The 70,801-nt window shown below is 47.6% G+C and overlaps 2 protein-coding genes across 3 annotated transcripts; one reads left to right on the forward strand and one right to left on the reverse strand.

Moving 5' to 3' along the window:
- The first annotated feature begins 5,118 nt into the window (after positions 1-5,118).
- On the forward strand, positions 5,119-26,719 carry Hmgcs2 (3-hydroxy-3-methylglutaryl-CoA synthase 2). Of its 2 annotated transcripts, none has more exons than XM_057793497.1 (10): positions 5,119-5,267; positions 15,007-15,461; positions 20,710-20,835; positions 21,258-21,422; positions 21,674-21,839; positions 22,298-22,468; positions 24,456-24,562; positions 24,953-25,078; positions 25,453-25,568; positions 26,302-26,719. In XM_057793497.1, exons 1-9 carry the CDS (start codon positions 5,164-5,166, stop codon positions 25,557-25,559), a joined length of 1,527 nt encoding a protein of 508 aa, XP_057649480.1. In that variant the 5' UTR covers positions 5,119-5,163; the 3' UTR covers positions 25,560-25,568; positions 26,302-26,719. The 2 variants fall into 2 exon arrangements, with proteins under 2 accessions (XP_057649480.1, XP_057649481.1); XM_057793498.1 differs by having other exon boundaries at positions 25,453-25,564.
- Positions 26,720-27,825: 1,106 nt separating this feature from the next.
- On the reverse strand, positions 27,826-54,561 carry Phgdh (phosphoglycerate dehydrogenase). The gene is made up of 12 exons (XM_057794148.1): positions 54,318-54,561; positions 45,307-45,458; positions 43,929-43,994; positions 41,770-41,824; positions 41,573-41,671; positions 35,794-35,926; positions 35,225-35,373; positions 34,228-34,380; positions 31,214-31,346; positions 30,016-30,146; positions 28,862-29,099; positions 27,826-28,121 (listed from the first exon to the last, which is right to left on the reverse strand). The coding sequence occupies exons 1-12, from the start codon at positions 54,453-54,455 to the stop codon at positions 27,967-27,969; spliced, it is 1,602 nt and encodes a 533-aa protein (XP_057650131.1). The 5' UTR covers positions 54,456-54,561; the 3' UTR covers positions 27,826-27,966.
- Positions 54,562-70,801: the final 16,240 nt, after the last annotated feature.

A 70,801-nucleotide genomic window follows, 5' to 3' on the forward strand; every position in this document is an offset into this window, starting at 1 on the left:
CCGGGTAAGCATCGGAGTTGTTTGTAGAAGGAGCAGAGATAAGGAAGAACATTTGTTTACAAAATCCTTTTATATTTGCAGGAGGTGGAACTGTACTGTATAGAAGGTGTGGCTTGATTTCAGACACACACACACACACACACACACACACACACACGGAGGGAGGGAGAGATCTAACAAAGTTTGTATTTGAATTCTCAAATCCTTATTCCCAGCTGAACACTTTGTGTTTCCCCGAGAACACAGTAACTATCCCAAAGAGCTGCTCCCCTTCCCCCTCCGCCCCTGCTCTGCCCTCCTGTTATTAGAGAAGAAAGGTGCCTGCTTTGGGCTTGTGGCCAGTCACCACTTACACAGTGATTGTGTCACCTCTGTCCACACAAGGACCGTTCCCCAGCTCTGCCCTCTCCCTCACATCCAGGCCCCATTCCTTACTGTGCTGTTCTTATCGTTCTGTTCCTGAACAGCTCCATCTTCTAAACTCCCTTTGCAGGCCTCTGTGTTTTGCTGTTTGCACCTAATCTATATCCTCCTTTGTAGCAAATTCATCGTGCTACAATCTCTTTAGTCTTTTGTCCCCAGTGCACCATCGCTATGAAACCTCTCTTATCAAGGTCCCAAGTGACTTCCTTATCATCAAATCCAGTGGTAGGTCCTGAGCCTTCAGCAACCCAGACTGCTGGGGCAACAAAGGGCAAGGTCATTCTCCCTCCTTCTCAAGGAACTACGAAACCAGACAGTTCCACCTCCGTTCTCTGGCTGCTTCTCACCCTCTGACCTCTACATCTGGAGGAATCCAAGCAGTGATATCCTCCTGATGTCACTAAGATGGAAGAAGCTGAATGGGAACCTTGGGCTTTTATACAAACAGACAGGATTGCAAACACACAATGTATTATTTTGATAAAACTAGAGAACATAAACATTCAGTCTAACAGAAGTTTGATTTTGTGTTGTCAAAAGAAACAGCTCTCACTTCAAAGGCATAAAGGACATGGTTTGTTCAGGAACAAAACTTGAATGACCCTGACCTGAGGACATACATTTAGGTCTCCCCAAATATAGTGTCCAACATGGAGGCAGTTTCATGGAGTTTGATGGTAAGAAAATAAGGAAAGTTATAAATCAATGCATTTTTAAAATGCATTGGTGGAAACCTCAGAGAGAAAAGTTATAGTAAGATGGGGGAGCTCTGCTAGCCCTGTTACTGGCCTTGGATGCTGTCTCCAACACTCTTAGCCTTCTGGTAAGTTAGTCATTCCAAAGGCTTCTTCGCGGTCAGATTTAGGTCTGGCTAATAGCAGGGTGTTAGGTCTGACAAAGAGGGGCAAAGAGTGTCTTATTGGGGTGCTAGAGACCACCCAGGATGAAGTGTTATGAGGCTCTGGGGCTGCAATGTTCAACCCCTCCACATCACCCAAGTTTCAGTCATCAACCTGTGTAGACAGAGTCTACCCTGGAATTCTCCTTCCTGTAAGTGATAAATGGGGCACCGCCATAAGCGTTGCTGTAATAAAGATAGATTGCTGCCTTCAACGACCAAAAGAGTCCCTTTACTTTTTTTTTAGGAACATACCTAAACTCAGGAAAATGTTGACTTCAACACAAGAAAGAATTTCTGGGTGAGCATGAAGCAGAATTGGGGTTTATAAAAAGACAACTGGTGTAGGTGGCTGGGGGGAGGGCTCTGTTGGTAAAGTGCAGACCAGAGTCCAGATCCCTGGCACCCACATAAATAGGTGGGTGTGGTGTGTACCTGCAGTCACCGTGTTGAGGGTAGAAGGCAGGAGCATCCTTAAGACTTGCTAAATAATCTGTTCAGCTGAATCAGCAGGCTTCAACTCCAGGGAGAGATCCTGACTGAAAACAGAAGATAGTGATGGCGGGGGGAAGATACTACTTTGACCTCTGACCTTCACCTGTACCCCGCCACACACATATATACACATACAGAAGAAATAAAGGGTTTTTTATTTAACATAGATTTTCAAGCACAAGAATTAAAGGAAAGAAAGAAGTTTGGGAAGAAAATAAGACAGAGCAAGAACAATGGGTATGGGTTTCTCTAAGAGAGTGTTGCAGCTCATTGCCTTTAAAATAGTCATACATGCCACTTTGGTGATGTTGCCAAGGAAACAGAATGAGATGACAGGTCTAAGGGACAGTTAACATGACTTTGAACAGGTCTAGCACTAAGGGATGCAGGAAGGTATCTTTACCACACAGCAGAGTTTATAAAAGTTTATAAAAGCCTTGTTTGAGATTCCCACTTGGAATCTTGGAAAAGAAATGAGACCCTTCTCTTGACATAAAATGTCTGTACAGAGAAGGGATAATGCCTCCTTCCCACAGCCTTGGTGCCAACACATCACAGCAAATGGCAATGAGGAGGCAGCTTGATGCTCGGCTGGGACAGACTTTAACCAGAGTCAGGGGTGAGGGCCTATTTCCCTGCCCATGGCTCTCTATGTCTTTGCGTCCTGCCTCAGCAAGCACTAAGAATTCCATCGGACTAATCAGCTTTATTTCCCTCCCGCTTTTGAGCATGTACAGAGTACACTGCTGTTTGCCAACTACTTGTGACAAGCATTTGTGAATGTTATCTTAGTTAATTTTAATAAGTATCTGAAGTTGGTTCCGTTGTTGTGTCCAAGTTACAAGTGTCTGAACAAGGTCAAGATTATGACTGAGCTGGGAGACTGAAATCAAGAGGAAGGCCAGAGCCTGAACATGATAAATGTGTAGGAAGCCAGCATGAAGGCTGATATCGCTAACAATGTAGGAGGTGCTAAGAGTAGAGAGGATGCAGTGGTCCTCATGTTTAGATGCCTTTGAGGAGAAGTGGAGCAAGACTCTTACAGGACTGAAAGAAATGGGGGACATTGGGTGGGTGACAGCTTGGACTTTAAGAAAGCAGGTTTTTGTTTATTTGCTTTGACTCAAGGTCTCATGCAGTCTGAGTTGAATACTCATCACAGGGTAATCAGGGATGCTCGATCCTCCTGCCTCCACCCCTGAGGGCTGGGGTGACAGAAATGTGCCACCACATTTGAGTTGACAGTGGGAGGCTTTGTAAGGATGGAGAATGTAAATACTCACTACTAGAGGTATCAGTGAAGAACCAAGAGACGCATGCCTTGTTCCAAGTACTGAAGAGCCTTGGGTGTCTGTGGCCAGAGGAGCGATGTGTGGAGAAAGAAAAAAAAAAATCAAAACCATCATTGGGAAGAGCCGCGGGAATGCCAGCTGATTCATTCATTGAAATTCCTAGTTCTCAGACAATAAACAACGGACATTTCAGAGAAGAGACGGCAATAAAGAAGTCTCTTGATGACAGAACTTTGTAGAAGGTTCAGTGGATGAGCATGAGCACCAGGTGGAGACTGAGCTAGACCTGAGCCAAGATACATGTGGGGGAAGGGAAGATGAAACATTTGACTCCAGGGAATGGAGGGAGTACAGAGGAGGAGCACACACAGTTGAGGTGTAGGGATGGGGGAGGAGGTGTCTGCTGCCACGGACGTCCTAGAGTCTGGCAACCTGAGTTCTGTAAACTGTGTGGGAGTAAGAGAAGCCCTTGTCGTTTTATAATCTAGACTCCAGGGGGAGTGTGCGAAGAGCTTGGAGATCTATGGCCAGGCTCTTGGTAGGGTTCTTGCCACAAGGAGGCTGTTGTAGGTAGGTGTGGCCTGAGAGCAGTCTAGCTGGATTCAGCAGTATGGAGACAAGAACATAAAGGTGACCTAGGAGGCTCAGATTTAGGAGATATCTAGAGTTTCTGGCTTCAGGGAAATAAATGAACCAGAAATACCCCAGTTCTTGTGACTCTCTCACAGAGTTGGATTAGACATCCGGGTTAACAGCATCAACTGCTAAGCGAACGCGTAATCATTGTGAGGGATAGAACCTGGTGCCCCAAGAAGGGTGGGGCAGACACTCACCTAGCACTTCAGATTGCAGGAACTTTTGTCTTAAGTAGCAGAGGCACTGGGGAGGGCTCTCAATGGATAAAGTAAAAGTATGGAACCTTGGGTTTGGGACCCCACACCTCTGGATAAGCACACGTCTGGAACCCCAGTACTGGAGAGGCAGAGCCAGACAGATCCCAGCAACTCTTTGTTCAGCCAATCTAGTCCAATAGGCAAGCTGCGGGTTCACAGAAAGACACACTCCATCTCAAAACCTAAGGCAGAGAGTGGTAGAGGAAGTGACGTCAGCCTCTGGCAGCCAGAGGTGCCTGCACACGGCAGTGTACTTGTGTGCACAGGTGTAGTACACAAGGTCAAAGACACGGTGGGACCCCACTCTGCAACTTAGCAGAGCTTCCTGCTCCCTGATGTCTACAGGCTCCTGCTAACTCCTCTCCTTTTTAGGAGAGCCTGAACTTCAAGACAATCTCCTTTCGAGGGACCCTGAAGTTCTCCAGCAGCACCGGCTGCAGCCCTCTTGACAGCCATGAACTGTGTAAGCATATGGTGATATGTAATATGCTATGATAAGCAATAAAGATAAGAAGAAAATAGTCGGCTCCACCGATCAAAGCCAGCCAGCCCTTCACATGTCAGACAACACCTACACTCAGCTGCTCGAAAGGCCGGTATTAAAAGATTTTACCTGTATTCACGGCACTTGTGGGAGGCTGAGGAAGGAAGACTGATTTATAGTTCAAGGCCAGCCTGGGCTACTTAGGAAGAACAGGACTCAAAAGAAAAAAGTCACTCAGCAGGAGAGTGAGGGGCAGACGCGGGAGGGCGGGGGTGGGGAGGGGTGGGGTGAGTGGGGGGGTGACCAGTTGGGGTGACTGTTAGTTAGGATCACGCTTCCATGTGCTTACATGGCTGGGCAAATAATATAAGGCTGACGACGAAGGGCGCCTCAGAGCCAGCCAGCCAGCCAGCCAGCCAGCCAGCCAGCCAGCCAGCCAGCCAGCCAGAAAGCAGCCAGGAGAAGGGCAGCTATGTACATGTTAGAGATGATGTTTTCCTTTGACTTGGTTCTGAGACCTTTGGCCCAGTTTTCCCAAAGCAGGCAGAGGCCTCGATAAGCTGAGGCGGAGCTTCCGGAGGCTGGAGTCCTAGAGACTTATAAAGCCCAGCCCACAAGTGCTGGGCATCTCTCCCAAGGCCTCCGGACTGTTGCAGGCTCTCTGCTGATACCCAAGCGATGCAGCGGCTTTTGGCTCCAGCCAGGAGGGTCCTCCAAGTGAGAAGAGTGTTGCAGGAAGCTTCGCTCACACCTGCTCACCCGCTCTCAGCAGCCCAGCAGAGGTGAGTCGCCTGCGCTGAGGGTCAGACATGCAGGCAGAGGACCTGTCGGAGAGATCACTAGAATCCTGGGCAAAAGCTGGTGAGACTTGCACTCAGCCCTAACACACAAGTTGGCGTCAAAGGAGCTCTGTTGCCTCTGTACTAGACAGAGCTTGCCAGCTGTTGAGCTGGAAACATCCAAGCCTAAGTCTCTGATGCGGGTTGTTTAGGAAAAACAGTATCCTTTCCTCTGCCAGCTGCGGGAGGCAGCCCAACTCCTTGGGGATCCCGCGGCTGCAACCGGATCCCCCAGCTGCAACCGGATCCCACCCCTGCAACCTTAGTTCAACTGCTCACTTTAGCTCAGGGCAGCAAGACCTAGAATGTATCAAAAAGAGGAAGCTGTGTTTCTCCATGCTTAATGTTTTATGAGATGAAATATAGAAGGTGTGTGTGTGTTTGTGTGTGTGTGTGTGTGTATAGGGGGTGCATGTCCTTATGCAAGAACACTCATGCCTTGATTCTTTGTAAACACCCTTTAGGCTGGTCCAAGTACTTGTGGTTGCCCAGAACTAACGGGATACAGCTGTGCTTCGTGCTTTGGGTTCCCAGCTGCCCCTGAATTATTTTCTCCTTTGCTCGCTGCCCACTGAGATCATAGTCCCAAGGCTTTCCTTCACTTAACTCATGAACATGGAATATTTGGGAAAGCCCTTTGCTCTTGTGTCTTCCCTTGCCTGCTCTCCAGGAAGCCTGGTATAGGTGTGGAGGAGAGGGGACAATGCCCTTCACCTTTTTTCTTTTCTTTATGACTCCGCCATTATCTCCACTCTCCCACCCCTTGCAAAGCTATTGGATTTCAATAGAATATTCCAGTTCAGAATCTAGCTTGTTTCTGCATTTGTGAGGAAGTGGTAGACATGATTTACTAATTTCAGACCTGAACAAGGGTGATCATTCCATGTCCCCCCGCCCCCAACACACACACTTTTTGAGAAAGGAACTCTCTATGTGGCCTTGACTGACCTAAAAACTCACTATGTAAACCTTGACTGATCTAGAACTCAATATGTAGAAGAGGCTGGTCTTGAACTCATGCAGATACATCTTCCCGTGCCTCCAGAGCACTGGGATTATAGGTGTGTGCCACCAGCCACCACACCTGGCACAGACTTTCCCTAAGCAACAGTGGACCACTACTCAAGCCTCCTTCCTCATCAACGCTCTGTGGCTTCCTTGGTTCATGCTCTGGAATCCTTATTCACAGTTCCCTTTTGGTGGCCTCGTGGTTAACCCCAATGCTGGCTGCCTGAACTACTAATGCCTTTGTAGGTCATCTTTGCTGTAGTTCACCTCTAATCCAACCAGCCTCAGTTTTAAGTCCACCACAGAATAATCGCCACCCCCAGCATCCGCTTCCCTGCCCTGATATTAAACGCCCAGGTCTTCATGTTTCTCACTCATAACCACTACACACCCTCCTCTATGAAAACTTCCTAGCCTGCTCACACAGCCCCACTGTGGCCACTGCCCTTTCACCCCCTCCAGTCCTTCACTGACAGAAGGCCACTCATCTGTCACTCATGATTGACCTTGGGGGCTGGTGAGGTGGCTCCTCGGGTAAAGGTGCCAAATCAGAGGACTTAAGTTCAGTCCCCGGAATGTGCATGGCAGACTTTGGACTGCCACACATGTGCTGTGGCACATGTAACCCCCCACACACAACATTTGAAAAACGTAAACAAAGAAAACAAGGTTGACCTCAGATTTAGCCTCTCCCATGAAACTCTCCTTGTTTTGCCTCTCCAGAGAATCTCTGCTTCCCTTGCCCTACATGATTTTTCCTGTATCCCTTTCATGGTTCTCATCCCCCTCGAGTCTTGGCAACTGAGCTATAGCCATGCTCCTTCTTGCCCTGCCCTCTTCTCTGTGTAACGCCTTCACACAACACCACCCTTCTCTGCACAATGGGTGCTGACCATGGGTGCCGAGCATGGGTGCCAAGCATGGGATAGTTAGCTGTGAACCCACAGGGAAGCAGAAAGGATGAAGTGAATTAGAGCTTGGTGTGGATTCTTGCGCTAGGCAGCAAGAACAAGCAACTTTAAATTCAACGCAGTTATCGTCCTTGGAGAAAGCACAGGATGGGGACTCTTAATCAAGTGCCCGGATGCTCCTGGAAGCCTTTGTGCAGTACTTTAATCTCCAAGGCCCTGAAATCCACGTCCAGAAAAACCTCTTCCAAGAAGATAAGGAGAGTTTCTGGTTCTCTGAACTTCTCCCTGGATCTTGTCTCTCTCTATGAGAAGCGAGGGAGGCAGTCAGCCCAGATAAGGCAGAAAAGAGACGCGAACCTGAAGGGAAAGTAGCCACGCTGGCAGCTCCAAACATTAGCTAACCATTAGCTCTTGGTCCTGGGGACGCCCCCCCATAAATATTTGAAAGTTCAAACTCCAGTTATTTGGAGGGCACCAAGTAATTAAGTTAGCTCCTGACCTCTTCCTGTCAGAGACCAATGAGGAGAATCGCTCTGCTTTGGTGTCTCTTGACCGTAGGATGCTCTTTTGTCTCACCAGGGTCCTTAAAAGTGACTCCTCGTGGGAGAATTTGGGGACCACAGAGGTGCAGGAGGGGAAGAGCACTCAATAGGAGCCAGAGCCTCTGTGGTACAGAGAAAGCTTTGTAAGCCAGTTGCCCAAGGCGACAACTAGACAGTATTCCTAACACTGGGGAATCACTTCACTAGAGTTTATAGCGAAGAAAGGCACTGGCTTCAGATCCTGTAGGAAGGGTGCTTGCAGCTCAGAAGGGAAACTGCACACTTTCACCAGAGGAAAAGAAAAAAAAAAACCTCTCCTCCCTCTTCTACTGACCCCCCCACCCCCATTCTCTCTGATCTCCGTTTAAATTACACTTTTGATCCTCTGAGCTCCCACGGGTTGGCCTGCTCCACTCCACAAGGAGCTATAAAATGCCTGCCCCTGTGTGGGCACAAAGGGTGTCTGCCTTAGTCTCTAGTGAGTCAGCTCTGCATGGGGAGTGTCTGATGAATATTGAAAAGTCCCAATCAGAAGAAAACAGACAGAATGGAAGTTAAGGGAAAACTTCCTTTAAAAGTAGGAAAATGACCTGGGTGTATTGGCTCACATTTGCAATCTCAGCACTCCAGAGGCTGAGGCAAGAAGGTCATGAGTTCAAGGCCAGCTTGGGCTACGTGGTGAGACTTTGTCTCAAAACAAAACAAACACAGCAACAAGTGGGAAAAGGATCTGCGAGTTCATGTGTGGTAGGAGAGAGGAGAGAGGAAGACAGCAAGAGAGGTACACTGTAAAGACAGTCAAGGTTTCTAGATTATTCCAAGAGCTTTTACCATATGTGAAAATAAAACATCAGGATCACAACAGCTCGAATGGATGGAGACGGTAACAGAGCCGACCTCAGAAAGGGACTGCGCTTTTCTACAGGTAGTTGGGTGTATACTTTTTAATAGGCACACAATAACTGTCCATACTTACGGGTATGGTGTGACATTTAAGTATTCATATATGTGTGTGTGTGCGCGCGCACACACACAACTCACTACTTTGAAATAATTAATTACTGTCAATCATGATGATCCTGCTGTATCATAGAGCATTGAAAGTTACTTCTGGGACTGGAGAGATGGTTCTTTTTAAGCCCTCTCAGGTTTTACGTGGAGTTCATTAGCACGTTGGGTGCCACTCTGTTGTAATAAGGAGCGGCAGGGCTGCGTCCCCAGCACCCAGCCGCCCGCATGGCTAGCTTATGCCCTGAAATAATTACACGGAAACTGTATTCTTTTAATCACTGCCTGGCTCATTAGTTCCAGCCTCTTATTGGCTAGCTCTTACATATTGATCTAACCCATTTTTAATATTCTGTGTAGTACCACGAGCTGGCTTACCAGGAAAGATCTTAACCTGCGTCTGTCTGGAGTGGGAGAATCATGGCGACTCACTGACTTGGCTTCTTTCTCCCAGCATTTTGTTCTGTTTACTCCGCCTACCTAATTTTCTGTCCTATCAGAGGCCAAGCAGTTTCTTTATTACTTAACCAATGAAAGATGACCCTCCTCCATCAAGTGGTTAAGAGCACTGGCTGCTCTTCCAGAGGCTCAGGGTTCAATTCCCAGCATCCACATGGCAGCTCACAGCTGTCTGTAACTTCAGTTCCAGTTCCAGTGGCTTCAATACCCTCATACAGACGTATATATGCAAAACACCAATGCACATAAAATACAAATAAATAAATTATTTTAAAAAAAGAAAGTTACTTCTGGGTGAGGATGTGGTTTGGTGCGTTTGCCTCAAATGTCCCGCATTTATGTCCCAGCACCATGGAATGAATCAAAACAAAAACTGAAACTTATTTCTCCCATGCAGCTGCACCCCTGTGCACGGCAGCCATCCTCTCCCTGTCTCTCCTTCTCCTTACCCTACCCCAGGCTTTTGCATCAATGTTCTAGTCTCTACTGCTTTGAGGTTGGTGTCTTAGCTACCACCTGTGAACAAGAACATGCAATATTTTGACTTTCTCTGCCAAATGTATGTCCCATCCATGTCACTGCAGCAACAGAATTTAATCTTCATAGCTAAGTCATATTCCAGCATGCATATATGTTTGTGCGCATGTTCATCTGTCAGCGGACAGTACGAAAGATTCTCTATTGTGGTTCTGGTCAATAGTTATGCGATAAGTGTGCAAGTGGCTATTGTGTGTGACATACAAGATGTCTATTCAGTTCAGTTCCATTGGGTATGTACCCAGTATTAAGATTCTTGGATCAGGTGGTAGTTCTCTTCTGGGTTTTGGTAGTAAAACTGTACAGTTTCCAAGTGGCTGTATCAATTCACACTCCCATCATCTCTGTATGAAAGGTTTTTCTTTTAAAAAAATTGTGTGGGGGGGCTGGAGAGATGGCTCAGTGGTTAAGAGCATTGCCTGCTCTTCCAAAGGTCCTGAGTTCAATTCCTGGCAACCACATGGTGGCTCACAACCATCTGTAATGAGGTCTGGTGCCCTCTTCTGGCCTACAGACATACACACAGACAAAATATTGTATACATAATAAATAAATAAATAAATATTTTAAAAAATTGTGTGTGCTTGTAAGACATGCGAGAAGGTGTGTGTACCATGGCACACATGTGGAGTTCCGAAGGCAACTCCCAGGGGTTGCCCTGTGGGTTACTGAGACTGAGCACAGTCTGTCTTCAAGGGAGAGGCAGAAAGGCACCTTCCCCCACCGAGCCATCTCGCCAGCCCTGAGAGTTTCCTTTCTCGGCAGCCCTCCCTGCATTGGCTGCTCATTTCCTTATGGAGCCATTTTCACTGCGGCAAGGCTCCATCTTAGACCTTTGCTCTGCATCTCCTTGCTGAGGTGTGATGTTGTGTGTGTTTGCACCTGTTCTCTAGCTGTACATCCTCTCTTGAAAAACGTGAGTCGGGTGTTGACCTATTTAAAAACAGAAATATTTGGATTTTTGTTAAGTTGTTTCAGTCCCTGATATGTCCCGAGAGTTGCACCCTTCAAATGAACAGATTGCAAGGATTTCCTCCCATAGAAGGTGTCTTTAGTCTCATATCGTTCCTTGTGCTGCTCAGAAGCATTTCCATTTTAAATAATCACATTTGCCTTGCTCTGGGACGGGGGTTCTTAAGAAGTATTTGAAGGACTAGCAAGATGGCTTGGCGGGTAAAGCTGATATGTCTGATGACCTGAGTTCAATTCCCAAAGCCCACATTGCGGAATGAGAGGACACCCACAGTTGCCCTCTGATGCCCACACACATACATAAGTAAATACGTAAATAAATAGATAGGTCAGTAATATAAAAGCAGGGAAAGGGAAGGGAAGGATCATGAATTTGAGTTTGATCTAAGCAACCTAGTGACTCCAGTCCAGGCTCCATAGTGAAATCACATCTCAAACAAATCAAATCAAAATAAGACGAATCTTTACCCACCTACATTAGCATGTGTCCTACATTTCCTTCCAATAGATTCATGATTTTAAGCCCTACATTCGGGTCTCTCACCCATTTTCAATTTATTTTTGTATGAAGAAAGTCAGGGTCCAGTTCTACTGTGGGTGGATAGCTCGTTTTCTCAGCATCACTCATGGAGAGGTTCCTTTCTTCAAGGTGTATTCTTGATACCTTGGCAAAAACTCAGCTGGCTAGGAAAGTCTGAGTTTATTGATTCTGAGTTCTTTACTGGCTCTGTTGGTCTATGTGTCTGTCTTTATTTCAGGGCTGTGTAGTTTGAACTATTATATCTTTGTAGTGTGTGGTTGTTGCTTTGTTTGAGAAGGGTTCTGCTATATAAGAACTGGCCAACCTGGACCTTGCTCGGTAGCCTAGGCTGGGTTCCTACACACAACCTCCTGTCTCAGCCACCCATGTACTTGAGTGGTGGGGTGCACATTAATGCCCAGGTTTGTACCTTTTGAAGACAAGTCTCCTAACACCTAACACCTTATAAAGAGGTCAGAGGTCAACACTGGGTGTCTTCCACACTCTCTCTCCATTTCAATTTTTGAGACAGCATCATTCACTGAACATGGAGCTTTCTGATTGACTAGACTAACTGGATAATGGGCCCCAGTGCTGCTCCTGTTCTCAACATGCTTAATTAATTGATTAATTAAGCTAACGGCCTATCAGGGTGTTTTATTATTTCAAGGACTACTTCTGTTTCATTGTTCCTTTCATTGCTTTATTTTCTATTTTATTTATTTCTGCTCTGCTGCTTGTTATTTCTTTCCTCATACTTTTGAGTTGGTTCTTACTTTTCTTGTTCCTTGTATTGCATCATTAAGTTGTTTATTGCATTGCATCATTAAGTTGTTTATTCATAATCTATTTGTTTGGCACAGACATGTTGCCATATGCTTCCTTCAAGGATTGGTTTTGCTGTGTCTCTTGGGCTTTGGAATGTAACAGTTTCACCTGCATTGAGATTGTTGTCCAGAAACAGCAGCTCTTGGTGGAATGTGCTGCCAACCTTTGTTTCATTCGCTTGGTCTACAGCCCAGGTGAACTCTATTGTTCCTTTGTTGACTGTCTGTCTCAATAATCTATCTTATCTATTGATGAAAGTGGTGGTGGTGGTAAAATCCCCAGTTATATTTTAGGATCTGTTTTTCCAGTTCTATCTGAAGTCTTGCTTTATAGAATCCATGCCCCTGCTCTGAATGTATATGTATTTACAAGTATTTCCTCTTGCTGACTCTATTATTTATTTATTTTTCTATTTATTCCTCTTGCTGTCCATTTATTATTAGACAGCAAGCTTCTTCATCTCTTTCTATAGACTTTATTTACAGTCTATCTTATCTGACGTGAGCATAAGTACTCCTGTTTGCTTTGGGGGTTCTTTTTATGTATCTTTTCCATCCTGTCACTATTGGTTTATGTGTATCTTCAGTAGTGATAAGTTTACTGTAGAGAGTGTATCAATAGGACTTGGTTGTAGTGCAAAGCCAATTTATATCTTTTAGATGGGATATTGGAGTGTCTTTTTTTTTTTTTACACGGTTTGCTGGTCATTTGTATGGCCTGTGCTCCTTCTTTTTCTTGTTCATCAACGTGGTTTGATGGTTTTCTATTCTGATAGATTTCTCTTTCTCCTTTTACATATATCCACTCTGATATTGTGTTCTACATTTTCAGATGTCTTCATAGTGTGGTTATTTTCTGTCACCTCAGTATAGAATTTCCATAAACATTTCTTTAGAAGTTATTGGTCAGTGATGAATTCCCTGCTTTTTCTTATCTTGCTAAGACTTCATTTCTTCATTTCTGAAGAATAGCTTTGCTGCATATAATATTCTTGGTTGGCAGTTCTTTTCTTTCAGAACTTTGAATATATCACCCCATTCTCGACAATCCTGCATGGTATCTGCTGAGAAATCTGCTGTTGATCTAATGGACAGTTCTTTATATATAACATGAGTTATTTCTTTTGTTGTTTTTGGAATTTCTATCTTACACTTTTCCATTTATTTATTTACTATGTGCATACACATGTATATGTGTATGCTATGGCTGTGTCTGTGCCGCAGTGTGTGGAGATGAGAGGACAGTCTGAAGGAGTTGTTTCTCTCCTTCCACTATGTAGATCCTAGGTCTTGAATTCAGGTCACTGGGTTGACAGGAAGTGTCCCTACTTGCTGAGCCACTTTGCCAGGCCTGTCTTAACTCAGCTGTGTTTTGCTAAGTCTCATGGGCTTCCTCCATGCATTTTCATCTCTTCTTTTTTTCACTGGATTAATTTTTAAAAAGCATGCCTTCTTTATGCTCAGAAGCTGTTCTCTTTTGCCTGCTCAGTTGTATTTTTATGACAGTTATTACTATTCTCCGAGCTGAAGAACATAATAACTGCCACTCTCTATGACCAAGCGTTCAAATATATGAGCCTATGAGGGCCATTCTTATTCAAACCACCACCCCTGCAATCCCAATACCTAGGAGGTAGAGTCAGGAGAATCCAGAAAAACTAGCCTGCCTGGGGTAAACTGAGAGATCTTGACTCACAAATCTCAAATCCAAAACAACAGCAAAAGACACACATGTAAACAAAACAAAACAAACTCTTAGAAGTTAAAATAATAAACAGAGAAAAAGTATAAAGGCTTTTGTATTTGTTACTCTTCCTTTTGCTACGACAGGATATCGTAACAGAAGCAACTTGAGGGAGGAAGCAGTTATTTTGGTTCACAGTTTTAGGGTTCAGTTTACCATGGTGGGGAGGTCACAGTGACAGGAGCTGGAGACAGTCAGGAGTCAGAGGACACGGAGTAGTTACACTCAGCTTGCTTCTTCCTCTTCATACAGCCTAGGACCCAACCCAGGGGAAAGTGCCGCACTTCTCCAGGGTGGGCTGTTGGAGCCTGCTCCAACAAAGTCAGCTAGGGTACATGGAAGCGGGTGTGAGGTTGAGCAAATGGCAGATTGAAAGAAATTGAGACAGAAAACACAAGATAGATTTGTAAGGTCGGTTTGATAAATACCAATCAGCCCAGAGTTTACTTTAGAACTTGCTCTTATACCAGTTGAAGGCAGAAGGCAGAACAAAGAGCAGTACAGTCAGTCAAACACCCCCTGCACTGTCCTTGGAGAAAGCTCATGCAGTTTGTAATCTGGATGTGCCTTGGGCTGGCACTTACCAGCCTGTATCTTGTTAGATAATATGTTCTTTTTTTTTTTTTTTTTTTTTTATGGGCAAAATGCTCTTTCCTGTGGGCTTAATCAAAATGTTTTTTACAGTTCTCAAGGAGAGTGAAACAAGTAAGCTTGAACTCAAATGACTTATAAGTCAGAAATAGACTCGAGATGGAAACTGAGTCACATGTAGGCTACCACAGTGGGCCTTCCCATCTCAATTAAACCATCAAGATAATCCCTCATAGGCAGACCTGAAAGCTAACCTACTCTCAAAGATGGAGGCTTGTCTCCTAGGCAATCACAGATCCTAATGACTTGATCATCAACACTGATGTTACACTCTGTTACATTCAAAAAGCCATCACAGAACTAGCATGGTATATGATTAGGATTTAGGATGAGTTGAAGGATGAAAGGGTCAAGTCAACAGAAACAACTACTAAATTTTCACTCCCTTGCTAACACAGCTTTAAAACAAACCAAAACATGAATAAAATAATTACCCCATTATTGGTTTTGCGGCAACTGTCAAAAGGCCATTAGTGGATTTACAGCTGTTATTTTAACCACAGGTTTTTTACAATCCCTCCTGCTCCCCTGGCCAAAACAGACACTTGGCCGAAAGACGTGGGCATCCTTGCCCTGGAGGTCTACTTTCCAGCCCAATACGTGGACCAGACTGACCTGGAGAAGTTCAACAATGTGGAAGCAGGGAAGTACACAGTGGGCTTGGGCCAGACCCGAATGGGCTTCTGCTCGGTCCAGGAGGACATCAACTCCCTGTGTCTGACAGTGGTGCAGAGGCTGATGGAGCGCACGAAGCTGCCCTGGGATGCTGTGGGCCGCCTGGAAGTGGGCACGGAGACCATCATCGACAAATCCAAGGCTGTGAAGACAGTGCTCATGGAACTTTTCCAGGATTCAGGCAACACTGACATTGAGGGCATAGACACCACCAATGCCTGCTATGGCGGTACTGCCTCCCTCTTCAATGCTGCCAACTGGATGGAGTCCAGCTACTGGGATGGTATGTGTTTCTGGGACATTACAGAAGTCGGGTTCTTAGAGTAGGGGCTGAACGCTATGTTCTGCTTGTCAACTCTCCAGAGGGCTTTATCCTGGGAAGGAAGGGAAAGGCAATTTATTTCTACAGCTGCTGCTATTGCCCAACAAAAACAGTGAAAACAACCAGGTAGATGTTCGTGCGGCGGTTTGTTTATTCTGTGCATTATCCCGTGCCGTGAGTCCTGCACCTGATCAGAGAGGAGAAAATGAAATGATTGGTGTCTTACTGTTTCGGTTACTTGTCTCGCGTCTGAGTTTCAAAGATTTTAGCTCATTGCCATCATGGCAGGAAGCACGGCAGCATACAGACAGACGTGGTGCTGGAGATTTAGCTGAGAGTTCTGCATCCAGATCTATAGGCAGAAGGAAGAAAGAGACTTGGGACCTAGCTGGAGCTTTTGTAACCTCAAAGTTCACCCCCAAAGACTCTCTCCTCCCAAAAGGTCACATCTCCTAATCCTTTCAAATAGTGCCACTCCCTGGTGACTAAGCACACGAATACATGACCTATAGGGTTATTCTTTTTTTTTTTTTAAACTCATTAGGGTAGGATAATTATTGAATATATTTGTTCTTATTGTATATAATTTTGGTTTTTTTTACTTTCATATTTTTTAAATTTTATTTATTTATTTATTAAAGATTTCTGCCTCCTCCCCACCACCACCTCCCATTTCCCTCCCCCTCCCCCAATCAAGTCCCCCTCCCTCGTCAGCCCTAAGAGCAATCAGGGTTCCCTGCCCTGTGGGAAGTCCAAGGACCACCCACCTCCATCCAGGTCTAGTAAGGTGAGCATCCAAACTGCCTAGGCTCCCACAAAGCCAGTACGTGCAGTAGGATCAAAAACCCATTGCCATTGTTCTTGAGTTCTCAGTAGTCCTCATTGTCCGCTATGTTCAGCGAGTCCGGTTTTATCCCATGCTTTTTCAGACCCAGGCCAGCTGGCCTTAGTGAGTTCCCGATAGAACATCCCCATTGTCTCAGTGTGTGGGTGCACCCCTCGCGGTCCTGAGTTTCTTGCTCGTGCTCTCTCTCCTTCTGCTTTATTCAAACCTACACATTAACCTCCCAGAGCCTCCAAGTTCTTGTTTGCCTTTCTGCCTTTCAAGGCTGAGGGCAGGATTGAATAAAGTACTGACTGGGGTGGGAGGGGCCTTGGCGGTCTCCGGAGTTACTGAGTTCGAAACTAGGCCAAAAAGCACGGAAAAATAAAATGAATACTAATTACAAAATTAATTTTAAGGTCCTGATGTGGCAATGGATCCTAGGAAATATACAGCCCAATATTCTTTGCTTTAAGTAAAGAGACCAGGACTGCAGAGAGGGCTCAGTGGTTAAAGTACTTGCAGGGCAAGCACGAGGACTGGAGTTTGGATCCTGGATCCCAAGTTAAAGCTGGGCGAGCGAAAAGAGACTTAGCTGTATAAAAATGAGGGGGCTGGCAAGACGACTCTTTAGGTGAGGGTGCTCGCTGCCAAGCCTGGTGATCTGAGTTAGCCCCAGGCTCCACGAGGTGGAAAGAGAGAACTCTATCGAATTGTCCTTTTATTTCCTGTTGACGTGACTTTTATAAAGGAAGGAAAATAGATTTTTGAAGAACTTAATCATTAAAAAAAAGTTGACATTAAAAGGCACACACTGAAATTAACCAGACTCAAAGGCCATTCAACTTGATGGAGTTCTCTATAGTTAGAAGAGCCACTCGGAACAGACTCTGTGATTTTATACTTCCATAGTTGAAAGTATGTTTATGCATGTATCCACCACCAAAACCAGAAACTCCACGAGAGAGTTAGAACTAAAGAAAGAATTTGCTTTGTAACTCATGACCAGCACCTGCCTTCAGTCCTTCTTCATCTGCTGCAGAACAATCGTTTTGTACGCTGTGAATCTTTTTGCACATTTGTTTGCATATAGACAAATCTTATTAACTAAATTCCACATCTGAGAGAAAAACTGAAAAGGTTTGCATCCCGATAAACCTCTCCACCAACGCAATAATCCAAGTCAGACTAAATCAAACCAAATTAGAAAAAGTCCAGGTTTAATGGGTGCCAGCGCTTCTGGGTTGGCATTCCAGCCCCAGAGAGGAGATGGGGAAGGAAGACTGGGAAACCGCGTGCTTGTTCTCTGTGGGGACAGTTTAAATACCCCATGGGAGTGGTCTTGAGCAACTTTGGCAGGGGGTCTCCCTTTGGCAGGCTTTCTTGGAGGTGGAGTCTGGACTGAGGCAACTTCCAGGGGAGGGGCTAGGGATGAAACTTTTTCACCCTAACATTCCAGACTCTTTGGATTTATTGATGCCAGAGGTTGGGGGTGACACTTCCAATCAAACAAAAACATGTGTCTTTTTCTTCCTGAAATTGTGTGACCTTGCTTAATATTATACATTTTAAGTCCATCCGTTTTCCTGCAAACATCGTGATTTTGTTTTTCTTTTAGGTTAAATAATGTCCTTTTTTATATATAAAAATTTCCTTTATCCACTCAGCTCTTGAGGACAATTAGGATGATTCCTCTTCTTTGCCACAGATAATAACGCAGCAGTAGACGTGGGGTGCAGATACCTCTGTGGAAGGGTGTGGAGTTCTCTGGGTATACGGTCAGGAGCGGAACATTTAGGTGATATGCTACTTCTGTCTTTTCTTTTTGAGAAATCTCCAAACTTATTCCCACAGCAGCTGTATTCATTTGAAGCCCCGCCAACACTGAATAAGTGTTCCTCTCTCTCCACGATGTCTCCAGCATTTATTGATAGATTTATTGACGATGGACATTATGACTAGGGTGCTAAGGTGGCATCTCAAAGTCTACCTGATGGCTAGGAATATCGAACACTTGAAACAACAAGTGGCCACTTGTGCCTTTTTTCATGTTTTTGAAAAGTGTCTATTCCGTTCATGTGCTCAGTTGTTGACTGGGGCTTAATTTCCTTGGTATTTAATTTCTGCATTTTTTTTTTTTTTTTGGTAAATTCTTGATAGTGGCCAACTGTCTGGAGCTTAGCTGGTAAAGATTTTCTTCCAGGCTGTGTGAATATTTTAGGTCATTTTTCTGTTACACAGCTTGTCTTTTTTAAACGAGACTTTTGTAATGGAGGAAAACTGTTCGTTGGTTATACATATTGTAAATACTCTTCAGTTCATCTTTTGATTTTGTCTCTCTCTAGAGATTTGGTTTTTACGGTTAAATTTAAAGGTCTTTTCCTTTAATGACATCTAAGTGCTTTTCTATAGTTTCTGAATTTTTCATATTGAGAATGAAAAAATAGATACATACAAAAATGTTATTTTATTCTCCAAAGGCGTGCATGTACAGTGTGAGGGAAAACCCTAATACTTTCTTCTTCGGGTTGTTACAAGTAGTGAGAGGAAGCCCTGGGACTTTAAGGAATATGAGTTGATCTCCTGATACAAAGTTCTGTGGGCCTCGATTCCTTCCTTCTTTGAGGAGGCCATGGCTAGGTTGTGACTCAGTGGGAGAGTGCTTGCTTGCCTAGCATGCTCAAAGGCTAGGCTCAACCGTAGCAGTGCCTGGGGAGAGGGTCTGATTGATACGGCTTAGGAGTCAGTCAGAACAGGGTTTGAATTTCAAATTCCACATCCCCTAGGTCAGTGGTTCTCAGCTTTCCTAAGGCTGTGACCCTTTAATACAGTTCCTCATGCTGTGATGATCCCCAACATAATTTTTGTTGCTATTTTATAACTAATTTTGCTATGCTGTTATGAATCATAATGTAAATATATGTGTTTTCCAATGGTCTTAGTTGATCCCTGTGAAAGGGTCATATGTTCACAAAGGGGATACGACCCACAGGTCGAGAATCACGGCATTAGCTGAACACTCCAGATAAGTTTCTCAGGAGGTCGTGTCTTCAGACATGTTAGCCTAGCCTCCTCCCTCCCGATGCCTTGTCCTTCTGTGGTTTAACAGACACATGAATATGTAGGTGCTATAAGTTGGTTGGTACAAACCTAAACTGTCTCCACAAGTGCCAATTAACAGAGTTTTAAGCGACTTTGGAAATGGAATCCTGGCCAGACATGGTGGCTCTACTTTGTCATCAGCCACTTACCGATGCAGAAGGATCTTGAATTTGATCCAACCTGGCGTATGCAATGAAACCATGTCTCAAAAACACTACAAACAGGTAGGGAAAATGAATGGCTCAGCAGTTGAGAGCACTTGTTATTGCAGAGGACCTGGGTTCAGTTCCCCATCCCTGCATGGAGGCTCACAACTACCTGTAACCACAGTTTCAAAGAGTCCAACCACTTCTTCTGACCTCTGTGGGGACCAGACACACACACTGTGCAGACACATGCATGCAGGCAAAACACTTATACATATAGACTAAATAAATCTGAAAAATAAAGCTTAAACCTAAAAGTAGAAACAAAATTTTGAAAAAAAAAAATAATCCTGGGGACCAGCAATATGGGTTCGGTGGGTAAAGGGGCTTGCCACCAAGCCTCATGACCTGAGTTCCTTCGCCAGCACCCATGTAGTGAGACCTGACTTGTACAAGTTGTTCTCCGACTCCCACATGGTTTTTTTTTTTTGTTTTTTTTTTTTGGTTTTTGAGACAGGGTTTCTCTGTGGTTTTGGAGCCTGTCCTGGAACTAGCTCTTGTAGACCAGGCTGGTCTCGAACTCACAGAGATCCGCCTGCCTCTGCCTCCCAAGTGCTGGGATTAAAGGCGTGCGCCACCACCGCCCGGCCCCCCACATGGTTTTTGTACTGTCTTCTTGTATGCATGCGAACATGCATTCACTTAAAAATTACATCAAAAGTCTGGAGGTTAGCTCACGCCTTTAATCCCAGCACTTGGGAGGCAGAGGCAGGTGGATCTCTGTGAGCTTGAGGCCAGCCGGGTCTACAAAGTGAGTGCTAGAACTGTTGCACAGAGAAACCCAGTCTTGAAAAACAAACAAACAAAAAGCATAAAAAATTTAAATGTAATTTATATATATGATTCTGAGTGAGTGAGGATTCCATAGTGAGACTGTAGGGGCACTGAGCACTGAATTTATATTTCAAATGCAAATGGGTAGTGGGTTTCACTAGAGTTTATGTGTGCTATTTTATTTTATTTATTTTAGGTCTGGTTCCATCTATTTCCAGTATACAAAACTGTGCTCGGCACACAGCTGACTTCACTCTACTCTAGATTTGACAGTGATGTCTTGACGGTCTGTTCGTCTTTACAGGTCGCTATGCTCTGGTCGTCTGTGGTGATATTGCCGTCTACCCAAATGGTAACGCCCGGCCGACAGGTGGCGCTGGAGCTGTGGCGATGCTGATCGGGCCCAAGGCTCCTCTAGTGCTGGAGCAAGGTTCGTAATTAACATTCCCAAGAGGCTGCAGGCGGTACATTCACTTCATCGATTCTAATCCCAAACTGTCGCACACACTCCTCAGGGCCGGGGGATGTGGTGGCTCTCCTCTCAAAATCTGGCCTGGGGAGCAGCTGCTTAAGGGGGAGAGAGAGAAGCCAGAATCTGTGGTCTCATCATGCCTGGCGGGGGGCGCGGACAGTGTATGGAGTGGGCCTGCCAAATGCGGGTTCGGAACCGTAGGGATCCATGGTGAAACTAGCGGTGAAAGAAGGCATTCAGCCATGAAGTCAGGCTTGGAGAATTCTGGCATAGGCGACAGAACAAAGCCAGGAGTCGCTTTTCTCACGGTCTCTCCCATCCTTTCTGCTTGAGGCGGCCTGTGTGAGAGGCGGTCTCTGAAACCATCTGTACCTTTCCAGGGCTGAGGGGAACCCACATGGAGAACGTCTATGACTTCTACAAACCAAACTTGGCCTCAGAATACCCACTGGTGGATGGGAAGCTTTCCATCCAGTGCTACATGCGGGCCTTGGATCGGTGCTACGCAGCCTACCGCAAGAAAATTCAGAACCAGTGGAAGAAAGGTGCGGGGCTGGGAGGGCAGAAAGCGGGGCTGCTACTCATGGCCAAGAGTCTTCCTTCATCTTTCCCTGGGGGGAGCACTTTGTAAGGCCTGTGGGACGAGTGAGACAGGAACGAATGAGAGAGCCTCACATGCTAGGAGTGGAACCCACTTCTTCAGGAAGCTGAGCCTCTGGGCATCATCACATTCTGGAGAGAGGATCTTCGTAGCTCATTGTCACACCACCTCTCACCTCTTCACCTTCTTTTCTAGCTGGAAATAACCAGCCTTTCACCCTCGATGACGTGCAATATATGATCTTCCACACGCCCTTTTGCAAGATGGTCCAGAAATCCCTGGCTCGGCTGATGTTCAATGACTTCCTGTCATCCAGTGGTAACACACAGAACAACTTATACAAGGGGCTGGAGGCCTTCAGGTAGGTCTTCTTTAAGTGGAAGGCTTGGGAAGTGTGAGCGAGGAGGCTCCCTCACACCTCGGATGTGGACTTCCCTCCATGAGAAGTAGCCGGCAGCCCTCCACAAAGCAGAAAGGATGCTAAGCCTTTCTTTGAATAGAGGGAGGGGATGGGGCAGCTCTGCAGGGCTCCCTGTGTATTAGGTGAGGAGAAGAAGATGAAAAGAAAGAACGAAAGCCAAGCAGGGTATGCGGTTATGGATTTGGTTTCTAGTTTTCTAACGGACTATGGAAGTGTGTGAAGATGCCACAATGAAGTGTGTGTAGACTTCCTTCTCACTTGACAGGAAGGTGACTTTGAGCTCTACAGACGTTTCAGTTTTGTAATAAAAACCATGCACCTCAGAGCTTTCTCGCCTGCCATGTTCCTGGCCTTCTTGTCTTGTCAACTCTCATGTGACATCTTGCTCTGCCTCACAGAGGTCTAAAACTGGAAGAAACCTACACCAACAAGGAGGTAGACAAGGCGATTTTGAAGGCCTCCCTGGACATATTCAACAAGAAAACCAAGGCCTCTCTTTACCTCTCCACGAACAATGGGAACATGTACACCTCGTCCCTCTACGGGTGCCTGGCCTCCCTTCTCTCCCAGTGAGTACTGCCCCTCCCACCTGCTGTTTCCCATTTGTAAGCTGCTAGCCCAGCCAATGCTTGCTCCTTTCCATTGAAACATTTGGCTTGTTGAGGGATAGACTTTCACAATAAAGGGGGGAGACAATGGATAGAAAGGTTGCAACTTGTCCCAGAGGTGGTTGGGGGGCAGGTTTGCTAGCTGTGTTGAACTTCCCTGGCATGAACATATGTATACTGGGGAATGTGCCAGATTTACCCAGGCAGGAAGAAAATAGAACTTGTGGGGGGTATCTTTATCTCACCAATTTAAAATCTCTATACTTAATACAGCATGGTGGATTGGAGGCTGGCTTCACACCCCATAACTGGTTCTAGCCTATTTACCACTTATCTTGAAAACTAACTTCCCAGACCTGTATGAGCCTTGCTTTCTGTACTTGTGAAATATCTATGTAACAAGAGCTGCTTTCCACAGTTCCTTTTTATTCTTTGGTAATTTCTTACAGTATAAAATGTATTTAGATTGTAATCCACCCTCCATCACATACCGCAACTCCTCAGGACCACCATTTAGCTACCTCTTTTTTATTTTTATATAACTCACTGAAGCCAATTAGTGCTTCCTATATCGTATGGATATAGGGTCATCCACTGGAGCATAAGCAACCTACCGAGGGCCACACTCTGAAGAAACCGACTCCCCTCCCTCAGCAGCCGTCAGCTACCAACAGCTCTGCAGTTAGGATGAGGCAGCATGAGCTGTCTCTACCCATGCAGGAATTTTGATGGGCTTGGCCGTATGCAGGCAGCCAGAGTTGCAGCATGTTCGCGAGTGCGAAGGCCCTGACATATCCAGGAGGCACGATTTTGCCGCAGTCCGACCTGACTTCTGGATCTCACAGTCTTTCTTTTTCCTCTTCTGTGATTGTCCCTGAGGTGTGTGTGTGAGATATAGGTGTATTCCCATCAGTGCCAGAGTGACACAAATGTTAGTGGCATAACAACAGCTTTCTAATTGGATTTAAGGTCAGCTCCGTAGGAGGGAACTCATGCCTGGTATTGTAAACCTGTCCAAGAACCCATGACTGGGTAGGTCCTAGGCCCTACACGAGAACCTATGATTACTTTGCTAAATAGACATGATATCAAACACTCTTCTAAATACCTATCCATATGCTCATATATTAGTACAGCTCTCGTCCCTGCCTCTTTTTGCAGTGGCTAGTGAGCAATACAGAGATTAACAACTGGTCAAAGTACGGAGGATGATCGACTGTGGAATGCTTTCCAGTTTTCATGAAAATTGCCTTAAAACATTATGATGCTCAGAAAGCACTCAAAGGCTGTTTCCTGTACTGATTTTTCCTGTTTTGTGGTGTTTATAAGGGAGCATTGCATATTATATAGAAAAGATACCTAGAGGTGAACTTGATCAAATTACTGATGGGGGATGCTCAGAAAACTGAGTCATAGGAATGTGTGCTAGCAAATGCCTGTACCCCCAGAACTGTGGAGACCTGGGGAGAGGGACCGTAGAGTTCAAGGTCAGCCTGGGCTATATAGGTATATAGGTACACACACACACACACACAGCCAAACGATTGCAGTTGATTTGTGATCCCAGTGGGTAGATACATAGATTCACAACACACACACACGCACGCACGCACGCACGCACGCACACACACACACACACACACACGCGCGCCCGCGCGCGCGCAAGCTGAACCATTGTAGTTAGTTTGGGAGCCCTGAGGGTTAGTCCACTGGTCTAATCTGCTACACCTGGAAGCCTCTGCCCTCACAGTTCTGCCTTCACGCTTTGGGCTGTGGCTGCTCTCGTTTTGGCAAAGCTTCTTCTGGTCCCACATCTGGATTCCACCAAAGGTCCCTCTTTGTGCAGGGCACGTGGGACATACTTCTAGCTGCGTGAGGTGGGCAGGGGTGAGATAGAAGCTTTATATGAAATGCAGAATACAGATGTGGATTTTTTTTTCACTTGCAGACACTCTGCCCAAGAATTGGCTGGGTCCAGGATTGGTGCCTTCTCCTACGGCTCAGGCTTAGCGGCGAGTTTCTTTTCTTTCCGAGTGGCTAAGGATGCTTCTCCAGGTGAGTCTCATCTTCTAGCAGGTACTCCCAAAACCATGCCCCACCCTGTGCTTCACCCTGGCTGAGGCTGCTGTCTTAACAACTAAGCTGGGATTAAGAGCAAAGAAAAGTCCTGCATAAGGTGAAATGCATGTGAGCACTTCCTCAATAGCAGAGTAGACGCAAGGAAGCCTGGTAGACAAGGCAATGGGTCCTGAGGAATGGGTTGGCTGCCTAAAGAGAAGCTGATGGCCCTGAAACAGCCAGTGTCAGCTGACTGTGGTGTGACTGCTATGACCAAGACCAGGCACCAAAGCACCATGGGGGGGAGGTCAACCCCCAGACCCCGGCTGCCTATTAGCACCAGTGACAATGACAACAGGATGTTTTAATATTGCTTCTGCTTCCCAGGTTCCCCTCTGGAGCAGCTGGTGTCTAGTGTGTCAGATCTGCCCAAACGTCTAGACTCCCGGAGGCGCATGTCCCCTGAGGAATTCACAGACATAATGAACCAAAGGGAGCAATTCTTCCACAAGGGTAAGAAAGGGGGCAGGAAGAGAGAAGAGAGCGATTCACCCCAGACTGCACATCAGTGTCTGGGAACCATACTGGGGGATTCATCAGACCTTCAGGATGTGATGGGCCAGGGTCACAATTTTTATGATGTGCTTACGAGGCGAGACCTTGAGCAATTGAGCCATCTTCACAGACGGTCTCTAACAGCCATGCAGACCCAAAATGGCGGCTTCTCTGGCTCCTCTTCTATAAGATTCTACCTTCCATACGGTGTTCTAGGGGTGGTTTACAGCCCCGGCAGCTCACACCAGAGTGCTTCCCTTGCATCTGTGGGAGTTCCTACTTCTCCGCTCGCCTGCGCCTCTAAGTCCTGCTTCTTCTTCTGTGTCCCACAGTGAACTTCTCACCACCCGGCGACACAAACAACCTCTTCCCAGGGACTTGGTACCTGGAGCGAGTGGATGAAATGCACCGCCGAAAGTATGCCCGGCGCCCCGTCTAGAGGAGGCGAGTGAGTTTGTCAGGCTTGTAGCCTGAAGGCCTGGGGTCTTCCTCTGGGTAGCAGACGTAGTTCTGAGTCTGTAATCATGTCAGAGACGGTCATAACTTAAGAGGATTTACAAACTGTGAGCTCCAGGACATGGGTGGGAGGGGCCTCTGTCTTGGAAATCTAGACTGTGAAAGTCAGACCTCTTTGAGTAAGTCTCCTAGAAGCTTGGTAAATCAGCCCACAGGAGGAAGCAGCCAGCAGCAGCCAGAACTGCAGCATATTGTTCCAAAGCAATGAGAATTAGAACGAGAAAAAAAAAAAAAAAAAAAAAAAAAAAGACAAGAGAGAAGGCAGATCAGCCCTTTGCTTCCTAAGAGCCTGACAGCATCATGCCACAAAGATGGAGCAGGGCTCCTGAGCCGTTCGCACTGAATCAACAGCACCAAGCAGGGCTGGCGTGGAGAATTAAGGTTGATATAGCAGTCCATGGAGCCAGTGTTCCGACCAACCCACCCTGACCTCTCATCACCAGCAGAGCATGTGACAAGGACCTGCCTGTCCCCCAGTCTCGGCTGCTGTAGCACCGGTTGATACGCTCCCTAGGCATGGCGGCTCACAACTGGGAAGACAGCCAGGGTACCAGGATGTCATAGAACAGGGGAGCTTTCATGCATAGCTGTCTGGCAAGGGACAAGGCCTGGGGGCTGGGGAGCCCAGGGTGAGGGGTGACCAAATCTGTTTCTCCTCCCTACAGATCCATGCAACAGTTCCTTGGGAGTGGATCTGAGCTGCTGCCCAAACAGTGTCTGTGTAAATTTCCACCCACAGCTAGCTGTAAATAATGAAGACACGGTAGCCCCACAGGATCTGCGGTGAAGGACCACCACGCTCAGTGGCTCCTTTGTGACTCTCCCTGATGCCACCACTGCCACAGGCTCATGCTGCTGTGGACCAGAGCTCCCCTGTGAAGAATATGGGAGAAAGGGGGACCACTGACCCCCATGGAAGATCAGTCATCTTCTCCCACATTCAGACAGCCCCACCATTTGTTGCGGCTCATTATTGGACATCAATGCTGTTGCATTTTATGCTCATTACTTAAAAGTTTCCCGAGAATGTCTAAATTTTGTATCTTGTTCTGAAATAATGTATGACAATAAAAATGAGGGAAGAGACGATGCCCATTTTCTAGAAGTCAAGAGCTTCACAGAGAGCAGGGCACACATCCCTTCACCCCACCCCTTCCACTCCCGGGCTAATTCTCCACAAGTCTGTCCAATTCCGCCAAGGACTACGGCAGACACCAGGCAAATAAAGAAAGTGACGTGGAGCACCCCCCTCCCCCACTCACTTCTCTATCCTACAGACACCTATCCAGGCAGGGCCAACAGGTGCTTGGTACATCAACCCCCTTTGGCATATGTGGCCAGTGTTACCTAGACCAAACATAAAGCCCATAAGATTGGCCAGGCATGGTCACACAGATCTTAGCACTTGGGAGGCCGAGGAAGAGTGAGTTCAAAGCCAAGCCAGCCTGTGTTATGTGGGGAAATCTTATAAAAACACACACACACAACAAGAAGAAAAGATGTGGCACAGGTAGGTAGGATAATCTCTGCCTTGGGTAAAGGGGATATAGCTTTTCCAGGATCCTCAGAAAGCAGCATGGTCTAGGGATGTAAACACTGTACATAAGGCAGGAGGAAGGAGCCGGGGAGGGCTGGGAAGAACAAGGGTTGTAGTCCTTCATTTTCTTTCAGAAAAAGCTTTGGAGAGAGGTTCTGTAGAGGGAAGCCAGATGGGGAGCCTTGGGGACACAGAAGAAGCAAGGTGACGACCATGTCACGCTGCCACTAGTAAATGCGGGCAAGACCCAGGCTAAGCAGCTAATTCCTGTCCTCAGGGCATGCAGCATGGGGCCCTGGGCCAGCATCTCTTGCAAGACCATCCTCCCTTCTTTGGTCACTGCAGTGCTGTCTGTCTGCATGGGAGAAAAGTCACCTGGTTCAAGACAGGGACACAGAACCCCTGAAGAGCTAGCTCTCTGCAGGGTCCTGGCAATTGGGACCCCCTTCCCTATGTCCCATTCTTGGTTCCTGGCCTACCTCTATCAGGGGTCATGTGGCTACAACTAGAAATGACCTCAGAAAGATGGCTTAGTGAGTTAAGGCACCTGCTACCAATCCTGATGGGCCAAGTTCCACCCCTAGGTCTCACAGGACAGGTGAGTGGGTGCCCTCTGCTGGCTTTTCTGGATAATGACCGCACAGATACCATACAGTGTTCGATGCTTTACTAGATGTTATTTCAGGAAGGTGCCCGGGTTCTGCCCCAGGAACGTGGATCTCCTCTCCCTATAGATCACAGGGAGCAAGTTTTTCAGAAAAGCCCGAGGAGCTGGTGCCTCCGAGTCCCAGGTTCAGAAGCAGAACTGGAAGGCTTCAGACACGTGCGGCTTCCACGTGTCCAGGCTGGGCAGCAGGGACGAGAGGCCCATAACGTGCCAGGTCTCTCCGTCTGACACCTTGGAGGTTTGGTAGGAAAGCAGCTGTACACCTGCCTCTGCCAGGAGGCCTGAGGGTGGGCAGAAAGGAAAGCCCGGGTTAGCATGGCACAAGGGGGAAGGGGTGAGAGAACAAGAGTCCAGAGTAGCGAGATGTCAGGTTTCTGTGACCCAGGCTGAAGGGCGGAGAATGGGAGGGGGCGGCGCTGGTCTCCACAGTAAGGAGCTGCAGTGCCAGATAGGTGACTTTCCTCTATGCCGGCCTCTTCTCAGCCTGAGTATCAGGTGAGGCGGGGAGCTCATACCCTGACAGGAGCTAGGCCAATAGCGAGGGAACAAGATAATCAGAGAACTGTCCTCTGGGCAAAGATGATGAAATAAAGTCCCCCAGGGTCTGGGGACTCATCCTCTGCCAAACCTGGACAAGACCCAGAACCCTCAGAAGTCCAGGTCCTGGGAGACCAGGGCTGCACCTCCTGTGCTCTGACACATTCTGTTAGGCTGGTCACCAGAGCCCGTGGAAGAAACGATCCGTGAAGTAAGCTCCAGGGATATAGAGTGTGTGCGGGAACATGGCAAACTTGTGTCATGGCCGGGGGTAAGTGGCACTCTGACCACCTCTGCCCATACTATTCTGTGACCTCAGATGAGCTGCTCACTTTCCCTGTCTGAGCTGTTTCTTTCTAATATTGTAGAAATGGCTCTGCAAGATCCTCGGTGAGGCACATATAGACACGCCCTGAGGCACAGAGAAAGGCCCAATCCCAGGGAAGACCCCATCCTGCCAGCCTCCCCCGCAAAGCCTCCTCACCAATCATAGTGGGCAGCATTACAGGGTTGGAGGGTGGAGCTCGGAACATGAGCAGGGGCTGGCCCCGGCGTAGCGGCACCTCTGGTCTGAAGACAGCTCCGTTGAGCATCTGCAACATTGGGGTGGTACCCTGGACCAAGCCCACAGCTTGGTAGGGGGCACCTGCCAGGGCCACAGTCAGGAGGCCTTCCCCGCTGCCCTGCTCCCCTGGAGCCGCCGGGCTGTGGGAGGTGATGACCTGCAGAGACAAGACAGGCACAGTTGAGCAGTCTAATCATACCCATGTGTGGGGAATCGAGCCCGGCCACCAGCTCAGCAGTCTGGGGTCAGGGACAAATGTGGACTCATGGCTCCAGACTTTACCTTCTCGGAACAGTCAAGATGCCCCATAAAGGGAGGAGCAGGTATCTGCCTGGCTGGCCAGGAAGGGTGGGAAGTGGGAAGCAGAGGACCAAGCACTGGGTAGCTGACTGACCTGTTCCTTTCTGTACCAGCCTCTTAAGTCAATGCCTGACTAGGATGCAGGAAAGGGGGCAAATGTGGCAGGGCCGAGAGAACACTGTTCCTAGGACCCCAGTCAGCTTCAAATGGCCACCACATAGTCTTTGATTCCAAGGGGAGTGGGGGAGGAAGACACTAGAGGAAAGCTCAGGGGGTGGAGGAACGTGTTCCCAGGGTTTGCAAGCATCTCTTGGCTCCATTCAGATGCAGTCTAAGCCAGCTTTTTTTTTCTTCAGTTGTGAAATGGAGGTGCCTTACACCCCCCATTCAGGCCATTTATCCATCTATCCATAGTTTTGTGAGTATGAGTTCACACCATTACAATCAAACATATGGTCCCTCCCTTCACAGATGAAGGCATTAAGGTGGGCTCTCACCGATAGGCTAGCTCTCACCGACAGGCTAGCTCTCACCAATGGGCAAGTAGATGGCAAGAAGCAAACCCAAAGAGCGAAACTGGAAACAGGCACTTAAAGTGCAGGGTAGAGCTAGGCACGGGGCACATGCCTGTAATCCTAGCATTTGGGAGGTAGAAGCTGAAGGATCAGAAGTTCAAGGACAACCTGGGTTATACAAGACTGCGCCCCCCCCCAAAAAAAAACAAATGAAAAGAGGGGTGGCAGGGCAGTGCCCAGGGTAAAGAGGGTACGCACATTGAGGCCAGCCTCTTTCACCAATAGCTTAGCGTTCACCAAATTCACATCTGCCTGCTTTGATGCTTCCCTCAGAAGGCCGACAATGACCGCAGGACTCAGGCAGTTCCCAGCGTTCTTCAGAGAGGCTCCTGGGGACACAGAGGGTTACCCCGAAAGTTGGTTGTTCACTAGGCATCACTTAGCTCTCAGTGACAAGGCTCTTGTTGCCCTGGGGATCCCAACGGCAGGCTGCAATGGGCACTGTAATTCCTTGAGAGTGTTAAAAAGCCAGCTGTGGGGTCTGAGCCCAGAAGTCTAGGATATTTTAACCAATTTGAGAAACTCCCCTCCAAAACTGAGACCATCCCAACTGGTCTCTTTGGCCGGCCTGTCTTCCCAGAAGATGCTTGGAAAACTGTGTGCTCCCACAAGTGGCTGGGGATGGCGACCCTTGCAAGCTCAGAAGCAGAAAGGTGACACTGAAGTGACCATGTGACCAGTGTCCTGCTCTGTTTTCTCAGGGGCTTGGGAGCCCAAGGCACTGGGCGTGGCATCCCCTGGCTCTGCCTGTCCCTGATAACCTTGGCGTTTTGGGTTTACCTGCCCTGCCCAACCTCATGATCTCGCCCCAAGTGTCAGGTGCCAAACAGGCAATTGGGGGTGCTGGGGAGGCTCTGTACAGGATGAAGGGAGGCACTGAACCCTGTCTGCAGAATGGTGGACCCACTACCAAGGCCCCCGAGCCACACACAGTCAGGTAAAACCAGAGCCACACAGTTTTACTGACTGATTTAGATTCTCTAAAGATTCCAATATCTTTTACACAAAACTCTCTGGTCTTGCTTGCACGGGGAACTTGTCTATTCTAAAAACACTGCATAAACACGATTTGAGAAAATTAAGTACATTTTCCCAGGGAGCTTATATTCCACTTACATACATTTTTTGGTCCAACTCTGTCGTGAGTTGAGCTGTACCCAGAGCGGGCCCAAGTCCCCTGAGTCTGCCACTAGATCTGCACTGAGCACTGGACACACCCAGCACATGAGTCCACAGTCCCTATTTATTCCCTGTGTCTCTGCAGGATCGCTAGCTAGCTCATGCCCGCGGGCGCAACCAGACCTGGACTCAGCAGATATGAGTCCACAGTCCCTATTCCCTGTCTCTCCTCAGGGCCCCTAGCTCATGCCGCGGGCCCAGCCGGACCTGGACTCACCTTGTGTCACCACCTGGATGGTCCCTTTAGGGGAGCCAGCCCAGGCATGCATGAGCGTGCCCAGCGCTTCTGCCAGACCAATCCAAGGCTTGGTGTGTGGAGAGAAGGCGCTGGTAAGGGCCTGGGCGTTTACCTGCAGGAAGAGGGGAACAGGGTGGGGCTGAGAACCTCCTCAAATGAGAAACTAAATCAACACCACATGGCCAAGAGTCAGCCTGCCATGCAGGGGCAACTCAGGAGATGGGTGACAATCACCCAGAAAACAGTGACTTATCCCCGTAGGTGAGAACAGCTACTGAGCCCAGCTGCACTATGCAGCCAGAACAGGGGCCAGAAGCCTAGCTTTTTCCATTGAACAGCACTGGTACTGGCGCCCTCTGTGGGAGACGGACTTCCTGTGTGATGGACAGGGGTCTGTCTGGACAGCTCAGTAAAACACGGAAGTCACAGGTATACGGAAGCAGAGTGGTGGTTCTTAGGGAGGGCGATCTAATTTACCCTTTTTGGGTTGTTTTGAGACGGGGCTTCACTCTGTAGTCCAGCCGGGCAGACCTCCCGAGTGCTAGGCTTATAGGGTGAGCCACCAAGCCTGGCTCGTTTTATTTTCTATTTTGATTATTTGAAGCGACTAACCATATTGGTCACTGAACACTATGCTCAGCTACCATAACATATAAAACCAGATTCAGACAGTTCCAATGAGCCTACAGTATGCTTCAAACAGCCACCTATGCTGAGTATGCAGAGGCATGCTGGGAAATTAAGAAGTCAGAGTCGATTGGAAAGGCCCTGGACATCCCAAGTACAGGGTCTCAGGGCTTGGCCCTCCCTTCTCCTCCCAGAGACATAATAACAGAGCTTCCTTGTTCTGAGGTAAAATTCCTGCTCCCTTTTGTGGCTCCAGATGCTTTGGCTCACAGTCAGGCATTCACAATTTCTTTGAGGCTACTTAGAAAGAATCTATGCAAGAAGAATTTAATTAGGAAGCTGGGTTTTAAATTTGCCTGCAATCTCAGCCCTAGGGAGGCCAAGGTAAGCGGCTCCCCCTGAGTTCCAGCCCAGCTGTAACTACAGAAGAAAACCCTACAAGCCACATCCTCACCCCACTGACAAGCAGACAAAAACATGGGTGTGATGAAAAAAATCAAATAAGTAGCTATGAGATGGGGAAAATGTCATAATTCTGTTCTTGTTTTCATAGTTATCACTAGAGGAGTCAGAAGCTGCAGCGAGACACGGGAAGGAAAAGCAAACAGAGGACTTGGAGGACTAGGAGCCAACTCAGAGCAGAAAGGCTCAGCTAAGAAGCCCCAAAGCAGGCCTCACACCTCACTGGAGGCCACACAGCCCAGCCCAGGCTTGCTTCTCTGTACTTCTGTGAAGTAAAAGGGTGTGCAGTGATCCATCTTGAGAAATAAATAGCAAGATGCCAGGGCAGAGTCAGGTGCCGCTGGAAACCGGCCTGGCCCCAGGGCTCATCTGTGCTACGGTCAGAGAACTGGAGAAGATGCAGGATGAGTCAGGGAGGAACATTTCTTTCCAAAGACTATGGACAGCTGGGGTAGAGAGCTCTATTTGCTAACTTGGTTGTGAGACGGAGAGAATTCCTATCTTACATAGGATGGCAGCCCTCTGTCTTTGTATCCCGTGGAACTTGTGTGAAGCAGCCTGTCAGAAAATGTCATGTGATCTCACCGCCACCTCATGATAGGTGGCTACCTCAGAGGGTTCCCATGTAGGGGGCAGAAGCCCGCCTTTAAAACACTTGAGCGGGTCAAGCTTTATCAGGTTGCCTAAGAAAGGGGATATTCATCAGCAGGGCATCAGCTGAGGTGGGAGAGACGGTCTGTTTGTTCAGTCTTCCATTCTTGGGTTGAAGAGTTCAGCCAGGACCCTAATCAAAGTCACCTGCTCAGAAACTCACTGGGCAGCCAGATGGGTAGGAAAAAGTGCTGCGGCCTCAAGGAGTCAATGCAGCGTGCAGGAGAAAGAGAAAATGGGCTGGCCAGTGTTACCTGGTCACCATAGGCCAGCCGAGGAAGGCCGGCTGAGCGAAACTGTCCTTCCTACCACAGTTCTGTTCCAACCAGTGACTCTCTCCAGGCTGTGAGTCAGCTAGGAAGGCACGGGCCCTCTCTCACTTACCCGCTGTTTCTTGCAGAGTATCGGTTACATGTCTGGGGCATTCATATAGTCAGCCTATTGGTCCTCAGAGATCTCAGAACTCAGCATTAGCCAGATAACAAACCCATGATAGCATGTAAGAATGTAGTTAGTCCGTGTGGCAGCATACACCTTTAGTCCCAGCACTTGGGAGGCAGAGGGATCACTGAATTCAAGGCCAGTCAGGGCTACATAGTGAGACCTAGCCTCAAAAACAAACAAGCAAACATAAAAAAACCCCAAACAAATAAAAAAAGAGGCAGAGCTGCAAGGGCCCAGAAAGCATTGGTGAAGGAGGGAAAAAGACTCCAGGAAGAGCTGTGCTTTCTTAGTTCTGTGTCCTTTACTGGACCCCCATGTGTGTGTGTGTGTGGGGGGGCACCTGACATTCACCAGACTAAGCAAGGGGGCTAACTAACACAGCAAAGATTTTAGAAAGTAGGAAGACTGGTTGGTTATGGCAGAGTGAGCTCTGACCATGGACACTGTGCTGCAGTGTTGAGCATAGCCCCCAACACACACACACAGTGGGCCCTGCTCCCTCACCCCGGCAACACACCCTCCCTCCCAAGGCATGTGGACAACAAAGGAGCCTTTCACTGGTGCTGAGCCTGGGAAGGCTCACAATCTCTGCAGCGAGGCTACAATATAACGGCTCAGAACCCAGCTCCTGGCTCCAAGTCCTTGGCTATCAGGACTATAGAAGAGTTGCTCCTGCCTGTCCACCCTGTGAGCCAACTCAAGTACAGCCTTGGGCTCCATTCCCAGGGCTGAGTCTGTCCACCCCGAGCTGCTGTGTGTGTTCTCTTCTCGGACTCCTCCAGACCCTAGACCCACGTAGAGATACTTACAACCCCTGCTAGAGACTTCCCCTTCACCATGTCCACAAACTGGATGGCGATTTCCTCCCCACAGCGGCTCTGGGCCTCCTTGGTGCTGGCACCCAGGTGGGGACAGCTGATGACATTCTCGTGGTCCACTAAGGCCCGGTCCCGTGGTGGCTCCTGCCCAGAGAGAGACCTTTAAGTTGACCATGGACTGGCTATATTATAAATTCTCTGCTGTTGTTCACACTGAATTTTGAGAATTGCAACGATTTGAATCCTGGCCTCCTAACGACGGGAGAAGATGGTGCATTATCAAGAAGATGATCATATACAGGGGAGCTGGTGATACACCATGCACCCTGGCTGGGAATAGACAAGTGCCAGGGGGTTCAGAGAGGGCCAAGTGACCTGCCACAGTCTCACAGCTAGAACCTGCATTCACGCCAAAGGCCACACTCTTTCTCCCGGGCTACACCGAGGAGCCCTGATGCTGAGATAGCATCTCTGAGGAGAGCGGGCCAACGGAATTGGTGGAGTGTGCATTCTGCACTCTATATGCTGGGGCTGAACCTTTGCACATGCTGGAAGAGCGGTCCACACTGGGGACTGCCATCACCCCTGGGTTTCTGGCCCTTCCTAGGAATGAAGAGAGAGCGAGGAACTCTAATGGGTACTGGGCAGGCCATGTCATTGGCCATGGGGTTGACTAAAGTATCAGGAATGACACACTAACTCCTGTGTTAGTCTAAAACCCCTAGCCTCATCAGTTTATCTCGGTTTTCCTCAAGTTACCAGTATAGCAACAACCTGACCAAGAACGGGTCCTATTTTAAGCCCCGGGATTTGCAGAAGACAGCAGAGAAAAGGCCTCCTCAGAACCACAGGCGTGTTTCTTGGCAGCACAGCTTCCTCTGTGCCAGAAACAGTGAGCTACTGTCCTGCGAGATGCTACCTTTCCTTGCCTTGTGGCCTCTCGGGTCCTCATCTTTCCCCTCCAACTTGACACTGAGGCTGCACTTACCTCTGTGAACACATCCAGGGCGGCACCAGCACACTGACCAGACTCCAGGGCACGGAGCAGGGCACCTTCATCCACAATCCCTCCTCGAGCACAGTTCACCACTCGCACGCCCTTCTTGCACCGGGCAAAAGTGCTGTCGTTCAGCAAGCCTGGGAGAGAGAGGGAACGTCACCCACTGTGGCGGTTCCTGACCCGCTCTCTCAGCACCGGTTCCCAGAAGCCACCTCTCCCCAGAGGTCTCTTTCTGCTGGATAGGTACCTTGTTCTCACCTGTCTTCAGAGACGCTCTAAGATCATAGACTCTGTACTAGATATGGGTTAGACTCAGGCAGTTCTGGAGATGAGCGTGCTCTGAGTACCCCTGCAGGGTGCCACGAAGCCTCCACACGGGACGCTAATTGCGTCTGTGTCCCGCACATTCACATACCCTTGCTTTTTCAGCTAGCTCAGCCTCCTCCTTTGGAGGCAAGCACTTGTGACGAAGAGCCACGGTGCTTGGCGGGTCCTCACTAGGTCCCTGTCCACACTTGCTCAATGGTATCTGCAGAAAACCCACACTAAGAGCCTACCTGTGGTGGAGGGCAGGAGGGGAGTGTGGACAGTGATGAAATCACAGAGAGGCCAGATCTCCTCGAGCGGCAGCTGCTGGACACCAAAGGAGGCCGCAACTTCTGGAGAAATGATGGGATCATAGCCCACAGTCTGGTCCGAAGCGAGAAAAGGGAGGAGGCGCTTTACCATCCATGTTGGTATTGTCAGTAACCGCACCATTTGCTAGTAGTGGGCACCACATTAAGCCTAACTGAATCCTCTAGTCTAACTCTCGGGACAATACAGGGCGCTCAGGGCTACTCTCCTGCCTCTGTAGGTCAATGGGAGGAGGCTTGCAGAACTAGCAGGGAGCAGTCAGACAAGGGAAGGCTGCCTATCACCAAGACCCAACTACAAGTAGATGCAGGAGCAGCTCATGTGTGGCTGGGCAAAGTGGAACTTGGAAGCTGAGGTAGGAGCGCTGGGGAGGAAGGGCTCAGGGATGACCACCAGGCCCACTGTCCTGGCTATGCCAGCAGGTGCCTAGGGTTGAGGGTGATAGGCCGGGGAAGGAGTGAGCAAGCATTGTCCACAGAGGCCAGAGAGCACAGGTTCAGCTTCTTCCAAGTCCCAGCAAAGGTCATGCCCCAGCAGCCACGCAGATGAAGGGAACAGGTGTATGGGGGTAGTTTACAGTAACCAAGATCTAAGCACTCTCTGCCTGATCTACCCAAGAGGCCATCCCAGGTCTCCCTCCTGAGCTCAGTTCTATGGGCACCTCTGACTTTGGAGAAAGAGGCACCAGAGCCCTAAGAACAACAAAGGCAGGCAGTCCTCGGAGGCAGGTGCCTGCAGCATCCAAGAAATGGCTGGAGCCAGGAGTCCTTCCTCAGCTGCTGCCAGCCATATGTCAGAGTCCTCTAGAAGGGTGAGGACCCCAATATAAGAGCCGTTGGAGAGATGACTTCAATCACCCGCTGCTCTACCATGCTCTAAAGCAAAACTATTGAGAGAATCCTCCTGAACTCTTCAGGAGTATCTCCACAGTGGACCCAGATGTAAGTGAATTCAGGGAAGAAATGAGGCCTCCTCCTTGAGCGGTTGCTACCTCTGTGGGGAGGGATTCTTCCCCTTCCTGTGCTTTCTAAGCCCTCAGCTACATGGTGTGGGAAGCCCCTGAAATTAGGGAGCTTCAGATCCTGCCTTATGACAGATCATACAAAGACTTCTTCCTCACACTTAAGAGCTTCGGGGGAAGAAAAAGAAAAAAAAAGCCAAATGGTTATGAAGAGGTTAACACTTTGGGGCCACATTTTGGATCATTAGCCTTGTTCTAAGCAAAGCCAGGGAGCTCCCTTCCCCCATTCCCGCCACCAGAGAAGGCTGGAGGAAAGACACGGCTTCTTGGGGCCCTCTAAGGAGCACAGCGCGGAGCACCAAGGGTGCACATATTTCGAAGGCCTATTCAGACATTTTTATTGCCCTCCGATGGAGCCCATTCGCTTCCGGACAGAGAAGGAAATGCTCAGGACAGAGATGAATCCCTGGCCTCATCCTCACAATTCGCCTTTGTCTGCTGGCGCCAGAGATGATGAGAACAATGGCCCCGTTCATCTCTAATCCAGATGTGTTTTCTTCTCATGTGCAGTGAGGGTAGAAAAGAACACCAAGAGATCACAAAGCCACGCGCGACTGGGCGAGCTCACAGCACTCTGTGGTCTTTTCTACTCTTGGGGACCAAGGCCGACCACTTGTTTGATCCCTAGCACCCCCGTGGTAGAGGGACAGAATTCCCATAGTTGTCCTCTAACTTCCACATACCGTAACGCACGCACACTCACGTGCACACACAATTAAAAAAAATGCAAGAGTAAAAATTTGAAATAAAATAGCAATAATAGTTTTTTTCTGAGGTAAGAGCTGTTGCCCTAGAAAGTGGCTGTTGTTTGCGTCACTGAGCAGTGGCCGCTTAGGGACTTAATGTGGGCCATGAGTGAAAACAGTGGTGGTCCTGTAAGCCAGGACACGCGAGTGGACTCTCACTTCCTTGTCTTTACTCTTGAGCCTGTAGATGACCTTGCTGGGCCTCAGTTTCCTGTGAGTATCGCAACTGATGCAGCTGACCTTAGCAAACAGAAGCTAGCCAGGAAATGCCAATGGCCACCGGGTCTCAGGTGCTGAGGACACGGGTGGGCAAAGACCCTCCTAAGAGATGCTGATGGGGTCTGAGACATTGGTAAGGAAGCACAGGGCTCAGCTCTGAGCCGGCCGGGGCCTGGTTACACACCCTGAGAGAGATGCCAGCATAAACAAGGTGAGTCAATCACTACAGCTCTTATTTAGCAACACATTGAAGGAAAGTTCAAGGTAACAACAGAGTGTAAGGTCACCAGCGGGCTACAGGCTGACCTGGGTGCCATCCACCTTGCCCTGGAATCCTTCCTCTTTAATGCTGTTAAAGTCATATCACCTTTTCCACCAAACACAACCCTGTTAGCCACTATTTGTTTGGTTCGTAAAGGTGTTTTCCAAATGTTTCCAAAGTCCAAATCTGTCTAGTAGCTTTTTAGACTCTCACACAGACACTGAGATACATATTCTAGCTAAACTTCCTGTTAGGATGGCAACCATTACCATTTCAGCCTTCCCGTGTTTTAGGACTTAATTCTTCTCTATACTTGAGGCAGGATCTCAGGATGCAGTCCAGTCTAGCACTGAGTTCTTGACCCTCCTGCAGTCTCTTGAGTTCCAAACGTGCTCCACCGCACCTGGCCAGATTCTAACTACCTCTCCTTGCTTTCTAGATTCCACAAATGATGCCTGGTCCTGGGCTATGGGTGAGAAAGGTGACTAAGCAGTGCTCTGGGCCACCATCGACAATTTTCCTCCCGCCTGACAGGGGCCTTCCTTGAACCCTACACATTGTGTGTGTTCGGGGGAGGGTGGGAGGTGGGGGATGCAGCTTATCCCCACAGGGATTAGGGAAGAGGCCTTTGCTGAAACCTCAATGTGCCTCTCTGGTGGAACAGCCGATAATCCATACCACAGCATTCCAACCAAGCTTGAAAACTTTTTACCTTAACACCATATGCAACATTGTGTTCTACACAGACCTGCAACCTTCTCTGGGCATAGTACACAGTCTGTGTACACATAGAGAATGCACTCTGGGGTGGCATATACCAAACTAGTGCCACTAAGAGGAGGCTCGTGCTGGGAGGCTGATGTGGGAGGCCATTATCTGTACAAATGCATTCATTTATTACGTAATTAGAACAGTGCTTTAAGCTGGGCATTTGGGAACATGTCTGCAACCTCAGCACTTAGGAGCCAAGGCCAAAGGGTCCTAAGTTTAAGGCTACCCTGGGTAATTCAGCAAGATCCTGTCTCAAGACAAAATAATGAAAGGGTCTGATGATGTAGTTCAGGGGTATAGCAACTTGTCTGCTTTGGTGAGGCTCCAGGTTCAAGGCCCGGTACCCCAAAACCAACCCAACAAAACTCCCATATTTAAAAATTGTCTAGGTAGAGAAATAGTTATAAATCTTCATGCTTTACCAGTTAAATTATTATTTTCAAAGGGAACAAGACTAGTTTGAAAATGAGCTTAATAAGGATTGGTCTCAGGGCTGTGAGATCACTCTGTAGGCACTGGCACTTACTACCAGGGCATACGCCCGGAGTTGGATCCCTGGAACCCACATGGTGGAGAGTCAGGTCTCACACTCTATCTGACCTCCACATGTGCACCAGGGCACATGTGTGCATTACATACACACACGGTAATATAATTTCTTAATGTGATCATTGTTTCCTCGTCTAGATACTTAGAACTATGCTATCTTGTTTTCTGTGGCTTTGAAGACACAGATAGGAGCTTAGATGGTGCAGAATCTTTGTCCCAAGATGACACCCACTAAATCCCAGGAATGTTGCAGGGTGGTCAGGGGGCTTGACGAGGGAGGGCACCACAAGCCATGTTTTAGGGGTTTACAAGGAATGGTTCAAAACCGAGACAGGCAGGAGGGACCCTACAGAGACATCTAGACAGAAGAAGCCCCAATAAAGACAGCATACCCTCAAAGTCCTGGTTGTAGTTAAACGTGGCTAGATACGGCTGTGCATGCCTATAATTCCAGTACTCGTAAGTTTGAGGCTAGCCTGAACTACATAGTCAGACTCTATCCTAAACACGTTTAAACATGTTGTGTGTGATACAAAGCTACAGACCAGCAGTAAAGTGGACAGGTTCTAGAGATTTCTTTGACAAAAACACCTGTCTGAGAAGAATCTATTACTTCTTGACATGGATGCTCAAGGCCCCACATGGCCAACACCTGCAGGTAGGGGAGCATCTGGGCATTAGCAGGTGGCTGCTTGGGCTCCCCTCTCACCGTTATTATTTGGGAAACAAAACAGGGCTCTTTGGCTAGATTCAGCTACTGCTAAGACCTCTGTTCTACTCCTAGAAAAGTCTGGGTGTTGACGCCCCGGGGACAATGGGAGTCACGGGGTGGCGGAGAGCCTCACTGCCGGTCCCCAAGCCACCGCATGACAATGAAATGCTTAGTTGGTTTGTTCCATACATTTAGCATTGCTGAAACATGGTCCTTAGCTTTTAGTTCAGAATTCTTCATGGGATAAATCTGGACCTTGGAAAAAGTATTCTTAGTAACTCATGGCCTCCCTGCCCCCTCCACCTGCTGGGGCTGTGTCGAGATTTCTCTTCACCGTCAATGGATTCTGTTGAGGCAGGCCCAGTTCTCTCAGGGACCTAATATATACCTGAGGCTTTAGGAAGGCATGTGATTTAAATACAACACTCAGTGTGGCAGAATGGAATGCTGCCCTGGGGTCTGGGTCACCATCCCTTCAGCGAGTCCTTAGGCACACTCTTACAAATCGTGGGTGTCAGTCTCAACCCATAAGTTCCGTTCTAGCGCTAAGGTAGAAGGGGTGCTGACCATGGGAAGAGCGAGGAGGGGAGAAAGGGAAACTCTATAATAACTCTTTGTAAGGTTTCCTGGACCTGGAAGGACTGATTGTCAAAACAATTTTCTTAATGTTTAACTAAAGCCTCTGGCTGCTGCATGACCCCCAATCCCTGTAATTCCCTCAACAACCACATTAAATGGTTGACAGTGCATGCCCGCTGGCACCCAGTCAACTGCCTGTAGCTGTCTGGCCTATCTAAGCAGATCTGTACTGAACACCAGCCTTCATCCAGCCAGGAACTTCCTGGCTCCCAGAGTTGGAAAAGAGAGGACCAAAATGACTTTTGAGACAGCACGAAAACTGTCTAGTCACTTCTCATATCAGGGCATACAAACAAACGCACATGCATTTTAAAGAAAGTATCTTGCTATTTCAACCCAGGCTGGCTTTGAACTCACGAGCCATCTGCCAGAGGCACCTAGATGCTGAGATTATAGACATGTGACATCTTTAATCTTTGCTGGGGTAGTGATGGAAATAGGAAGGTCAGAAAGCCTTGGCATTAGGCTATAAATCTGGTTTCTAAATTGTCAGAGAGGAGACACAGCGAAACCAGGAGGCCCTATAGCATGATGGGAAAGGATGTATATCACAGAAGAACATTTGCTGGCCCATTGAGACACGGGGCTACTGATACCCAGGAGCTGAGGTACTGTATTGAGTACTCTCAGCTTTTGAGTTCAGATGTCCCAATAGAGGCCAGTGATCCCTTTCTCCCCGACTTGACTGCTTATTTGATAAGAAGTCCTAGAGATCCATGTATAATCTTCCCTCAAGCCTTGCTCTCTCTTCCAATGCTACTTCAGTCTGGAAGCCTCTCACCTTCATCCCAAAGGACTGCATTCGGGTGGCCACCTCTCTTCCAATTCTGCCCAGGCCAAGAATTCCCAGTGTCTTTCCGTTCAGCTCTGTTCCCATGAACTGCAACCAGACAGGCAAAAGGCAAAGGCGCCCAAGTCAGGACCAAAAATGGGGCTTGGGAGGTGAGCCCAGATGGGCGAGCCAAGGCAACAGCTCACCTTCTTCCGGTCCCATTTGCCATCTTTCATCGAAGCCGCTGCCTGGGGAATCTGCCTGGAAGAACACAGCAGGTTCAGTGGGTCACCCTGAAGAAGGCGTGAGGACGGCACAGCATAGCCACCATCTGTCAGTTATTCTCCTGAGAACCACACTCACCGGGGGCATGGGGTCTCAGGTTCAGGGTCATTGAGTGTAAGGGGAGCTGGGACAGAAAGACCATAGGACACCTGTCTCCAGCCAGGAGGCTGGCAGAAGAATCTGATCTACTTCCACAAGAAGGAGTGGGTTTGGCAGGTTTTCTCCTGTAAGTAGTGGCCAGACTTGCACAGTTTACAGGGACAAATACTTCAACGATGGCAGGAACTCTTCCCGTCCTCATCAGGACCACTCTTGATGACTTCTCTTGCTTCCAAGGAAAGGGCAGCTGATCTTTCCTTCTTAAACCTCAAGAGAGCTAACCTGAGGCAGATGGGTGCCACTGTCCAAACCCTTCCACTCTGCCCTAACTGATCCTAATACCTCCAACATGTCCACCACCATCCTGCCTGCTCCCCACGACGCCCCCACACACTACGGACTATCTCCTTCTACTGGCTTCTGCGCAGGTCCGAGTTGCCATGTTTTGTGTTGTTTTGCTTTCTGGACCAAACAGAGAAAGTGGCGGTTAGGGCACTGGTAGAATTTAAGGTAGAAATTAAGACGCAGACAGTAGGACATGTCACCAAGACCACATCTGGGAACAGTAAAGAAGAGATGAGAATTGGTATGCACAGAAGACCTTCTCTAGGCTGGATGCCCTGAGAAGTGCTCGAGCCCACACCACTCATTCCTGCATGCAGGAGGCACTCAGCCAGTCACAGGGGAGCAGCCTCAAGAGCAGAATGCCCACTAGCTTATGAGTCAGGAGCCTCCTCCCCAGCAGGGTAGAGATGTCTTGGTTCATGCGCATCCTCAATGAGGGATGTCAGCAAGGGAGGCTGGGAGGGCAGCCTTCTTTAAATCACAGTGTCCTGCCTACTCCTTTAGATAAGCTGGTCCTGGCAGTAGAGGGAAACCAGCACCTCAGGAGTAGGGGCAGGAAGTGGTATTGGGGGATCCTTCTTTGACTCTAACAGATAAATATACCACCGAGATTAACAGCAGAAACAAAACTAGCGTCATGGGCTTGTACCATCCTCCCGGGAGAGACCCAGTTCAGACATCCTGGGAGACCTGGGGACGCTCCTAGCTGAAGCTTTTCTGCTGTGCCTGCAGTCCTTGCTGCTCCCTAGCCCCATCCTCCCCTCACTGACCAGTGCAAAGTCTGAGCTGCTATGAAGGACTCCTGGGAGAAGTAGAGCAAAGGTCAACTCCCCCAGCAGGAGGGAAAAGATAGGAAAAAAAGAACTTGGTAATCACAGCAGGCCTCAGGCCCCAGCAAGAGTGCTAGCTGCTGCCTGGCTCTTCAAAGGGACTGGTAACAGCTTCAGGCCCCATTTTACAAGAAAGCCTGTGTCACAGAGACAGGAGAGAAGCCTGTTAAGAGTGTGTGTCCTGTCTGCCAAACAACTGCCTGGAGCATTAGGAGGAGTTCGTATTATATGCGCCATCTACTTGGTTACTAGACTGTCCCCTCCAGGAGACCCACACATCCAGAATTCTGCCAGAAGAGCTCCCTGAGATAGGAATCCACAGGGAGGCACAAGAAGGATGATCAGGTATTTATTGCATATGTTACAATATAGGCCTAGAGGACAGAGTTAGGTCAAGGCTGGGGGCCCATGCCCAGCTGCTAAATCCAGAGTCTCTTGAATGAATTAACAAGAGTTAAACCCCCAAATCTCAATGTTTAACAAGTTGGCAGTAATCCGGACACACACGGCACTTGAGGTTATAGGGTACGGAAAGCATCTCAAGGTTTGCAGACTAGAGAAGGCACAGCACCCAGTGGGTGTGAGGCGTGATAGTGAGTCGGAGGAAGGGAGGGGAAACGGTGTGTAAACTCTCTGTGCACTTGGAGTTAGCATCCAGCCTCCCGTGCCTGCTTCCAAACAACTCAGAGAAGTTCCGGGGCATCTGCGTACCCCTGCAGCTGTATCTTTTCCCTAGGTGTGTTTGCTTGTGGTAATCATTGACCTACCAGAGGGTGTCTGGGTCACGTGAGAAGTCAGGGACTTACCTGGCCAGGCACATGATCATCCCACAGGTGAGTTCCGCGGCACTGAGGCTGTTTCCGTTAGGGGTGCTAAAGACCCAACAGAAGAGAGGTCAGTGGACCCAGACAAACCTAATATTCTAGGTTTCCAGCCCCAAGCTCCCACGTTGGCTTCTCTGATCCTCTGTGGCCCTAAGAACCAGGCTTCCTGGGCCGCCCGCAGGGAAGCACCTCATGTGAAGGAAGGTGGGTGGGTGGTTCAGCTCGGTTCGCTTTCATTTCAGGGCCCATCCATCTCCATGCCCCTCTGCTCCTTCCTAGGGGAGACCCCTGAGCAAATCTCCGACTTTCAGGCCAGCCCACTGTCGGGTAGCCCTCATCATCACTTCTCCGGGCTTGTACTAGGAACAAAGCTCATGTCTTTATTTCCACTTGGTTGGTTTCTCCTTCTTACTCAATCTATTTTTGAACTGAGAAAAAAGCCTACTCCTCAAAAACAACAAAACACCAGAATAATGTTGACAACTCCCCAGACCTAACACGAATTCACCCTCTTGCTTCCTCTACTGGGTGTATTCATCTCTAGAAGGTTACAGGAGTTAAGAGATGCTACTGAAAAACAAAAGGACTCTAAGAGCTTGTCATTGTGAAAGACAACAGAGCTTCCAGCTCTCCCCCTACCAAGCAGCAACGGCTGGGGAAAAAGCGGGGCTGGAGGACTGGAGGGACTGGGTAGAATGGGTTATCCTTTAACATTTCCACACCAGGTACTGACCTCTGTCGGGCATACAGACGGTCAATACACTCCTACCCTCCTGGGGGCAGGGGAGGCACAGCAGGACTGGGAGTCAGCAGAGTGGGCCTGGAATAGCTATACTACCCAGGAGCCTGATGCAGGACAGTGCTCTAGTGGCATGCTGGCCATGATCTTTGCTCGGCGCTTCTACAAACACAGCGCTAACAGGGACCCCTCTCCTCTGGGGCCTAGAGTGCTAGAAGAGAAACTGGGGTCTTTACTTCAGACCGGTGCAGGAAAATAAAGGAAAAGACAACATGAGACGTCACTCTACCAAAAAGCACACGCATCTATACAAGGGGCAGGACCATAGAGCTAGCAAAACGGAAGAGCCAGGCTGGGGCCGGAAACCAGGAAATCTTTACCTACGGTCTTCCGATTCCTACCCTAAGCTACAGATGTGTGGGTCCCAAAGCAGGGCGAGTTCCATATCCAGAGACTGTGAACCACAGCCTTGGAAAAACTAAGCTGAACTGGTCACCATCATAGGGACCTGGGGCCCAGCTCAGATAGCACTCCGAAAGGCCTAACACCTGGCTCTCATGTCAGCATTTCTTTCCCTCTCTTTATTGGTCTCCGCACCCACCCTCAGCTTCCACAACTTACTTCATGACTAGGATGCCCTTCCTCGTGGCGGCCTCCAGATCCACATTGTCCACGCCTGTGCCAGCCCTGCCCACCACCTGGAGTTTCTCGGCTGCGTTGATGACATCAGCAGTGACCTTAGTGGCTGACCGAACGATAAGGCCTTCACAGTCCTGGGTAGGGGAAGACATATCCGGGTTTATATAGCTGCTCTGTGAGGTACCTGAAGCCTCTGGTGCACTCCCGGTGGGTATGAATGCCACTCATAGGCAGCTCTGCCTTCTTGGTGTACTGTCGGTGATGTGGTGATGTGGATTGTACCCTGCACAGGTATGATGTGGAGTTGACTCTACTCGTAAGATACAAGCGCCTTGCCAAGCACACTCTGGCATTAGCCTGCTGGTGCTAGGCATTTGATTCATCTCTCCCTAGACAGTACCCCAATAAGTACCCGTAGCCAAGGGATAACCCTTCCAGTGTGACCAGACATGTGTCCCAGTCAGCACCACACATGCTAACACTCCTGGATGCCTCTTTGCTCCAAAGGTGAATTGCAAAGAAAGAAAAGGCAACGTCTGCACACATCGGTCTAGCCTGGGCTCAACTCTAAGCTGTGTTGATCCGAGAGGGATGTGGGTTCAAGCTTCAGATGTGCGAGGCACAGACAAGACAGGCAGGTAGAGCACCTGGCCATCCCTTTCTTCATCGGACTGCCGAAGAGAAGAACAGAAATAGAATCCAATTCCACACCTCGAGTCCCTGGGCCAGGCAGCTGGAAGGCAGTCTGTAAATGCCGAATGAGTAAGCAATATGAATGGAAGACATGCCTGCCGAAATGAAAATGTTTCCTGAGACAAGAACCCACAGGAAGAGGGGGAGGGGGGCTTGAGTTTAAGTGATGCCCTCTGCAGCTGCTCAGAGGCTCAGTCAATAGTACACTAAAAATACGCATGCCATGAATTCACCATCTCAGCTGGGCCAAGAGACCCCCGACTTGGCGTCATTCAGAAAGACATGCTGTCTTTCCTGAGGAAGAACATTCTTTGACCAGACAGGACGGGAAGCCCCAGGAGAGGTAGCAGGTGAAAAAGCCCGCACTCTGTCCTACATGGGTGGCCTCAGGCCAGCACGAAATGATGTAATGGTGCTAAGCCGCTGGTTATGGGGGCAGGCGCATGTCTGTCACCTCAGCACATGAGGGCCTGAGGCCCGAAGAGCATGTGTTTGAGCCAGACTACCTTTAATTATTAATTAGTAAGTAAAAATAGATCAAACAAACAACAAGAAGACAAATGTCAATAAAAAAAAAAACACCAAAAATAAAGAAACACCAAGTCTCAGAGGCCAAAGTTCAGGCAGGTCACTGTGACAAGTCACCCCCTTCCTTATCCCAGACCTCCTCCACAGGTCATGTAAGAGGGATGGTTTCCCCAGAGGCATTCTCTGCCAGGTTCTATGGAGACCTTCCCGCATCTCTCTTCCACGCATGGATTCTGAAGACAAAGACAGGCCCCCAAAGCAGGCCCCGAGGGTGAGCCCCACACTGCATTGATTGTGCACAAGCCTGAAACTGAGGGAGGGACAAGTGTGGAGAGGTTAAAGGCCAGAGCTATGTTCTCTCTGCTGGGAAGAGGGGTGAAGCTTGTGCCGTGGCAAAGGGTATTGATGCTGGCGGAGGGGAGGCTTAACTTGGAATGGACTGACTGCTCCAGAGTCCAGAGCAGTTGTAGAATCTATGATGACAGAATCCAAGGCCCATCCAGGCAACATGAGACCCGGCTTTAAAAAAGAAAAAAAAAAGGATAAGAATAGTTTTAGAATCACTTCTCTGTAGCTATTGATGCTTCAGGTACCCACATTGGTCTAGTCAGGGCTGTGCCTGCCCACAGAGCTCCATCACCTGAAGGGCACCTGAAGGGCGCTTCAAGTCCTTCAGTGGCTGTGCTTTAGATAGAACAGAGCAGGAGATGCCAAGAAATCTTCCTACGTGTCCCAAGTTTATTTTGCAAATGAAAAACACACACCCAGCCACGCCTGATCCCCTAAAACCCAGTCAGTTCTGTAAACCTCCACCACCATCCCCCAGGTCCTTGTATTTTCTTTCTTCCCTTGGCTTGGTCACTGGTAGGTAAGGCAACCAAGAAACCATCCAGACCCAAGTTTGGAGACCGATACACCAAAATCTGCTAGCACTTGCCCTAATGGTACACTCAATACCAGCATGCGCCAAGAGGGTGCCCCAACTTCTCTCTAGCACCTTAGCCCCATACTAGCCAGAGCCCAGTCAGAAAAAGCACATTGCTCCTGGCACACAGACCCGCCACACTGGCTCTGAAGAAAAAGATTCCCCTGCCTCCGACTGGATTTGACAGATGTCTGTTCTCTAACACTTAAGTTCAGAAGAGCCATCTCATCCTCTCTTTGTTCTGAGACACGGCTTCATGAGATCAGGCTTGCTCTGAATTCACAATGTAGCTGGGGATGACTTTGAACTTCTGTTGCTTGTCTCCATTTCCTAAGTGATGGGATTTCCAGCACTCACTACCACACCCATTTTATGACATGCCGAGAATGGAGCCCTGCGAGGCTAGGCAAACTCTCTACCAACCAAACTTCCATCCCCAGCCCCAGATGCTCCGTATTCAGCTGTCCTTCCCCTGATCTACTAGACCTAAAGATCTCTGCTCTTAAAGCAACGTTTTTTAGTTGAGCATTTATTTACCTGTAATATTTTTGGCACCCCTCCCTTTTCTCCACAGCCCCATTGTGGGGCTCAGTGCTGCCTACGTAAGCCATGTTTAGCATCTCCAGGGGCTGCTTCGCATTGCTCTCACCACAACACCAAGAACAGACCCCGTCATCCCTATTTTCCAGGTCAAGGAACAGGCTTCGAGAGGTAACCTGAACTAAGTCACTGTTACAGATCTAAGATCAGCCCCAAGAACTGGTGGGCAGACAAGATGTCAAAATGATAGAGTCAGAGTCACAGCCAGGGAGGGGCAGAAAACAAATTGGAAAATACCTTGACTCGGAGGAGTGGGGAGTTGCTAGTAATTACTTTTTAAAAAGGGTACTCTACGCCAGACGCTGGTGGCGCACACCTTTAATTCCAGCACTTGGGAGGCAGAGACAGGTGGATCTCTGTGAGTTCGAGGCCAGCCTGGTCTACAAAGAGTTCCAGGACAGCCAAGACTGTTACACAGAGAAACCCTGTCTTGAAAAACAAACCAACAAAGAGGGAGAGGATATTTTACATCAAGCACTGGGCTTCTCAACAGCCTAGTTCATGGTCTCCATGTCATAGACAATAATCCAACCCTAGAAGAAGCTGGGTCAGGATCAAGCCTTCTTAGAGTCTGAGTTTGCAGTCACTTTCCAAAGGCAGCATCCACAGAGACACTGTCAAAATTCTATGGTTACTCCAGGAAAGCCCCTGAGGTTCCCAACAAGGGTCTAGGGTCTTCAACTACTCCCCTAGCCAGGCTGCCATGAAGACACAGTTACAGAACAAAGACAAAACAAAAACAGAACAAAAAGGCCTCTAGGTCATGGCCTCTAGGTCATGGACTAGCAACTATTGATGATGAAACACTCATTACATCAACTTGATCAATAAGAGTGACTAAGGATCTCCAGTAGGTTTTGGAAAAGGGGAAAAAGTTGGAAGGATCAGGAGAAACATAACAAACATGCTGGGAAATCAACAGAAACAGGCACCTAGACAAACAGATCCATGGTGTGGCAAGGTGACGAATATCCAGGCACTGCGAAGACTAGAGCAGGGCGGTTGCGAGTTCAAAACCAGCTTGGTGACAGAGCAAGCCATTGTCTTCAAAACAAATAGCAACACTAACACTCACAGAAGCAGGAACTTATAAAGGCAAGAACCAAAGAGATGGGGAGAGGAAAGACTGAACAGCAGTACTGAAAAGATTTAGAGGGAAATGCTTAGATTTTAAGAATCCAGATGAACTAAAGAAATTTACAATAAAACACTGGAGCAAAGTGTATACTGGGTTTTCTTAAGCTCTTGGGATGACAGAGTCTTCTATTTAAAAAAAGACACACATTCAGAAACTGTAAGATCATGGCCATGTTCTAAATGTAAACCTCTCTATGGAAAAATGTCTCATAAAAAGAATGAAAGACAATGGCCTTGACATGGGAAGAAAATCCAATGCACCACCTAGTTTCGGTGCCTTCAAAGCAGAAGAACTCAATAAAACATCCTTGAAGGCACAGGCTGACAATGCAGACCCAACGCCTGAGAGCAAGGGGAGCGAAGCTGAGCCGAGCCGCCGGGGTTTGCACTTAAAAGTCTCGCACATGGGAGCCTGAAGATTGCCACAGATCTGAGACTAGCCTGGGCTACAGTGTGAGACCCTGACAGTAGAGGAACCAAACAGGAGCTCAGCTGGGCAATCCTGGGATCCCGCACCCAGGTCCCTTGCTGGGAGGAAAAAACTGACCTCTGAAGGTTGCCCCCTGCTGCCCCTCCCCCACTCCACACAGGGAGATAGAGATAGAAAGATAAAATTTTTAAACAAAAAATTGTAAATTGAGCAGGCACTTGGTGAAGCCCCGTCTCAAGAGAGGAAAAACGGTGAATTTTAAAAGTTCATTTTACGTGGCTGGAGAGATGGCTCAGCAGTTGGATTCCATTCCCAGAACCTATGTAATGGCTCACAAACATCTGTGACTCCAGTTCCCAAGGATCCAATGCCCTTTTCTGGCCTCCTCAGGCACTGGGGCACCCACTCAGTCCACAGCCATACAAGCAGGCAAAATAAAATACACATAAAAGTAAAGTCTGGAATGTTCATTTCAGGTTTCCTATTGGTAAAGAGAAAACTGACCACTCCCCGACGGTGAGCATGTGGAGAAAGCAAGGTGAACACTGAGCAGCCTTTGCAGAGGGCAGCTGGGCAGCGGCTGGAGGCTTAGCATCCTCCTCTGCACTCAGCAAGCACATTTTAGGTAATTGCTAACACACCAAAATATTAAACCTACCCTGGAACTGGCCAACCCTGGGAGAAGGGTTCAAGTTCAACTGACAAGCACAGATAAGGAGCAAGTGGGGCACAGACAACCCAAGGAATCACCTTCCTACCCATTGTCTCTTCTGTGATCCCAAACCCAGGCCCTGCCCTGCTCAAGGTAACCTGCCCAATCATTCCCCCAGGATTCAGTACTCCCTCCAAGGTAGCCCCAGATTGAGGAACCCCCACCCCTTGCAGAGGATGTTGGGGTCCCAGTGGTCTACTTTCTCTGACAGCCCCCAAGGACAAGCAGAGCAACAATGCTCTCTTCTCCCTGGCTGGGTCTGTTCAGTGTGCCAAACAGCTTTTGGCTCTGATGAACCTGAAGCTTCTCCAGTAGAACTGGCACACATGTGCATCCACAGCTGGCATGTCCCAAGAGCCCAGAATCTACATTAGAGCCAACACTGGTTAGAGTTTGCCTCCTACAACATCAGCTAGAAGCCATTTCTTTGGCTCATTCAGTACAAATAGGGAGGCCACCAGTCAACCCACCTCGGGCTAAGTGTTCACCACCACCCTCGACCCCTGGCACTCCTGAACACCATCGACCATAGCTCAACCCTCACAGATCCCTCTGGGGTGCTCCTCCCTCTTCTACGTGTACAAACTACTGGACAACCCCAAGGTTCACACCTACCAAACTCCTAGTGTAGTGCTGGCTTAGAATGCTTTCCTTCATGTGTGATGCACGCCTGTAATCCAGGACTCTACCCCAGTGCTCCAACACTGGGAAGGGGCAGAATGTAAGGTTAAAGCTCTCAAAATTGAATCCTCCTACCCCCATTCCAGTGTCTGCTCTTTCCTCTCTGACACTCGCCAACTGGGAATGCAAGCACCCTGATAGAAGTGCCTCCATGGCTCTTTGCCTACATTTCATCCAGGATGCGCACGCTCCACATTCGCCTACATATTTCGTCACTCCCAGGCTTTAGCGCTAGCAAACACTGGTCTGCTTGATTTATGGCTGTCCCAGAAAAAAAAAAAAAAGACACTAACTCAGTGGGAACCTAGCCCCACTCCCTTTCTTCAAGTTCACACAGGCTTCCTTTCCTAACGAGCATGGGCTTGGCCTTGTGGGTAATTCTATTATTGTTACCACTTAGCGCACAGGGTACAGCAGCTCTCCAGGTGATTCCCCTGTTGGGCTGTAGGGAATACAGGTATGCCCGGGCTGGCTTGGAGCATAGAGATTCACCTGCCCTGCCTTCTGAGTGCAAGGATTAAATGCAGGAACCATTATCCTTTGCCACCCTCTTTTTTCTTTCTTTCCTTTCCTTCTTTTTCTTTTCTTTCTTTCTTTCTTTCTTTCTTTCTTTCTTTCTTTCTTTCTTTCTTTCTTTCTTTCTTTCTTTCTTTTTTAAAGATGATCTTGCAGCAATCCTGATGTTCCGGCTTCTCAAGTGTGGGAGGATTACACAGGCATGCTCACCACAGCCAGAGCACACTGTGCTTCACTGATACCCAGCTAAAAATTAACCATTTACAAAGGACTCAGTTGTATGCATGCGCGCACACACACACACACTGTGTGACCCTGTCTCAAATAATGTTGACGTTAACTCGATTCGGGAAATAACCAGGCTAGCTAAAAGATAAAAAAGGTTCCCCATCAAAATAATAATGATGTTATGTTGATGAAAAAAAGCCAACTCTAATCTGTGTCTTTATATTCATATATTCACATACACATGTGTCTGATACCCATATATGAAGAAGACACTACCAGCATTGCTGCCTCTCTTGTTTTCTACAACACTGATCATGACTTAGGGAAACTCAGTGCCCCGCTGTGCTGTGATTTGATGACTGGCAGTTTATCACTAGGGGAGAGAGAGAGAGACTGCTCCTCCTTCTTGGGCTGAGGGCAAAGAGCCTGCCCAGGATATGAAACAGTACAGGCCAGTCCAGCCAAGGGGCTAACCCTTGCTTCTCACTGCAAAGATTAAGATGGCGGAGGGCAGGAGACACTGCCAGAAGGAGATAAAGTGAAGAGGGAGGGTGGAAGTGAGGGTCCTTCTGCTAGGTAGCCAAGATTGATTGGCATTCTGAACTGGGTATTTTGCCAAGGCAGACTGATGGCTGAGAGTTTTTCCTGGGGGCCAGCCGGTCAAGTCAGCCGGCACCCATCTCTTCCTGCTTGGCAAGTATCTCCATTGCTTGAAAGCAGCCTGCATTTTTAGCACTGTATTCCTGCTCCCAAGCTTCCAGGTTTTTGGTGAGGCCTGGCCTGCCCCTCCCCCATCTCACCCCCTCCCCCCCATTCCAGCCCCATTATTGGCTATAACATTTCTCACTGCCTCTGGAAAACACCAAAGCCTTCCTTCCAACTGCAGCCAATGGTTCCCTGAAAGCCTTTCCACAGACTTCCTGGCCGCTGCTTAGATGTTGAGCCAAGGTCTCTGACACCAGGTGAGAAGGATGAGCCTGCAGTGATTGCACCATTGACACTACCCACTCTTCAGAGTCGCATCCTGAGCCATGCCCACCCGTACAGTCCCAAGCAAGTCCCTTCTCCTGCACTTCCCATTCCAGCAGGTGCTACCGCTTGTTGTCTCAAAACGGTCACCTGAGCAGCTGTCTCAGTGTTGGGCCCTGCTGGCCAGGAAACCTACAACCTTTCCTTTTCTCGGCATGCTTTCCAGACACGGGCTCATTCTGTAGCCCAGGCTGGCCTCGAACTCACAGAGATGCTTCCGACTCAGCCTCCTTCATGCTAGGCATGAGCTGGCCAGTTCTTTGTCATTTTTTGTTGTTGTTTTTGAGACAGGGTCTCAGGCAGCCCAGCGGATCCAACTTGAGGAGCCTCCTCCTTCCCTAGGCTTCCCAAATGTTGGGGTTACATCTGTGTGCCACCTGGCCTAGACTGCTGCAAGTTTCTTAACGACCAGGACCAGAAAAGTATGCGAATAAGGGCCGCTGTTGGGCAGGCACTTGGATAACAGCTCCACAGAGGAAGGGGATTGGAGGCGGGGCAGGGTCCTGGGAGAAACCGACGAGCCAGCTCAGTTTCCAGGGCAGCCAGAGCAACCCCGCTTGGTCCCTGCGGTTTAAGGCCTCTCAGCCTGCCCAAGAGGAGGCGTACATTCGCCTGGCTGCAGGCCCTGAACGGAGCACGTGGAACTTGGGGCGTGGGGCAGGACAGCTGAGAGGCGGCGAAGGAGACAGCGTACCTCTGCAGAAAGGGCAGGAACTGGAGTAAGGCGCTCCCAAAATAAGCCCTCTAAATCTGAGCAACGTCATCCAATTTAGCAAAGCCTTCTTTCAAGTAAGGGAAAGACTAAGTTATAAGGATTAAGGTTTGTTCCGAAGACTTGGTAGAAGTTAACCCTTCGCGATAGTGCATGGGACGAGATTCTGATGAACTGAAGTAGGTCCTGATCGGCGATGAAGTCGACGGTGGAGGCAGACTCCAGGCGGGCTGCCGCGTGGGAGGCACGGGGCTCTGGTTGCTCCCCGGGCCCGCCCCGAACCCGCGAGCGCTCCCCGGAGGCCCAGGGCCTCGGAAAGCGCGCCAAGGTCTTGCATCAGACGAAAGGCGGTGCGAATTCGCTGCCACAGATGCCACGGGACCGGCATTGGCATAGCCAGCTCCCCCTGCCCCCACCCCAGAAGCCTGCCCCGGGCAGGGGGAAGGGTCCCTGTGCACGAGTCTCCGCGTGCAGCACCCCGAGCCGGGAGCCCGCAGCCTGGGCCGCGGGGCACGAAGGCTCCGGAGCGGTTCTGGCATCCCGCGGTACCAGATGGGAGCAGCTGTACTTAGCAGCGCCGGCGAGAAACACGCGGTTGCAAACAGCACGCAAAGTTTGCATCTTGCAGCCCCGGGCCGTTTCATTCCTCTTCGCCTTTCCTCCCTCCCTCTGCTGGTTCCCAATCTCTGAAAGCCTCGGAACCAACAGATATGACAAGGGAGGACAACCCTGGCACCCGTGAGGTTAGCCGGTTTGACCATCAAGATGCCCGGTGACTTTGCTAGTCTCCGGCTCGCCTTACCTGCAACTCCGCTATCAGCTCCTCCTTGCTCAAGTTCTGCTTCTCCACTACCTGCAGCCCTCCATCTTGCAGGATCTTCCGGCAGCAGGGGTCCAGGCTGTCACTGATGAGCACTTTGCGCAGATTTGCGAAGGCCATTGCTGGAGCGAGGCCTCGGAATCAGTTGCTCTGGGTGGGCAAAAAGCACTTAGGTCAGGAAGCTGCCGGGAGGGTTCTGGCTCCAGTGACTGGGCAGGGTTCTCGATCTCCCGCTCCCCCTTTACCCACCCCCTCGCGCCAATGGTCTCCTTTTGATTGGTCAGAAATGCTTAAACTCTGCCGACTCCGCCTCCCCGGGCAGAACCTCCCACTTTTTTTTTCTTTTGGCTCTTTCCCTGACAAGTTTCTGTAGCAGCGAATCTCTTACCTGCACCTGGTTAGTTTTAACACGCACGATTTACGCTGACTAGCTGATTTATATCTGAAGTAAACGGAGAACTACGCGGTCTCCACAAGAGAACTAAGGGCCCAGTCACTACTCTGAGTATTTATAGCTCTGTAGTTAACCATAATTAGCATGTGGAAGGCCAGGGGTTCAATTCCCGGCAACACACACAAACCATACACACTAATCTTACAGCGTGTGTGTGTGTGTGTGTGTTTGTGTGTGTGTGTACATGAGGAGTTCAGAGGACAATTTTTGACAGTTGGTTCTTACCTTCCACCACGTGGACTCGGGGGAATTGAACTGTTGATTTAGCCTTGCCTGAGCCCTTTTAAGCATTTTTTTTCCCTTTAAAGTCCAGGAGCAATGTTAGACATTAAAAGGTAATGTGATACATCTGTTAGGCGAACACAGTCTGGTACAAGCACAGACAGGTGCGAACTTAAATAATTAAAAACAACGCACAGGCCGGGCATGGTGGCACACATCTTTAATCCCAGCTCTCAGTCCGCAGAGGCAGAGGATCTCTGAGTTTGTAGGCCAGCCGGGTCTATAAAGATCCAGGATAGCCAGGGCTATCCAGAGAAACCCAGTCTGGAAAAACAAAACAAAGAAACAATAACAATAAAAACCAGTGTGGAACTTCGGAAGATGCCAGAAAGCCGTCAACTCCAAATCGGTGGTGGAATGAGGAATAATTAGTTTAGTTGTTGATAATTCTTTTTCTTCTCTTGTTTCAGTGCTGGGTGGGCATAACACAGGCCCCCTCACAAGCTTGGTGGATGCTCAGTTAGTGAGCTGCCCCCCTGTCCGTTTGTAATTTTTAAATTATGCTCTTTTTTGCTTCTGAGGAATCTGTGTCTTAACTGTCAACCTCTGCAAGTGTTAAAGCACATTACCAAGCACACAGTAGGTGGCTTCATAAGTTAGCTTTTGAACAAACTGTCTCCTGAACACTTGCGATAGCTGTGCTAGGCGCTCTTGGTGGGAAGTACCGACTTATTGCCTGTCCCCTTTTGCCTTTTTATTGCCGTATGTTGATATCATAATTAATTAATAAATAAGGTGTTTCGTTATGACATTTTTACACATGGGTACTGGGTACTTTGGTTATCATGCTCACCCTCTCTGGTCTTAATAAAATGAGACTACAGAAAGAAATAAGATGCAAAATGTTGATGGTTTATATTACACAAGACTGTGATATAACCCAGATTGCGGGCAGAGGCTGCCATGCTCACTCTGCAGAATCAGGGTGGCCCAGGCTAACCTAGAACTGGCTGACTATGTAGCCTAGGATGACCTTCTGTCTCTGCCTTTCAGGCGCTAGAATTACTGACCAGCACCTCCACATCCAGTTTATCTGGTGCTGAGGATTGAACCTGGGTCCTCACGTGTGGCAGGAAAGCACTCTGTCACCTCCAACACAACCTATTTTGAAGAGGACTCTAAGTCACACAGGACACAAAATAAAACAAATGAAAACTTAAGAAGATAGTTAAGGTGGAGACGTAGGTCAGTTGGTAGAGTGTTTGCTTCACATGATAAATCCCCGGCACCACATAGAACAAACTGGATGTGGTCTCTTAGGCCCCGTCTCAAGAAAACACAGGAGACCCTGTCTCAAAAAAAAAGTATAAACCAATATGTGAGATATTAAAAATTAAAAAGGAAAATACCACATGGTGTAGGTGTGGAAAACTGTCTGGGTTGTTGGTTCAGACAGTATCCAGAGAGTTTGGTTTTGTGATTGTTTGTTTTATTGCTTTTCAAGATGAACCTTTTCTGTCTAGCCCTGGCTATTCTGGAATTTGAGGTGCACACCACTGCTGCCCAATTTATTTTGGTTTTGGAGACAGGATTTCCCTTATCCCCGCCTAGCCTAGAGCTTGCTCTGCCTCTGAGGATGACCTTGAACTTCTGATCCTCCAACCTCCAGAGGGCTCAGATTACAGACCCAGTTTTTGGTTTTGTTTTTATGTGGTTCTGGGTATCAAATCTAGGGTGCTGTGAATGTTGGGTAAACACTAATATCAACTGAGCTCCAACCCCAGCCAGAACTCCAGAAGTCCCATAGCTTCAGCACAACTATGGGCCCTTCTAGTGGGAGACCAGAGACAGGGCTGGGAAAGACAAGAGCTGCCTATGCCTACATCTTGCCCTAAGAAAGAGTTTAAACTTTAAATCGAGGTGCAGTGTAGGCTAGGGATGAGGCAAAAGGATCACTTGAGCCCAGAAGTTCCACGCTGACCCAGGCTGGGGCAGGGTGTGTATAGGCAGAGACTGCTTTTTCGTTTCCAGCTGCCCAGACCCAAGTAATGACACAAAAACTTTATTCGTTACAACACTGTTTGGCCAATAGCTTAGGCATATTTTTAGCTAACTCTTACATCTTAAATTAACCCATTTCTATTAATCTGTGTATCATCACAAGGCTATGGCCTACCAGTGAGGTTCTGGCTGGCGGCTGGCATCTTTCTCCTTCGGTAGCTACACGCTGTCTCTCCAACTCTGCATACTTTCTCTCTATGTCTGTGTTTGAAATCCCATCAGGTTTACTCTACTAAGTCACTGGCTGAAACAGCTTCTTTAATAACTGATGGTAATAAAACATATTCATAGCATACAGAGGGGAATCCCACATCAGGTGGAGTAGGGTGGGGTGGAGGTTGGGAGTGAGATGACCATATCCATTATAAACGAAGTACAACGGTGGGCACTGGTTTTATTCTTTAGGAGTTAGATGACTAATTTTTTTCTTTTTAGAAATGATTAAATCTGTTAAGGAAGCCGAGCTCTGCCTATGCTATAGCATATATTATACTTACTATACAATACCCCACAGTCTTACGTCAAGGCAAGTACGAATATCTTTCAGAGCTGCACCCAGGAAATTCTTCTGCTGGTGGTGTCATCTTCCTCCACACAACAGCAACTTTGACCTTCTTGGAAGAATCGTGGAAGTGGTGCTGCCCTTTTCTCTAGACTTCCATTCCTTTCCCTCCTCTGGCCCCAGTCCCTTGGGAAGAGAGACTCTCCAGGAACTAGAGCTGCCCAGCTCCTCTGCCCATGGCTCTCAGAAAAAGACTAGCAGGGCTGGCCGGGGGTGGTGGCGCACGCCTTTAATCCCAGCACTCGGGAGGCAGAGACAGGTGGATCTCTGTGAGTTCGAGGCCAGCCTGGTCTACAAGAGCTAGTTCCAGGACAGGAACCAAAAGCTACGGAGAAACCCTGTCTCGAAAATCCAAAAAAAAAAAAAAAAAAAAAAAAAAAAAAAAAAAGACTAGCAGGGCTACGCAAATGAGAGGAGGGCAGTAGCTTTAATTTGCTCTTTGGAGCTCTGCCCTCCAAACCTGCATGGGGAGAAATAAAACATCTAGTTGGAAGGGTAGAATATATATGATGGAGAGGGGTTTGATTCCCAGCTTCTCAAATGGACAAGAAACTTACTCTAGCTGGGCAGTGGCAGTGCACCCTTTAATCCCGGTACTCGGGAGGCAGAGGCAGGCAGATCGCTGTGAGTTCGAGGCCATCCTGATCTACATCGAAAGTTCCAGGACAGGCTCCAAAACAACACAGAGAAACCCTGTCTCGAAAAACCAAAATAATAATAATAATAATAATAATAATAATATTAGGAAAGGAAAAAAAACCCTGACTCTGAAAGGGTCTCTCCAAGCTTTTACTTTCTCATGCCTGCAATGTGGAAGCATTTGTCCAGGGGATGAGATAAAAAAGCATTTGAATTAGGTATAATGTGTAGGGCTTTGCTCACAGTTAGCCAGTCAGCCAGTTGGTGAGTCAACGCTTACTTGTTGAAAACTGCTGAGAATGCTGGAAACGGAAGTTTAGCGGAGAAAAATCTCATGCCAAACTGGCATTATGGTATGTGTAGGTGATCTTAGCACTTGGGAGGTAGACACAGGAAGATCGGAGTCAAATCAAAACTGATTCCAGGGCTGGTGGTGCATGCCTTTCTTCCCAGCACTTGGGAGGCAGAGGCAAGCGGATCTCTGGTCTATAGAACTAGTTCTAGCCTGCCAGGGCTACACAAAGGAATCCTGTCTTCAGAAAACAAAACGAACAAACAAGCAAAAAAAAAAAAAAAAAAAAAAAAATCAACCAAACAAAACCAAAATCAAAAATCAAAACCAATCAACCAAAACCAAAACCAAACAACAACAACAAAAACCCCAACCAATTCTAGACTGGTCTGGGCTACAGGAGATTTTGTCACAAAATATAGAAAACAAGAATTGACTTCTCGTTGTCCGTGAGCCCTTTGACTGAGGTTGGAAGCCCTGGTGAAGACCTTGGGCTTGTTGTAGGGGCCTCTCTGACGTGCCTTTCAACCTGGCCCCAGTGAGACCTGCAGCCTGGCCGGGCTAACGCTATAAGCTATCGCCCCTTCTTCACTGAGTGGGCTTCTCTCAGTTTCTTTACATTCTATCCGCTGGTAGTGTCGGGGTTCATGAATGCCCCCAGCTATCCTCATTGAAAAGTCAATCATGTAAGATCTGGTACATTACTGGTCACATTCCAGGGTCATGCTATATTCTTTTTTTTTTTTTTTTTTGACATGGTCTCTCTGCATAATTTTGACTAACTTGGAACTTACCGTATAAACCAGGATGGCCTCAAATTCACAGACATCCACCGGGCCTCTGCCTCCTGAGTGCTGAGGTTAAAGGTGTGAGCCACAACACCCAGCTCGAGCTATATTCAAAGAAGCTTTCCAACTAGATTTGTGATGAGAAGGGGGAAGGGAAATGGGTGCTATTCTAACAGATTGGTGGGGCAGGGGTGTCCACTTTCTCCTGGACTTAGGAGAGTTGCCCGGGACTCTTTACCTGGTTGGAATGAGGCTTACTCCTTCCTATTCTGCGCAGAATATAAGCTACAACATGTGGATGGTACCTTACAATCCGATGCACTGCCTGGGGGAGGGGGCAGAGGGAGGAGGGAGCTGCTGCTGCTTACAGTAAGACTAATGCCTGGGGCCGTCATATTTTGCCATTTTCAGTGGGAGTCTTTTGCGTGAAGAACTTGCCATGCTGCCCATGTTTGCGAACACACTGGGTGGGATCCAGGGGTCTCTTAGATCTTAAATAGAAGATACTTAAATACAAAATGCTGCAACCCTAAGGGAGGAAATTCTTCTTCGTGTTTATATTCTGCCAAGGACAAAAAAGTTAAAAAACAATGCCCTGTGGAGATGCTGAACATAGCGAAGAGGATAAAGTCTGGCGACGTGGCGGGAAGGGTGGGGAAGGGGCGCTGCCGTTAGACTTCGCGTTCAGGGAAGGCCTTCCTGAGGAGATGGTGTATGGGTTGCGACTGATAAGAACTTAGTTCTATAAGGAACTGAGGGGGTGGGGATGTATAGTTCAGTGATAGTGTGAGTGGTGGGGAGACGCTGCCCAACCCTTTCTCCAGCAGACGAAGGAGTCACTTCCTTCCTACCTAGGGACCCCCACTCAAAGACAGTGGCTCTCCACCTCCCTAACGCTGCGACCCTTTGGTGACCCCCAACCAGAAAATAATTTTGTAACTACTTCATGTCTGTCATTTTGCTACTGTTAGGAATCGTAATGTAAATATCTGATGTGTAAGATAGCGAGCCCCACAGGTTGAGAACCACTGACGTAAGGAACTCTGAATCCTTGACTAGGCTGCAGATAAGAATTTAAGGGCAAGATAAAGTGAGGTAAAGTTTATTAAAATTAGGAAGAGTATGTGTTTAAGCATGAGTGTTGGGGGGAGGGATTTAGGAGAATTACAGTCCATTAAAGTAAACATCAGTACATATCGAATGTACAGTTGCTTCTCCAGAGAACAACACTTAGGTGTCTTTACAACGGCCGTTCATATATGATCCTGTGGCTTTCTAAGTAAAAATTCTCAAGGGAAGTCATTTACACTAAGTGGTAAGGGCAAAGCTAAGCTAGGGCTGCAGAGCTGGCTCAGCAGTAAAGCTCTCATACTCTTGCAGAGGACCCATGGCTAACTCCCACATGGCAGCTCACACTACCTGTGACTCCAGTAGCAGGAGACCCAAAGTTCTCTTTTGCCTCTAAGGGCGCTGTGCAAACATATGTGGTGCATAGACGTACATCCGGGCAAAACACCCGTGTGTATAAACATTCAGATATCAGGGGACCCAATGCCTCTTCTGGCCTCCAGTGGTGCTGTGTAAACATATGCGGGGGCATGGACATACATGCAGGTGAAACACACATCTACATACATATCTCTTAAATTTTTGAAACAGTATTTACCTGTAACTCCCTATGAAATCAAAATCAAAGAGCAGATCACATACTTGCAACACACAGCAGCACAGACTACACGTTACCATTCCGAAAGGAAGGAAAGCCAGCATAGTGAGGAAACGCTGGACCAGCGCAAGGCCGGAACACTTATTCACGAAGCCTATTCTCTGGCCTCTTAGGACCCAGTGAGCCTCTCATTATTAAATCACAATTTTATATGCAGAACAGTTATATGACAAATATTCATTGGCCACTTGGAAGTTGCAGATAACTACAACCTGCTAAGTCTTCCCCACTTTGTAGTAGATGGCTTTGTAATTCCATTTACAGATGGAAAAATAGAAGCGACTTTCATAACTACCCATTGTTGGATGGCAGCCTATAAGTCATTCCAGTAAATTCACACACACACACACACGCGCGCGCGCACACACACACACACAGAGAGAGAAAGAGAGAGAGAGAGAGATTCACTCTGTAAGTTCTGTGATTCTAAAGAACCCTATACACTTCCTTAGACTAAAGCTTTCTAGGTAGATTGCAATCTATATGGGCCTTTGTTGGATTATTTAATGGGAGATCAAGCACATACCTGGAAAAAGGTGTATGCCTGTAATCTCAGAACTTGGAGATGGAATCAACAGGGTCAGAAATCCAGGGGGCCCCTCAGCTATATGAGGGGTTGAGGCCAGCAAAGGCAACACAAGATCCAAGTGTTCCCAGTGGTACAATGCCAGAGGGTTTTTTGCAAGTCAAATTATCTTGAGGGTTTGGAAAAGAGACAATATTCTGGGTTGTGTGGATGGGCTCAATATAACTACAAGAGGACAGAGGAAGAATTGTAGATGCCTTGGCAGAAGAGACGATAGCCTAAAGAGAGACCATTGTGCCCCCCTGTGGTCATCAGACTACTTAAACATGTAGATCCCAAAGAATTGGCATTTCCTCAGGAATGACATGCCAACAGTCCAGTGATGGCCAGAGGAAGGACATGGCACCAAGGAAGAGACTTCACACACTTTTGGCAACCGAGCAGACCACCTTGCAGGGGATGCTGCAGCCCAGACAATCAAAGCCAATCATGGGCTGGAGAGTACCATTCATCACTACTAGACAGGACCATCCCATCACACTGGACAGGACCATCCCATCACACTGGACAGGACCATCCCATCACACTGGACAGGACCACCCTTCCATCACACTGGACAGTACCACCACATCACCACTCTTATTCATAGCTGTTGCTTTCCGTTAAACCCAAGCATCATGTCAGCACCCCCATAACAGACTTGGTGCCACACAGAGCCACTCTTTTTTCTCCCCTTTCCGATATTCCTGTTTCTCTGATGCCATGGATGGGGTGCCAAGCCCAGCTCATCATGGTTGCCGAGACCCAGGCCTTAACTATTAAAGCTGGAACAGCAGCAGGCACAGAGAAAGAAATATGATGATGGAGGTGGGGGCTGAAGGAGTGTGCCAGGAAGGTGGAGGAAGGGGGTTACAAACCACGGTGCACAGATGGCGTCTAGAAAGAGGAAATGGCAAGGAAAAGGTCTGTCTCCTAGCCTCAAGAAGGACCAGCTCGAATGACACCCTCACCTCCCTCCATTGAGACTGGTTTTGGGTTTTCGCATCATAGAACTGTAGTGAATATATGTTTGTTGTTTTAATTCACTATTAAAATAGGCAACAGGAAACCTCCTACTCAGAAACAAGGAAAGGATGAGAAGGAATTATGTCATAGACAGAAGCTAAGAGTGGCTGAGATAGCGAGTTTAAGAGAAAGGGAGAGCGATGGGAACTGTGGACTCCTCTGCCATTTCTCATTAGCCACATTTGCATACACAGAACCATGGGGCTGAACTGGATGCGGTGGCTCTCTGCAATCCTAGCACTCTGGAAGCCGAGGCAGGAAGAGGCCAGTCAAAGCTACACTATGAGTACCAGCCCTGCTTCTGCTCCAGGATGAGCTCCTACATGAAACCAACAAACAACATCAAAACAAACACAAAAGCAGTAGAGCTGAGAGTGTGGCTCAGTGTGAAGCCCCTGCCTGGTACCACTAACGACCACCGGAGCTGAAAGCTAGGTGGGTGGATGGGAGCCGGAGGAGAGCTCTTCCCCACCCTGGCATCCTTGCTCCTCAAGCCCCGGCTTTCTGGAGTGTTTGTGGATGCCAGAGGCCAGAAACGAAAGCATTCACTTGGTGGAAAGACTTGAGTTTTAAGCATTTTGTATGTGGCCATCTAGATAGATAAATTTTAAGGAATGTTTAAGGATGGAAGGGGATGTTCTTGAGCCTCAGGGAATGCTACTTATGTTTTTAGGGGATGAAGGGGATAGATGAGAAGGGGTGGTTTCTTTATTCATTCCCTCTTGGCATTAGCTCTTTCTCCGAATACTGTTTGCTTAGATAACTTCCAAGACTGAAGGTGTTGGAGTCCTTGTATTTGTAGCATGTTCTTCTAGTGGAAGCAATGAATGTCAATCAGATGAGGATCTGATTAGAACCTGGCTTAAGTGATGGAGGTGGGTCTTGTATTTATCTGTTGCTTTCATTGGTTAATTAATAAAGAAACTGCCTAGCCCCAACCCTTAGGTGGGTGGAGTAGACAGAACAGAATGCTGGGAGAAAGAAGCCGAGTCAGTGAGTCGCCATGATTCTCCCACTCCAGACAGACGCAGGTTAAGATCTTTCCTGGTAAGCCAGCTCGTGGTACTACACAGAATATTAGAAATGGGTTAGATCAATATGTAAGAGCTAGCCAATAAGAGGCTGAAACTAATGAGCCAGGCAGTGATTAAAAGAATACAGTTTCCGTGTAATTATTTTGGGTAAAGCCATGCGGGCAGCCTGGTGCCGGGGACGCAGCCCCACCGCTCTTATTACAACACTTAAGGATAGCCTAAAGTTGGTTCTTTGAGAATCTTTCATTTAAGAGCTTAAGCACTGTTGGGAAAGGTTTCTTTGAAAGCTTGAAGCTCTGATGAGATTAGAAGACAGAACTTATGTTAACAGTCTTCTGAGCCTTCTAGGGGACACAGAGGAAAGAACCTCCAAGCAGAGGGGGCCCTGTGGATGCCCTAAGTTTTGGAACAGGGGGCGGGCAGCAAGCATGTTCATACAACTCAATGAAGCTCTGTGACCAGGGTCCAGACAGCTAGACAAGCCCAGAACATCCTCTGTACCCTTAGGATCATCCTCACACATGGAGTATTCTGTGCTAATGTGAACAGTGGATCTGGAGAACTCTTCTCTCCTGTCATCTTCCCTATCAAGCACCCGCTTCCGGGAATGGTTAATCGAAGCCAAAGATGCTGGGCAAGGTTGGCCACCCCTGATGGTTGCAGAGGTTTGGGTTACACTTCTTGGAAGAGCTTATGGACTGCTTGGTCACAGTTGTGATTGCAGAGAGATGGCTGTTAAGCCATCTTAGTCCCTTTTAACAGTCAGTTACTATCAACTCTGTATCTAAGCCAACGCTTTCCCATTAGATAAAACTCATGGTTGCTATAATCAAGCCTGACAGACCTCTAGGCTCCACCAGCCCCAAAGCCAAGAACACAATAAGATAGCACAAGATTATATCTGCATCCTGCCTGGCTTTCCTGATACAGTTCCTAAATGCACTGATTTAGAATGGCTTTTGTTCTGTGACTTTAAAAGTTCCTGTGGATGCTTCCACCATGGAGATGTCCTTCAGGGCAACTCAGGAAGCTGAGAAAGGAGGATTATGGGAGAAGACTAGCCTCAACTACACAGCAAGATTGTGTGGTCTGTGTGTATGTAGGGGAAGCAATGTTTAAGGCAGACAGTGCATGGGATAAACAGCAATTAGATAGAAGACAAAATAAAAAACATGCATGGTGACCATCATCTGTATTCCTAGCTTGGGTAACATAAGTTAACATGAATACATGTCAAAACTTTGTTGGAGGAGGGGAGATTGCTTGGTTGTTCCTGGCTGCTCAGCCCCAAAATAATCACACAGAAACTGTATTAATTAAATCACTGCTTGGCCCATTAGCACTGGCTTCTTATTGGCTAATTCTTGCATATAAATTTAACCCATTTCTATTAATCTGTGTATTGCCATGTGGCAGTGGCTTACTGGCAAAGTTTTGGCATGTATGACTCTGGCGGTGGGAGACCCTCATAGTGAAAAAAAAAAAACAACTCATAATGGAGTCCTGAAAGACAGGTAGGGAAATAGTGGGAGAAAAGACACTTGAAGTAAAAATGGCCCCAAATCTTTCCAAACTTGAGGAAAATTTTCAACCATAGAAACTCGGCCCAGGCACAAACTAGCCAAAGACTACTACACCAACTAAGGTAGTGTGGTGGAATACACACCTGCAATATCGGCCCTTGGGAGGGGCTAAGGCAAGAGGATCATGACATTGAGGCCAGCCTGGGCTGCAGAATGTGAGATTCTACCTCAAAGAAATGCAAACAAAAACCAACCAAACAAAAAAAGATAGACGAATAAAGAAAGAAAAGTCAGATCAGCTAGACATGATGTCTCTTGTCTGGAACTCCCTGCTTGGGAGGACCAAAAGCTCAAAGTCATCCCTGCATCCACGCCAAGCTTGAGGCCAGCCTGGAGTACAAGGGACCCTGACTCAGAAATTGTTTTTTATTACCAAATGTTAATTATGCACAGGCATTGGTTTCGTTACTGTATTTTCGTTCATGTGTGAACGCACTTGGACACTGTTCAGCCTCACTCCTTCTCGGGCCTCCCCTCCCACGCCCTGCCTCCCATCCAGCCTCCGTTGGCCTTTCACATCTTCTGCAGGAAGTGACCTAACGGCTTAATCTAGGTTGCTTATACGAGCATGATGGGCATGGGCAACTCACCAGAAGCTGCACACTGAAGAAAATGTCTCCCTCTCCCTAGCAACCGTTAGCAGCTAATAGCTCCTCAATGGAGGACAGGGCCTTGTGAGCCCCTCCCACCACTGACTGTTAACCACCTGTAAGCCATCAGTGCGGGGGATCCCGGGAATCTCTCCCCGTATTCACTTGCTGAGAATTCAAGAAGGCAGTGGCCGTGCCGTGCCAGCAAGACAGCGCTCCGCCGTGCCCCTGTCCTTTCTCCCCTTACATTCTTTCCAACCGTCTTCTGTGATGTTCTCTAAACCTTGGATGGGTGACATCGATGTCTTCATTTAGGGGTGAGCATTCCCCACCGTCTAGTCTCCTTCTCTGGCAAATTAAAAGTTTCTGCAGTAGCTGGGCAGTGGTGGCGCACGCCTTTAATCCCAGCACTCGGGAGGCAGAGGCAGGCGGATCTCTGTGAGTTCGAGGCCAGCCTGGTCTACAAGAGCTAGTTCCAGGACAGGCACCAAAAACTACGGAGAAACCCTGTCTCGAAAATCCAAAAAAAAAAAAAAAAAAAAAAAAGTTTCTGCAGTAGCTGAAGCCTATTGCAGACAACAACACTAATCTACAGGCATTAATCTACGGGCATAAACGTATTTGTTTAGAAGGTGATTTGAGAGACACCGTATCATTTTTAAAAAAAAAAAAATAAAAGAAAGCAAAAATAAAAAAGTCCCAAAGGCAGCTGGAGTGGGAGATAGAAATCATGATACACACAGAGGGACACAATAAAAAACATGGAAAAATGGAGAGGAAAAATCCATCAATCCAAAATTTTATAAGCAGCAAATGCATCTTTTAAAAATAAACCACTTTTTTCTCCCCCAAACACAAGAAAAATGAAGGAATTAGTGTGACAGCTTACACCTGTTGTCATTCTTGGTCTTGGAATTCTAGTGTAAATGATTGCCACACTTGGAGGCCGGCCTAGGCTGAGGAAGCCTAGACTTTTGGGGACTGGTATTCCCAGAAGACTGCATGGAATTCCTGGGCAGGCATTCCCTAAGGATAGACTGAATTAGACACTAAAGACCGGTGAACACGTCCAGAAAGTCTGAAGGGTGTGTGTAGAAGCTGTAATCTGCTTAGGACATTTATGGAGGTGAAGACGCCTGGACAGCTGAGGCAGATCCATGTGTTGGGGCAGAAAAGAAAGAACACTAGGTTGGGAAAAGTAGGTTCTAGAAAAACCTTTCATGTAGATGAGTGATTTTAAGTTTTGATTTTTGTTTTGTTGATTGAGGTCTCTGTAGACCTTGCTGGCCTAGAATTCTAATGCAGCCCATTTTGACCCTAGGGACAATCCTCCTCCCTCTACCTCCAAAGTGCTAGGACTACAGGTATGAATTATGACCCCTGACCTAGACAGTGTTTGGTGTAGAGATTTACAAGTTAGTAATAATCATGTAAGACAGACTAACAGGTGATCTCAGCAATTAAAACATGATCGTATTTCATTAGCAACTTGCCCCAAGTAGTCAGGTGTTAGGGAATGTGTAGTGTGCATGGGAAACAGCAGGTTTTTGTGATCCCTGGGGCAAACAGGTATGTGGGGAATTAGATGGACAAGTACAACGTACATGACTCAGTTATAAATGTCACAATCAAAAGCCATTCCATCAGCTCGTCTCCAGGTTGGGTTGATGCATTTTTACTCAGTGATGTGTCTTCCTTGCTTTGAACTTCTGAACAAGGTTATAAGATGCACCTCAAAAACAATGGAGCATATGCTGTGAATTTATATGTTCACTTATATGTTTATTTATTCATTTTATTGTTGATTTACAAAATTGTCAGAAACTGTGCAAAAGTGAAATGCCGTGGGAAGTCCTTCAGCCATTAGCCTTTCAGACACCAGCCCACTTTGAGCATGGTCTCATGTGCCATAAATGCAGATGAAACATGTGTGTGGGGCCTTTTGGCTGCTGGAGTCAGTTCCAGTTCCCAGCACTCACAGAGGACTGCAGATTACTAACTACTCTTTCTGTGAGTTTATTCACAGATAAATAAACCTTTGTTATACTCCAGGCTATTGTGGAACTCTTTTGTACGTTAACAAATTGGCACCCACTGTCCAGGGCATGGATCCACATAATACCTAAAAAAGCTTAAGGAAAAAAAAAAGATGGCTTCTAGACCCAGAAAAATGGGAGCCAAAAGCAGCCTTTTTTTCACTTCTGTTTTTGGATTTTTGAGACAGGGTTTCTCTGTAGTTTTTGGTGCCTGTCCTGGAACTAGCTCTTGTAGACCAGGCTGGCCTCAAACTCACAGAGATCCACCTCCCTCTGCCTCCCAAATGCTGGGATTAAAGGTGTGCACCACCACTCAGCCCGAGCAGCTTCTTAATAACCACCATTTTTCAGATACTCTCTGTTTGCTATTTGCAAGCAGTGGTGTGGTTTCTTTAAAAGGCAGCTTCCTGGTTCACACTGGCATCATGGACTGGTTCTGGCTCCTTCAGGAGGTCCTGTTATGGAGCATTTAAATGGAGTTTGTGAGCAGAGTGCTACAAATTATTTAATGTAACATAGACCCACTGCATCCCTGGAGCTGGGACAGTGAACATGGTTCACAGAGCTGGTGAGGAACATACCGCCACCATGTTGAACTGGGTGGAGCCAAAATGCAAAGCAGTCTTAGTCCTAGCAATGCTGCTTGCATTTTAAGAGGTGCCCTGGGTCAGGAAATGATTACAGATATGCAATAAAGACAGATTCAGACATAAAAGACCTCTAAATGAATCACAGTGTGTTTAAAAAAATGTATGTAGGCTTAGAAGAGAGAAGAAAGAATATAGGCAGTTATAAAAAGAAATAGTTTTAAAAAATAAAACAAAGTCTTTAAAGAAACAGTAAAAGTAATATAAAAGAGTACAGATAGCCATAGATTAAAGGAGTAAAGAAAAATTAGCCATGTAAAGATGGAAAATTCAGAGTCTAGATTATGCATAATATTGTGTTTTCTTTAAATTTTTTGACTGTATAGAGACATTTGATTCTGGGGGTTGCTAATATATATTTTGAAGTCAAGATTTTATATATATAAAATCTTGACTTCAAAATTTGAGTCTACAGATATGTTACTTTGGAAAAGAGGTTCTGCTTTTGTTTCCACAGAAGATGAGAACCTGCGGATTTATTCTAAGCTAATGTGATTTCATGGAACAAGACCACCCCTCCAAAAGGCTGAACCCCTAAAAATACTTTGCCCAACAAACAGCAGGAAGCAGTTTGGAGAAAACTACATTCAAATTCCCAAAATTGTTGTTTATAAATGTTTGTTTTCATTTTAAAAGGGTTGGTTATAAGTGATTAGTGGTCACAATCAATTTATAAATAAATAAATAAGAGGAATATGATATATAGAGATGAATACTTTACATTGGTATGGACTTTGGTCTATTGATAAAAATTTAAGGTCGATTTGCCATACTGTGTATATGTATTTCTGCTTTTGTTTAATATATTGTGCTTGTGCAGCTCATTTAAAAATGCAAATGTATAGTTAAAAATGCAGATTAATAGATAGTCATCTGTAATAATCAAACACTGTAATCATGTAAGTTAGGTTTTCTGGATGTACAGAGATATATTTCAGATAGATAGGTAATCTTCAAACTCTTCAAAGAACTGTAGAATATGGCATTTAAATAACTCAGGATTCTGTTGATGTGAGACACGATTGTTCCTGGCAGTACTGATTTATTCCCGAGAGAATGCTGGGCACAGAAGATGCTCCCCTTGGAGCTTGTTTTCTTCTTGGCAAAAATGGCCTTTGGCCAAAGAACTGCACCTGCCTTGACCACTGACAAAATGCATGGTATCTAGACTGGACAAGCAGGATACAAGCAAAAAGACTGCCAAACCTTGCCAAGACAGGGTAAGATGGTTTTTCAAATTTTCCTGCCTCTGAAAATGGTCTGTCAGTTACTCTAAGTAATATTATTTCCCTTCTCAGGTCTTTGATGGGGTTGAAGACTAGATAGTCATGTTACTTTCCTCTCATGATTTACTCAAGCCATTTTTAGGATAGGATAACCATTGAAACATTTAACATATGTTTCTTGCTTGTTGTTCAAGCTGGTTGTAATTCTAATTTTTACGTATGTTTTTGCCTCTTTTCCCTGGATAATATTGATATTTGTTCTTGCTATATATAGTTTTGTAGTAGGCTTGGAACTCTCTTATTTAGACAAAAGGGGGGGCGTGCTGTGGGAAGTCCCTCAGGCGATAACCTTTAAGATATCTGTCCACTTTAGGCATGGTCTCATGTACCATAAATGCAGACGAAAAGCATGCGCAGGCCTCTTGACCCAGCTGCCTCTGACTCCTCTCTTCATGCCTTCCCTGCTATGGTGGGACTACAGCTCACCTTCCCTGTTATGACAGTGTCTCTTGATTTCTTCCTTAAGTTGCTTCTTGTCAGACATTTGGATGCAGCATCAAGGAAAGTAAATGATGCAGCTCTGTGTTCAGGCTTTGGGAGGCGCTGTACTCATGAGGGTTTTCCTTATAGGGTGCCTCCTAGGGGCTTCTGACCAATGATTTAAGAAAAAATTCCCGTAACTGTGGCCAGGTTAAATCAAGGAATCAAACCGTGTGTGTGTGTGTGTGTGTGTGTGTGTGTTGTACATTAGGGTTGAATGCAGACCCTGGTGCACTATATACAATATTTGTGTTTTGTTTGCACATTTATAACATACTAAAGTCTTCATTTCTACAACAAACCTATCTTTTTTATTCTCTCCAAGATAACATTTCTCTGTGTCGCCCTGACTGTCCTTGAACTCACTCTGTAGACCAGGCTGTCCTCAAATTCAGAGATCTGCCTGCCTCTGGCTCCCAAGTGCTGGAGCCAAAGGCATGTGCCACCACTGCCCAGCTCAAACCTCTTTGTAAAA

Source organism: Chionomys nivalis, chromosome 18 (genome assembly GCF_950005125.1).
Source record: "Chionomys nivalis chromosome 18, mChiNiv1.1, whole genome shotgun sequence".
NCBI lineage: Eukaryota > Metazoa > Chordata > Mammalia > Rodentia > Cricetidae > Chionomys > Chionomys nivalis.

Excerpts from the sequence above, each read along its gene's own strand:
- Phgdh (XM_057794148.1), bottom strand. The coding sequence starts at position 54,455 with ATGGCCTTCGCAAATCTGCGCAAAGTGCTCATCAGTGACAGCCTGGAC. Across the intron at positions 43,995-45,306 it reads AAGGGCATCCTAGTCATGAA|CACCCCTAACGGAAACAGCC; the intron begins GTAAGTTGTGGA and ends TTGGGTCTTTAG. Across the intron at positions 41,672-41,769 it reads GCAAATGGGACCGGAAGAAG|TTCATGGGAACAGAGCTGAA; the intron begins GTGAGCTGTTGC and ends GTCTGGTTGCAG.
- Hmgcs2 (XM_057793497.1), top strand. The coding sequence starts at position 5,164 with ATGCAGCGGCTTTTGGCTCCAGCCAGGAGGGTCCTCCAAGTGAGAAGA. Across the intron at positions 15,462-20,709 it reads GGAGTCCAGCTACTGGGATG|GTCGCTATGCTCTGGTCGTC; the intron begins GTATGTGTTTCT and ends TCGTCTTTACAG. Across the intron at positions 25,079-25,452 it reads GGAGCAATTCTTCCACAAGG|TGAACTTCTCACCACCCGGC; the intron begins GTAAGAAAGGGG and ends TGTGTCCCACAG.